The 60,948-nt window shown below is 41.7% G+C and overlaps 1 protein-coding gene and 2 non-coding genes across 3 annotated transcripts; all 3 read right to left on the bottom strand.

The window, feature by feature from the left end:
* Positions 1 to 12,780: 12,780 nt before the first annotated feature.
* LOC130957085 (uncharacterized) lies at positions 12,781 to 13,580 on the bottom strand. Its single transcript, XM_057883982.1, has 2 exons — positions 12,936 to 13,580; positions 12,781 to 12,795 (listed from the first exon to the last, which is right to left on the bottom strand). The coding sequence occupies exons 1-2, from the start codon at positions 13,578 to 13,580 to the stop codon at positions 12,781 to 12,783; spliced, it is 660 nt and encodes a 219-aa protein (XP_057739965.1).
* Positions 13,581 to 19,935: 6,355 nt separating this feature from the next.
* Positions 19,936 to 20,039, bottom strand: LOC130958377 (small nucleolar RNA R71). The gene has a single exon (XR_009077502.1). It is a non-coding gene; the product is annotated as a small nucleolar RNA R71 (small nucleolar RNA).
* Positions 20,040 to 46,164: 26,125 nt separating this feature from the next.
* Positions 46,165 to 46,272, bottom strand: LOC130958455 (small nucleolar RNA R71). Its single transcript, XR_009077575.1, has one exon. It is a non-coding gene; the product is annotated as a small nucleolar RNA R71 (small nucleolar RNA).
* Positions 46,273 to 60,948: the final 14,676 nt, after the last annotated feature.

The raw sequence follows: 60,948 nt of genomic DNA, 5'->3' as shown, positions 1-60,948 counted from the left end.
TACATCAGAGACAAGTAGATACCCAAAGGTTTAGCAATTTTTGAAAAAACTCTAATGAACCTTCTGTAAAACCGAATATGTCCCATGAAGCTCCTAATTGCTTTAACATTATTGGGTAGAGGTAATTTCTCAATTACTTCCACCTTAGCTCTTTCCACCCCTATGCCTTTATTAGAGATCTTGTGGCCAAGGACTATCCCTTCGGTTACCATAAAATGACATTTCTCCAAGTTTAAAACTAGATTAGTTTCTTGGCATCTTTTTAGTACCAAGGCAAGATGGTGTAAGCAATTACGGAAAGAGTCACCAAACACTAAAAAATCATCCATAAAAACCTCAATGAATTTTTCAATCATGTTTTGAAAAGATAGACAACATGCATCTTTGGAAAGTGGCAGGTGCATTGCACAAACCAAAGGGCATGCGTCTATAAGCAAAGACCCCATATGGGCAAGTAAAAGATGTTTTCTCCTTATCCTTTGGGTCAACTACAATCTGGTTGTAGCTTAAGTAACTGTTCATACCCTGACCGAGCTCTCCAAACTCGGGAAGTTCGCAGAAGGTCCGACCTCATCCAAAGGCCCACGCCTAAAGGTCGGACCTCGGACATCATAGCAAGGAAGGCCCATCAAAAGGAACGCAGCCCAAAACCTAAAGGCCGAAATAGGCCTAGAAGAGGCGGTTCCGCAAAGATAGAGATAAAACTCCCAAAAGATAAGATAAGATAAGAATATCTTATCCAGGGAAGATCACGGCCAACCACTATAAATACACTGGAGCACCCAGGTATAACTCATACTCTAATTCTACTCAATATCTGCTTGGACCCATGCTAACTTAAGCATCGGAGTGTCATTGCAGGTACAACCCCCAGCCGCTCAGCACACCAAGCTCGGGTCACGGTACCCCTACCTCGGGTCTTGCCAGACGACCGAGCTACACGTTTCAGGTAACCCTCGGAACATTGGCGCCATTGCCGGGGACCCTGGAAGTCATCCCTTTACCATGGCGGACGACCCTCCCAACAATAACCACGCTACATCAGAACAAGAAGAGGAAATTGACACCGGAGAACGACCGGACAGCCCTCTATCACCACGCACTCCAGGAGGAAACAAACAGAATCGCCCAAAGACATCACTTCCAAACAAAAATCCACAAAATCCCGAAAAAGAAGAGAGCTCAGGAATTCTAGAAGCAGTACGGGCACAGCAAAACCGACTGAAACAACTCGAAGAGGACATAAAAAAGCAGAAAGAAACTGAACAAGATTTGAGAAGGGAAGCTCGCAAGCGCAGAGAGTTAGAAGAAAAGCTGCGGAAGATAGAGGCCGAGTTGAAAGACCGGACGGAACGCGACACCACCCCCGAAAACAACCATGATCCCTTCACGCAAGAGATCATGAAGGAGAAGGTACCGCGAAACTTTAAACCACCTGATATGGATCTCTACGACGGCACCACCGACCCAAGTCACCACCTCAGCAACTTCCGAAGCAGAATATACCTGGTCGACGCCTCCGACGCGATTCGGTGCAAAGCCTTCCCTACCACTCTCACCAAGTCGGCCATGAAGTGGTTCGACAACCTGCCACCAGGATCAATCTCTAGCTTCGAGGACCTAACCAAAAAATTCCTAACAAGGTTCTCTATTCAAAAGGACAAGGCAAAACATGCCCCCAGTCTACTCGGGATCAAACAGGGTAACCAAGAAACTCTCCGAGAATACATGGAGCGATTCAACAAAGCCTGCCTGGACATACAACACTTGCCCACTGAAGCAGCCATCATGGGACTAGCAAACGGCCTAAAAGAAGGACCATTTAGCCAATCCCTATCCAAACGATACCCGACCTCCTTATACGAGGTGCAAGAGCGGGCAGAAAAATATATCAACATGGAGGAAACCTCCCAGCTAAGAGACTCTTCTAGGAAGGAATCAACCTACCCACCCCGAGACCGAGATCGAGAACAGAAAAAGAAAGAAGAGTCCAACTCGGACAAACCACGGAAGTACTATAGCTACACTCCCCTCCGAGTTTCCCTGGTAGACGTCTACAGAGAAGTATGCCACACCGAAAAAATCCCACCGCCCCGACCTTTAAAACACAAGAGAGCGGGGAGAGATCGGTCCGAATACTGTGAATACCACAAGCTCTACGGTCATTCTACTAATGACTGTCACGACCTGAAGAATGTTATAGAAAAGCTAGCCAGAGAAGGAAAACTCGACAGATACATAGCGGAGAAAGGAGAAGAGACCAAAAAGAGAAGGAGGGGAGATAACGAGGATCGGGCCGAACAGACCCTGCGTAACCCTGAAAGGCACATACACATGATAAACGGAGGTTTTGCAGGCGGAGGAACATCCAGATCCTCGCGAAAAAGACACCTCAAAGAGATCTATCATGTCCGAGAAGACAATCCCCTGCCCGAGCTGCCAACCATCTCATTTACCCAAGAAGATGCTCAGGGGATAATACCCGGCCACGACGATCCTATGGTGATCACCATTATCCTAGCAAACGCCAACTTACATCGAACCCTGATTGACCAAGGAAGCTCAGCAGATATCCTGTTCAAAGCGGCCTTCGACAAGCTCGGACTTGAAGAAAAAGAGCTAAAGGCCTATCCCTCCGACCTATTTGGGCTAGGGGACACCCCGATCCACCCCTTAGGATACATCTCGCTACACACTACCTTCGGAAGAGGCGAGCAATCTAAAACGTTAAGCATCGACTACATTATAGTCGACGTTGCCTCAGCATACAATGCCCTCATTGGGCGACCAACCCTAAACAGACTGACAGCTGTGGTCTCAACCCCACACCTCTGTATGAAGTTCCCTACCGCAAAGGGAATCGCCACCCTAAAAGGCGACCAAAAATTAGCACGGCGATGCTACAACGAAAGTCTAAGCCTAAAAGGGAAAGAAGTCAACACAATAGAACTCGGGCGAGTTCAAACCCGAGAAGACCTTCGGCCACAACCAGAGGGAGAAACCGAAAGGATCCAAATCGGGAACACACCTGAAAAAGTAACAAACATTGGAGCAAACCTCGAAGCAGGCCTAAAGGAGGAATTCATAACCCTCTTAAGGGAGAATTCCGACCTCTTCGCCTGGAAGGCCTCCGACATGCCAGGCATAAGTCCCGACCTGATGTGCCATAAGCTATCAGTATACCCGGGATCCAGACCCGCCCAACAGAGACGCCGGAAGCTCGGACCCGAGCGCATGCAGGCAATAGAAGAACAGGTACAAGCACTGCTAGATGCAGGATTCATTAGGGAAGTAAAATATCCCCTATGGCTCGCAAACGTGGTCCTGGTAAAAAAGCCCAACGGAAAATGGAGGATGTGCGTCGATTACACGGATCTCAACAAAGCCTGCCCCAAAGACCCATATCCACTACCAAACATCGACGCCTTAGTCGACGCAGCCTCAGGCTACAGATATCTCTCCTTCATGGATGCATACTCGGGATACAATCAAATCCCGATGTACGGACCCGACCAAGAAAAGACCTCGTTCATAACCCCAAGGGCAAACTACTGCTACGTAGTAATGCCCTTCGGGCTGAAGAACGCCGGGGCAACCTACCAGAGGCTAATGAACAAAGTATTCTCAGAGCACATCGGGCTACAGCTAGAAGTGTACGTCGACGATATGCTGGTAAAGACACAAGAAGACAGAAACTTGGTTCCCGACCTCACAAGTGTCTTCGGCACCCTCAGGAAACACAACATGAGACTTAACCCGACCAAGTGCACCTTCGCCGCAGAAGCCGGAAAGTTCTTAGGCTTCATGCTGACTCAAAGAGGCATCGAAGCAAACCCGGACAAATGCCAAGCGATACTCAAAATGAAGAGCCCGACGTGTGTCAAAGAAGTACAACAACTAAATGGAAGGCTAGCCGCCCTATCAAGATTCTTGGCAGGATCAGCGATAAAATCACTACCTCTCTACTCACTCCTAAAGAAAGGGAAACCCTTCTCATGGACCCCGGAGTGCGAAAAAGCCTTCCAAGAATTCAAGGAATTCCTCGGGCAGCCACCAATCCTAACCCGACCTTTAAAAGGGGAAGAGCTCGTATTATACCTCTCGGTCGGACATCGGGCAGTTGCTTCAGCATTAATACGAGAAAATGACCAAGGACAACACCCCATATACTTCGTAAGCAAGGCACTACAAGGGGCCGAATTAAACTATCAGAAAATAGAGAAATTCGCCTACGCCCTAGTATTCACGGCTCGGAGGCTCCGTCCCTACTTTCAAGCCCACACCATCAAAGTCCGGACGAACCAACCCACGAGACACATCCTACAAAAAACAGACATGGCAGGACGAATCCTACAATGGGCGGTGGAACTGTCCGAGTTCGACCTCCACTATGAAGCCCGGACTGCCATAAAATCTCAATATCTAGCCGACTTCATCGCAGAATATACTGAGACCCCGGGAACCCCACTCTCGTGGAATCTGTATGTCGACGGGTCCTCAAACAAAACTGGAAGCGGAGCCGGTGTTATACTCGAAAGCGACCAAGGAACACGGATAGAGCTATCCTTAAAATTCGAGTTCCAGGCTTCAAACAACCAAGCCGAATACGAGGCCCTACTAGCAGGACTAAAGCTAGCCGAAGAGGTCGGAGCCCAGAGAATCACGATCTTCAGCGACTCCCAGGTCGTCACATCACAAGTAAATGGAAGTTACCAGGCCAAAGACCCTACTATGAAAAAATACCTGGACCAAACACAGGCACAATTACGACAATTCCCGGAAATACAAATCCAGCACATACCTCGGGAACAAAATGCCCGGGCAGACGCCCTCTCGAAGCTCGCTAGCACCAAGCCCGGAGGCAACAACAGAAGTCTTCTCCAAGAAACCCTACAATCTCCCTCCGTGCTAAGAGAGGAAGAAACGTTAAATATATCCAACCAACAACAAGGATGGATGACCCCCATACTCAACTACCTGAAGTCAGGAACTCTCCCCATAGAAAGAAAAGAAGCTAAAAGGCTTACAAAGGACGCCCAGAATTATACGCTAATTCACGACGTATTATACAGAAGAGGATTCTCAAACCCCCTCCTTAGGTGCGTTCCGACCTCAGAAACAAAGGGCGTCCTCGAAGAAGTCCACGAAGGCATGTGTGGGAACCATCTCGGAGCTCGGGCACTATCCAAGAAAGTAGTCAGGGCCGGGTTCTACTGGCCGACCTTACAAAGAGACGCGACAGAGTTTGTGAAAATATGCCCCCCCTGCCAAAAACACGCCAATTTTCACAAGGCACCGCCCGAAGACCTTATCAGCATCACTGCGCCATGGCCCTTCGCAAAATGGGGACTCGACCTACTCGGCCCGTTTCCACAAGGACCGGGGCAAGTCAAATACCTCATAGTAGGGGTCGACTACTTCACAAAGTGGATCGAAGCCGAACCCTTAGCCACTATTACGGCTCAGAAAAGCCGTAAATTCCTATACAAAAACATCGTCACGAGGTTCGGAGTCCCCTACTCCATCACAACAGACAATGGAACACAGTTCACGGACACAAGTTTTCAGAACTTGGTGGCCGAACTAAAAATCAAACAGCAATTCACATCGGTCGAGCACCCACAAGCCAATGGACAAGCAGAGGCTGCAAATAAAGTCATCTTGGCCGGGTTAAAGCGAAGACTCCAAGAGGCCAAAGGGGCGTGGGCCGACGAACTCCCCCAGGTACTATGGGCATATCGGACAACCCCGCACTCTACAACGGGAGAATCCCCATTCCGGCTAGCTTACGGGATGGAGGCAATGATTCCTATCGAAATAGATGAAGGGTCGCCCAGAGTCATCTTCTACAACGAAAGAGGCAACCCACAGGCACAAAGGGAAGAACTCGACCTCCTCCCCGAGGTCCGAGAAAGAGCCCGAATCCGAGAAGAAGCCTTAAAACGGCGAACGGCCCTCAGATACAATCAAAAGGTAATAAAGCGAAGCTTCTCCAGTCACGACCTGATTCTAATCCGAAATGACATCGGAACACAAAGTCGGGAGAAGGAAAGCTGGCCGCAAATTGGAAAGGGCCCTACAAGGTAACAGAAGTCTTAGGGACAGGCTACTACAAAATATCCGACCTAGAAGGCAATGAGCTGCCCAGGACCTGGCACGCCTGTAATCTAAGACGGTACTACAGCTAGAAAAACTTAACCCGAGGTGTACTCTTTTTCCCTACAAGGGTTTTTTAATGAGACACCCGGTTAAGTAGGATACCCGACCTAAAGGGTAAACACTTTGTAAATATTCTTTCTTTTTAATACTAATCAAATTTCTCTATTTTCTCTTCCTCATGATGAAGCAAATCCTAGAAAGTACCCCACCAAGGCGCATTAATTTATGCTCGGCAAAACGCAAAAAATCATTTGCCAAGAGACCATACAAGGTCGGCAAAGATAAAGCGACGAGGTTCAAATTAATGTGAGAAGTTATAAAGTAACTCTGAAATGGCTCGAAAAGCCAAATAAAAAAGAGGTTACAAAAATAACTTAAAAAGGCCGACCAAACGACGAAGTCGGACCTAACAAAGAGTTATAAAGTAACTCTAAAATGGCTCAAAAAGCCAAATAAAAAGAGATTACAGAAATAACTCAAAAGGACCGACCAACAACAAAGTCGGACCTAACAAAAAGGAGGTACTCGAGCACCCGATGTCCGAGAAAAAGCTCGGCCCAAGAAAGAAGCCTTAAAACGGCAAGAACCAGGATTTCGAAAAACGCTTACTAAAAAGTTGCTTTACAAAAAGCAACTAAAAAGTACAAGCGAAAAGAACGAAATCGAAAGAAGTTTCAAAACGCTAGCTAAAAAGTTGTTAATCGAAAACAACTAAAAAGCACAAAAGCGAAAACAAGAAGTCAAAACGCTAGCTAAAAAGTTGTTATCCGAAAAACAACTAAAAAGCACGAAAGCGGAAACATAAAGTCAAAACGCTAGCTAAAAAGTTGTTAATCGAAAACAACTAAAAAGCACAAAAGCGAAAACAAGAAGTCAAAACGCTAGCTAAAAAGTTGTTATCCGAAAACGACTAAAAAGCACAAAAGCGGAAACAAAAAGTCAAGCGCGAACAAAAAACACCACATAATAAAGTTACTACAAGTAGCTAAATAAAACAAAAGGTGTCCAAAGCGTTCAACAGAAACCATCCAAAAACAGAAGAGCCCACAGGTCGGGCAAAACACCAAGAAGTACAAGATTACAGAGGATCGAGGCCCTTTCCGGACTCCACATCGACAGCAGGCTGAAACATAGATATCGGGACTGCATCGACGGCAACCTCATCCCGGTTTGAAACCTCCACACCAGATCTATCCTCAGCCAAAGGTGAAGTCGGGTTCACAACCGGAACCTCGGGGTCGGACACCGGAGCCTTGTGGTCGGACACCGGAACCTCATCCTCGGCTGGAGCAGGAACAATCTTTCCCTCCACAACAATGTTTTCCGTACTGAATAAGCTCAGATCCAGGTCGGGAGCAAGAACCCGGACCTGATCCCTCAAATTCACAAACATAGCATCCATACCCTTGGCCACATTATCTTCCAGCTCGTAAAAATCATCCCGAGCAGACTGCAACTTCTCCTTCGTCTCCACAAGCTCGGCATACAGCTTAGTATAGTTCTCCGTCGCCACCCTCGCCATCTCCTCAGATGTCTTCGCCGCCACCACAGCCGCGGTGGCCCTAGTTTTCTTCCTCCAAAGAGGCCTCCAGCTCAGTAATCCTGGCAGCCTTCAGTTGACTAATCTTATCAAGCTCGGACCGTGCCTTCTCAAGTCGGGAGCTGGTCGCCCCAAGGGGAGCTTTCTTGAACTCCCGAGCAATAGCGGCATGAAGACTAGCCATCCGAACACAGCTCCGCGCCATATACTGAAAGTGATGCTCCATAGACGCATCATCAGTAGAAATAAAGGTCTGGGGGAGAATGTGCTGCTCAATCCAACCAAGAGCGTCAAAATCCTTATCATTGAAACCGGCAAGCTCTTGAGAGGTCTTCTGTTTCTTGGGGGGAGGACCCGAGGTCGAAGACGGGGAAAGGTGACCGGGTCCGGAGGTCGGAGGATCTTGAGTGATAGCTCGGAACTGAGGAGTCGGAATGGTCTTCGACCGAGTCTGAACACCCACGGTAGTCTTCTGCGGAGAAGATCGGGCAGAAGCCTCAGCCTCGATATTCCGAGCAGCCGCAGACTTCTTCGACCGACGAAGGAACTTCATGGAATCAGCCTGAGAAGACATCTCTGCAGAAACAAAAGAAAGGGATTATCACAACAGAAAAACCTCCAAAACGAAGCCAAAATACTAAGATAAAATCTCAAAGAGGTCGGGAACTACCTAACTCGGAACGGAGAAGGCTTGGATCTCCCAACATTTTCTTCGTATCCAAGTGAGGTGCCCGACCCCACAAACTGCTCAACACACCCACAAAAGCCTGCTCCACCTCATCTAGACTCTCAAAAGTATACTTAACCGACACTACATTCTCCTGCCAACAAAGAGGAAAAGAAGGCTCCCCACTCTCATCTAGAAAGAAAGGTCGGACATCTCCAGCAGTCCGGACCTTGAAGTAGTAGTTCTTGAAATCATGAAACGACTCATCATACAAGGTACAAAACTTCTTTCCCAGGTTAGCCCTAAAAGAGACCCAGGACACCTTCCCAGCACCCGACCCCGGCTTCGTCAACACGAACAGATAGGAAAAAAGAGAAACAGAAGGGGAGACGCCCAAAAACTGACACAAAAGTTGAAACAGCTTTAAAAACGCCCAAGAATTTGGATGGAGTTGCGTAGGGGCAAGGTTACAAGACCAAAGGACCTCGGACTCCAAGTCGGTAAAAGGAAGTCGTACACCCAGCTTAGAGAAAAAACAATCGTAAGCATAAAAGAATAGCTTCTCGGAACTTTCTAAAGGCGGGAAGCACACTCTCTCCTCGGACTCCGGGGCTACTAGCTCATAATCCCGCTCAGACTCCCTGTTCTCACAAATACTACACTCCCTACGGAACCTAACTAGATACTCAGAATCTACAACAGAAGGGACCCTTAGAGGAACAGGATCTACCCAACCAAGACCACTCGGAATCTTGGTCGACATTGCTTGAAACACCTTTCGAGACATAAAAATCTTGCCTACAAAGAAGAATACAACAGCAAGCCAAAAATCACATAATAGGCAGACAGCAAAAAACCCATTCAGCAGAAGCAAGAAAACAAAAGTTCTTTTAGAAGAAAAAATGTAGTAACCCGAAAACAAAGTACCAAGAGAAAAGAGCCCCCCCCACATACAAACAACCAAAACAATGGCGGCACCTCTTTTCGGGGCAACCCCAGCATAGAAGAAAAAGAAACAAAAGCATATGTGCACAGCGAAAGTAAAGACGAGAAACAAACCTGGAAGAAAGGAAGAAGACGACGAGCTCCGATGCAAGAAGAACGAAAACAGCGGCGCAGAGGAAACCCCGAAAAACAACGCACAGAAAGAATCGGAGAAGAAGAACAGAGAGAAAGAAGGAAGATGCTCGAAAGAGAGGTGGCGAAAAACCCAGAAAAAGGGAAAGGGAACAGAATAAACAAAGAAAATGAGGAAAGGGGCAAATAAATAAAGCCTTCATAGAGCCCGAACGGAAATCGAGGAGAAACGGTAAAAAGCAATAAAAGCTGAAACGGCCATTTTCAAAATTTTGAAAATACGACTATGCCCGAGCTCGACCTCTCAAAAGGACGAACTCGGACAGGGGCACTGTTCATACCCTGACCGAGCTCTCCAAACTCGGGAAGTTCGCAGAAGGTCCGACCTCCTCCAAAGGCCCACGCCTAAAGGTCGGACCTCGGACATCATAGCAAGGAAGGCCCATCAAAAGGAACGCAGCCCAAAACCTAAAGGCCGAAATAGGCCTAGAAGAGGCGGTTCCGCAAAGATAGAGATAAAACTCCCAAAAGATAAGATAAGATAAGAATATCTTATCCAGGGAAGATCACGGCCAACCACTATAAATACACTGGAGCACCCAGGTATAACTCATACTCTAATTCTACTCAATATCTGCTTGGACCCATGCTAACTTAAGCATCGGAGTGTCATTGCAGGTACAACCCCCAGCCGCTCAGCACACCAAGCTCGGGTCACGGTACCCCTACCTCGGGTCTTGCCAGACGACCGAGCTACACGTTTCAGGTAACCCTCGGAACAGTAACCATCCAGGAAGCAATAGTATGCATGTTCTGCAAGTCTCTCCAACATCTGGTCCATGAAGGAAAGTGGAAAGTGGTCCTTTCTTGTAGCTTCATTGAGCCTTCGGTAGTCAATGCACATTCTCCATCCCGTGAGTGTTCTTGTAGGGATGAGTTTATTCCTCTCATTAGGCACCACAGTGATGCCTCATTTTTTGGGAACTACTTGGACAAGACTTATCCATGGACTATCTGAGACTGGGTAAATCACCCCTACCTGCCACAGCTTCATTACCTCCTTTTGTACCACCTCTTTCATGACTGGGTTCAACTTTCTTTGGGGTTGAATGGAGGGTTTGGCATCATCTTCCCACAGGATCTTATGCATGCACATGGAAGAACTTATCCCCTTCAAGTCAACAAGGGTCCATCCAATAGCATCTTGGTGCTTTGGTAGCACTTTAATTAACTCCTTCTCTTGCTCTTTACTTAGAGCAGAATTGATGATCACTAGGTAGCTTTCATCACTTCCCAAGTATGTATACTTGAGAGTGGGAGGCAATGCTTTCAGTTCAAGTTTGGGTGCTTCTTTCTCTTCCTTCTTCTCCTCTAATGTGCTTGGAATGAGTACCTGGGGTGATTGAATTACTGCAGTCTCACTGTTTGATGGGAGATCTTCTTTTAACATCTCCACAAGTTTTTCTTCTTCAAGGGTTTCTTGTACCAAGGCTTCCACTGCATCCAACCTCATGCATTCTTGATGACAAGTCATCTTATGCTAGTTTCCCAAGCATTTTTCATTTATTTCATTAGGTTTTATGCACTTTCTTGCACAATAAGTAAGTGATTGGAATGGAATTACATGTTTATCATGACTCAATCAAACATAATTAATTTTATACAAATTCATGAGTTCTATGCAAGAATTTAATGATTATTATGAATGATGCAAATTCTTATGATTTTGGTGAGACTTTGATTGCATATTTGATTAATTTTAGGTGATAACATAAAGAAAAAGAGAGGCAGTTCAGAGTAAGGCTGCGTTCAGATAAGGAGCGCTACGCTCAGTAGCAACGCGCACGCGCACAGGATGCATACGCGTAAGGGAAGCAAATTAGAAGACCCACGCGTACGTGTGCATGACGCGTACGCGTGGATGTGCTTGGCGCTCATTTGCAAAGTGAGTGCTACATTGGCCTAGTGAGCATTTTTGGGCATTTTGAATTTGTGATTGAAAGTTTTGCAACCGACGCGCGCGCATACATGACGCGCACGCGTCGATGGAACACCTGGGATGAAGTACGCAGACGCGTGAGTGGCGTGGAAGCTTGGAATCAACATTTTGCCTTCCACGCGCACGCGCAGAGGATGTGAACGTGTATGGCGCGTTCATGGCGTGAACATAACGCTCATTAAATGAAAGCTATCAAGGACGAATAGGCGCGATACACGCGTACGTGTGATGATGTATTTAGCAAGCAAGGACGCGCACGCGCAGTAGACGCGTACGCATGGGTGAATGAACGCTGCGCTCAGTTTCATAACGCTCCATTCCCCTGGAAGCTGCAACCAAGTACCCATCTCTGACCCACTTAGTCAAAGGCCAAAAAGCCCATTCCAAGTGCTTGATGACTAAATTAGAAAGTGTATAAATAGGAAAAACTTTGATTTCATTGGGGGATTTCTTTTTACCTTCTCTTGACTTTTCATTTTGGTTTTGCTTGAGTTGTTGAGGGATTTATTATTTTGCTTTCTGTTTTCCCTTTTGTTCTTCATCTTCTACATTTTCTTTTCTGTTTTGGTTTTACTTGAGCTATGATGAACTAAACCCCAAATTCATTAGGGGGAGGAGCTCTGTTATAATTCCAATGAATTAATGAAATTCTTCTTCTTCTCAATTCATTTTTGTAGCATTGGATATCTTCTGTTTTGATGGTGAATTATTCACTCCGGAAGTGGGTTTAATTTAGTGAATGTGGGTGTGAGCCTCGGAAGGGGAATCACCTTCATTTGAACTGAAGCTCTATCCATCACAATTTTCATTACCAACACTATTCGGGAGGAATTGAGGTTTTGAGAATTTGTGTGGCTTATGGATAAGAGAATTTGCTCTAACTCTTCTCAAGACAATTATATCAAGGAATTGGCAAGATTGATTGTGATTAGAGAGATTGGATCACCAAGAAATTGGGATCCAATCAATTTCAATCCGCCATAGCTCTACTCAAATGATTGAGGAAGGAGTTGAGACTAATTGATTCGGGAAGGATTATTGTACCTCCAATCCCTGATGAATCACTTCTTTGAATTTCTCATTTTAGAGTTCTCTGATTTCCTGAAATTTACATTCTGTTACATTTCCCACCACCCAAATCCTTTTATAATTCATGCAATTTAAGTTTCTTGGCAATTTAGATTCTGTAATTTAGATTTCTTGCACTTTAAGATTCAGTCATTTAAGTTTCTTTCAATTTAAGTTTCAGCTCTTTTAATTTCTCGCACTTTAAGCGTCTGTCATTTAAGTTTCTTGCCCTTTGCTTTTCTGTCAATTTACCTTCTGCATTTTAATTTCTTAGCGATTTACTTTCTGTTAATCAAATTTCACCCAATTCATCAACTGTTAGCTTAACTAAATTCATCACCTAACTAAAGTTGCTTGATCCAATCAATTCTCGTGGGATCGACCTCACTCTTGTTTGTTTTACTACTTGATGCGACCTGGTATACTTGCCAGTTAGCTTGTGTGGAATCGTTTTTCCCCATCAATTCTCCCAATGATTCTGGTGGGTAACTCATAGCCTTGAACACGTTGAATACCATCTTCTCATCATGTAGCCTAAGGACCAGTTCTCCTTTTTGGATGTCGATGATGGCTCTAGTTGTTGCTAGAAATTGTCTTCCAAGAATGATTGAAGCTTTGGCCTCTTCCTCCATATCCAACACCACAAAATCTGCTGGGAAGATGAAGTCTCCCACCTTCACCAATAAGTCTTCTACTACTCCATGGGGGAATTTGAATGATCTGTCTGCTAATTGGGGAGCCATTCTTGTTGGTTTGGTTTTTTCAATCTTCATTCTGTTCATCATTCCTAAGGACATCAAATTAATGCTGGCTCCCAAATCACATAAGACCTTTTCCATAGTGATTTCTCTTATAACACAGGGGATTTGGAAGCCTCCATGGTCTTTCAGTTTCTGAGATAGCTTGTGTTGAAAGATGGCATTGCACTCCTCTGTTAACACAACTGTTTTATCATTTCTCCAGCTCCTCTTCTTTGTCATTAACTCCTTCAAAAAATTGGCATAGAGTGACATTTGCTCTAGTGCTTTAGCAAAGGGGATGTTGATTTGGAGTTTTTTGAGGATGGTCATTCTATGTTCGATATGGAGGCTTGAAGAAAGTGTTATGTGAGGTTTGATAGGGTCTTTGGTTGGGGTGTTGATAAGTAAAATTGCTGTAATGATTGCAGTTTTGAGGCCTATGGTCTTGGGTTTGGCTTTGCTGGCTTCCCTACCCAAATTTTGGGTGGTTCTTCCAACCAGGGTTGTAGGTTTTGGAGTGTGGATCATAAGGTTATCTTGATGAGTTTCCAACATAATTGGCTTGTTCCCAATCACATCCTTCCTCTATATTCACCCCAGCTGGTGGTTGGGTATTGACTGCTGCAACCTGATTTCTCTCCATCTGCTTGGTGAGTTCTGCCAATTGGTTGGTAATCAACTTATTCTGAGCTAGCAATGCGTCCATATGGCTTAACTCCATCACTTCTCTGTTGGTGCTCCGATCTGAGGCACAGAAGTACTCATTATTAGCCATTATTTCAATAATATCTATGGCCTCTTCTATGGTCTTCTTAGTATTTAGAGAACCTTCTGAAGAGTGGTCCATGGCTTTCTTTGCTTCTCTAGAAAGGCCTTCATAGAAAATGTACAGCTCTATGATACCAAGGCATCTTAGGCTAGTTTCACTAGCCTTTTTCATTTATTTTCATTAAGTTTCATGCACTTTCTTGAGCTATAAGCAAGTATTTGGATAAGAATTTCATTCATACCTTTATTCAATTAAACATGGTTATTTATGTACTTTTTCATAAGATTTATGCAAATTTTACTTGATGTTATGAATGATGTAAACATCTTGTGGTTATAGCAAAGTTTGATGCAATTGTTTAATTGATAATAGGTGGAAAAGAGGCTGAGAAATGGCAAGCAAGCAAGCAACAAAAGGCCATGGAAAGAAGCAGAGGAATGGCAAGCAAGCAAGCAACAAAAGGCCATGTAATGGAGCAGAGGAAGCAACGTTGGTGGCCAAAGTTGGTTCACCAATGTTGCCTCAAAAGTTGAGGAAGAGGGGCCATTCAACGTTGGTTACCAAAGTTGGCTCACCAACGTTGCTAGGCAATGTTCAATGCAACGCTGGTGGCCAAAGTTGGCTTACCAACGTTGCAGGCAACGTTATGCAAATTTGGTGCCAACGTTGGAGGGAACGTTGGTGAACCAAAGTTACCTCTAACGCCTGCGATAAAAATTTCAAATATATAGTTGAAAAATTTGTAGTGACGCATACGCATGAATGTGCATTTTTGGCAATCTCGTGAATGTGTGAGCGATGCATATGCGCAAAATGCTATTTTGACGCGTATGCGTGGGCGACGCATACGCGTGGGCGGAAGAACATTGGTGCACCAACGTTGAGTCAAATGTTGATGGCAACGCTCAAATCATTTTTTACACAACGTTTGACCCAATGTTTTCTCATAAACGTTGGTCACCAATGTTGATACTGGCTCCACTATAATTGAGCACCATGCAAAGTATAAACGTTAGTTACAAATTGTCCTTCCTCGACGTCATTGAGAGCCACTTTAACTTGCTTCGACAAAGGCCAAAAGCCCAATCCAAAGACTTGAAGATTGAATAAAGAAGGTGTATAAATAGCATAGAGTTTAAGTTAGTTAAAGGCAGAAAGTGAGGGACCCAAGATTTGGAACTCTGATTCTTTTTTTTTTCTAGTTTCTTTACTTTTCCTGCACTTTTTCTCTTTTGATTTGAATTGAGCTATGATGAACTAAACCCCACTTCATTGGATTAGGGAGCTCTATTGTAATTCAATGGATCAATAATAGTTTTCATTCTGCTTCTTCTTTCTTTTCTCTTGATTTTCTTGAAAGCTTTCGATCTTCATTCAATTGAACAATTATCTTGGAAGAGAAATTGCTCATACTTGGATTTACTCTGAACATTGGAAGAGGAATGAGGAAATCATGCTAGAAATACTTTCTCATGTTGGACTAGGTTGTGGTTTGGATGGATATAGTGACATATAATCCTATTGATACTTTGATCTACAAAAACATGTGGTATAATCAGTCATACTTCATCTCTTCCCATGAGCAATTAGATCAAGGAATTGGGCAATTGTTCAAGCTTAGAGAGATTGAATTGCTAAGGAATTAGAATTCAGTCACCTAAGATTGCCAAGAGATCAATGAATGCATTGATTGAGGAAGAGATGAGAATGAACTTGATCCGGAGAAATGCAACATCTCCTAAGCCCAATGAGCTTCCCCACTTTTGATTTTTCCCATTCTTTAATTTCTGTTGTTTACATTTATGCTTAATCAATCCCATTCCCATTTAAGTTTCTGCAATTTAATTTCTGCTCTTTACATTCTGCAATTTAATTTCAGTTATTTACATTTCTTGCTATTTACATTTCCCACCATTTAATTTTCTACAATTCTCAATTCAATTTTTCTTAGTTCAACTATAACACTCCTCTAATTAATGTTGCTCAACCAATTAATCCCTGTGGGATTCAACCTCACTCTATTGTGAGTTTTTACTTGACAACAATTCGGTATACCTGCCGAGGGAAATTTGTTGAGAGAAAGATTTTCGTGCATCAAGTTTAGGGCACCGTTGTCGGAGATTGATTTTGCATTGACAATGATTAAATTGGAGGATATCTAGATTGAACACTTTCTTTTCTTTTGTTAATTAGTTTCAATTTCAGTTGTTTACTTTTATTCTCTGCAATTTAAGCTATTTTTCTTTGTTTATTTACTTTCTAGCACAGTAATCCACTAACTGTTTGATCAATTGCACTAACCACTCTAACCATCATATTTTTAAGAGTAACTTATCCACTTGTTGGTTGTTTGTGTTTGCTGAGTGTATGACAGATAGAAGAGGAGGAGCCTTAACTTTTTTGACAGTGAACCTGAGAGAACCTTCCTTAGACTAAGGAGGGAAGCAAGAGGTAAAGGCATAGTTGGTGAAGAAGAGTTGAAAGAAGATCTAGACGTTGCTATCGAGGAAGAAGTTCACAACCATGTTAGAAAAGGTGCTGGTAACCATGTGATGAATGGACTTTTGTGTGGTCTAGAATTTCATTAATGAAATCTCATTGCAAGTATAGTTTCTAAACCAACAATAATCTTGTCATGGAAAAATCTGCATTCTAGAGTAAAACGCCAGAAACACGTCACAAACCAGAGTTAAACGCCAAAAACACGTTACAACTTGGCGTTTAACTCCAAGAGAAGCCTCTGCACGTGTAAAGCTCAAGCTCAGCCCAAGCACACACCAAAGTGGGCCCCGAAAGTGGATTTCTGCATTTAGACTTATTTCTGTAAACCCTAGTAACTAGTCTAGTATGAATAGGATATTTTACTATTGTATTAGACATCTTTGGATTATTATTGGATTACCTTATGATCCTTTGATCACGTTTATTGGGGCTGGCCATTTGGCAATGCCTGGACCATCACTTATGTATTTTCAACGGTGGAGTTTCTACACACCATAGTTTAAGGGTGTGGAGCTCTGCTGTACCTTGAGTTTCAATGCAATTACTACTATTTTCTATTCAATTCAGCTTATTACTGTTCTAAGATATTCGTTGCACTTTAACATGATGAATGTGATGATCCGTGACACTCATCATCATTCTCACCTATGATCGCGTGACTGACAACCACTCCTGTTCTACCTTAGACCGAGCGTGTATCTCTTGGATTCCTTAATCAGGAACTTCGTGGTATAAGCTAGAACCCTTTGGCGGCCATTCTTGAGAATCCGAAAAGTCTAAACCTTGTCTGTGGTATTCTGAGTAGGATTCAGGGATTGAATGACTGTGACGAGCTTTAAACTCGCGATTGTTGGCGTGGTGACAAACGCAAAAGAATCAAGGGATTGTATTTCGACATGATCGAGAACCGACAGATGATTAGCCGTGCTGTGACAAGAGCATTTGGACCATTTTCATTAAGAGGATGTGATGTAGCCATTGACAACAGTGATGCCCTACATACAGCTTGCCATGGAAAGGAGTATGAAGGATTGAAGAAAGGTAGTAGGAAAGCAGAGATTCAGAAGGGACAAAGCATCTCCATACACTTATCTGAAATTCCCATCAATGATTTACATAAGTATCTCTATCTTTATTTTATGCTTTATTTATTATAATTTTCGAAAAACCATTATAACCTTTTGAATCTGACTAACTGAGATTTACTAGATAACCATAGCTTGCTTCATACCAACAATCTCCGTGGGATTAACCCTTACTCACGTAAGGTTTATTACTTGGATGACCTAGTGCACTTGCTGGCTAGTTGTGCGAAGTTGTGACAAAGTGTGATTCACGTTTGAGAGCGCTACCAAGTTTTTGGCGCCATTGTTGATGATCACAATTTCGTGCACCAAGTTTTTGGTGCCGTTGCCGGGGATTGTTCGCGTTTGGACAACTGACTGTTCATCTTGTTGCTCAGATTTGGTAATTTTCTTTTCAAAAAGTTTTCAAAAATCTTTCAAAATTTTTTTATTTGTTTGATTTTTTTCTAAAAATAATTTTCAAAAAAAAAAATAATAAAATCATAAGAACCAAAAATATTTTGTGTTTCTTGTTTGAGTCGTGAGTCAATTTTTAAGTTTGGTGTCAATTGCATGTTTTAAAAATTTATGCATTTTTCGAAAATTTTATGCATGGTGTTCTTCATGATCTTCAAGTTGTTCTTGGTAAGTCTTCTTGTTTGATCTTGATATTTTCTTATTTTGTATTTTTTGTTATTTTTCTTATGCATTTTTGCATTCATAATGTCTAAGCATGAAAAATTTCTAAGTTTGGTGTCTTGCATGTCTTTCTTTTCTTGAAAATCTTTCAAAAATAAGTCTTGATGTTCGTCTTAATCTTTAAAGTCTTCTTGGTGTTCATCTTGACATTCATAGTGTTCTTGCATGCATCATGTGTTTTGATCCAAAATTTTCATGTTTTGGGTCATTTTTATGTTTTTCTCTCTCATCATTAAAAAAATTCAAAAATAAAAAAAATATCTTCTCCTTTTTCCTCTTATAAATTTCGAAAATTTGAGTTGACTTTGTCAAACATTTTTAAAACTTAGCTATTTCTTATAAGTCAAGTCAAATTTTCAATTTTAAAAATCCTATCTTTTCAAAATCTTTTTCAAAAATCAAATCTTTTTCATTTTTCTTTTATGATTTTCGAAAATTTAAAATTATTTTTCAAAATCTTTTTCTTATCTTTATTTCAAAATTTCGAAAACTTTACTAACAATTAATGTGATTGATTCAAAAAATTTGAAGTTTGTTACTTTCTTGTTAATAAAGGTTCAATCTCTAAATTCTAGAATCATATCTTTTAGTTTCTTATTAGTCAAGTAATCAATTTTAGTTTTAAAAATAAAATCTTTTCCAAAATATCTTTTTCAATCATATCTTTTAAAAAATTTGATTTCAAAATATCTTTCCTAACTTCTTATCCTTTTGTTTGTTTCTTATCTTTTTCAAAACCACATAACTACTTTCTTCTCTCTAATTTTCGAAAATTACCTTCCTCTTTTTCAAAATTTTCTTAATTAACTAATTGTTTCAAATTTTAATTTTAATTTTGTTTCTTCTCTTAATTTTCGAAAATCACTAACCTATCTTCAAAAATTAAATAAATAAAAAATAATTTTCGAATTCTCTCTCTCATCTTCTTCTATCTATTTATTCATCCACTAACACCTCTCTTCTACTGAAGAATTCGAACTCACTCTTCCCCCTTGTGTTTGGATTCTCACCTTTTTCTTTTTTTATTATTTTCTTCTTCTACTAACATAAAAGAATCTCTATACTGTGACATAGAGGATTCCTCTTCTTTTTCTGTCCACTTCTTTTTCATATGAGCAGGAGCAGGGACAAGAACATTCTTGTTGAAGCAGATCTGGAACTTGAAAGGACTCTGAAGAAGAAGCTAAGAGAAGCTAAAGCACAATAATCCAGAGAGAACGTTACAGAGAATCTCAAAAAAGAGAGAGACATGGCCGAACCCAATAACAATGGTGGAGGCTCAAGGAGGATGCTAGGTGATTATACTACACCTACTTCCAAGTTTGATGGAAGAAGCATCTCAATCCCTGCCATTGGAGCAAACAATTTTGAGCTGAAACCTCAACTAGTTGCTCTAATGCAACAGAACTGCAAGTTTCATGGACTTCCATCAGAAGATCCCTATCATTTTTTAACTGAGTTCTTATAGATCTGTGAGACTGTTAAGACTAATGGATTAGATCCTAAAGTCTACAGGCTCATGCTTTTCCCTTTTGTTGTAAGAGACAAAGCTAGAACATGGTTGGACTCACAACCTAAAGATAGCCTGGACTCTTGGGATAAGCTGGTCACGGCCTTCTTGGCTAAGTTCTTTCCTCCTCAAAAGCTGAGCAAGCTTAGAGTGAATGTTCAGACCTTCAAACAAAAAGATGGTGAATCCCTCTATGAAGCTTGGGAAAGATACAAGCAGATGACCAAAAGATGTCCTTTTGACATACTTTTAGAGTGGACCATTTTGGATATATTCTATTATGGTCTATCTGAGTTCTCTAAGATGTCACTGGACCATTCTGCAGGTGGATCCATTCACCTAAAGAAACCGCCTGCAGAAGCTCAAGAACTCATTGACATGGTTGCAAATAACCATTTCATGTACACTTCTGAGAGGAATTCTGTGAGTAATGGGACGCTTCAGAGGAAGGAAGTTCTTGAAATTGATGCTCTGAATACCATATTGGCTTAGAACAAAATGTTGACTTGATTTCTCAAAGTCTGAATGGATGGCAAAATGCATCCAACAGTACTAAAGAGGCATCTTCTGAAGAAGAAGCTTATGATCCTGAGAACCCTGTAATGGCAGAGGTAAATTACATGGGTGAACCTTATGGAAACACCTATAATTCTCCATGGAGAAATCATCCAAATTTCTAATGGAAGGATCAACAAAGGTCTCAACAAGGCTTTAATAATGGTGGAAGAAACAGGTTTAGCAATAGCAAGCCTTTTCCATCATCTTCTCAGCAACAGACAGAGAATTCTGGGCAGAGCTCCTCTAGCTTAGCAAACATAGTCTCTGATTTGGAGGCACAAGTGGGCCAGCTGAGTAAGAAAATCACTAAAACACCTCCTAGTACTCTCCCAAGCAATACTGAAGAGAATCAAAAAAGAGAGTGCAAGGCCATTGACATAGTTAAAATGGCCGAACCTAGAAAGGAAGGGGAGGACATGAATCCCAATGAGGAAGACCTCATGGGATGTCTCCCAGACAAGAAGGAGTTCTCTATTGAGGAACTAAAGGAATATGAGGCTCATATAGAGACCATAGAGATTTCATTAAACCTCCTTCTGCCATTCATAAGCTCTGAAAACTATTCTTCTTCTGAAGAGGATAAAGATGTAACTGGAGAGCAAGTTGCTCAATAACTAGGAGCTATCATGAAGCTGAATGCTAATTTGTTTGGTAATGAGACTTGGGAAGATGCTCCTCCCTTGCTCATTAGTGAACTAGATACATGGGTTCAGCAAACTCTATCTCAAAAGAAACAAGATCCTGGTAAATTCTTAATACCCTGTACCATGGGCACCATGAGTTTTGAGAAAGCTCTGTGTGACCTGGGGGTCAGGTATAAATCTTATGCCACTCTCTGTAATGGAGAAACTAGGGATCTTTGAGGTGCAGGCTGCCACATTCTCATTAGAAATGGCAGACAAGTCAATAAGACAAGCTTATGGATTGGTAGAGGATGTGTTGGTAAAGGTTAAAGGCCTTTACATCCCTGCTGATTTCATAATCTTAGACACTTGGAAGGAAGAGGATGAATGCATCATCCTTGGAAGACCCTTCCTAGCCACAGCAGGAGCTGTGATTGATGTTAACAGAGGAGAATTAGTCCTTCAATTGAATGGAGACTACCTTGTGTTTAAGGCCCAAGGGTATCCATCTGTAAACATGAAAAAGAGGCACGATAAGCTTCTCTCAATACATAGTTAAACATAGCCGCCACAATCAAACTCTAAGTTTGGTGTTGGGAGGCCATAACCAAACTCTAAGTTTGGTGTTGAACCCTCACATTCAAACTCTAAGTTTGGTGTTGGGAGGACCCAACAATGCTCTGAACATATGTGCAGCTCTATGAGAGCTCACTGTCAAGCTATTGACATTAAAGAAGCACTTATTGGGAGGCAACGCAATTTTTATTTATCCATATTTTTATTGTTCTTTTATGTTTTATTAGGTTCATGATCATGTGGAGTCACAAAACAAATACTAAAATTTAAAACAGAATCAAAAATAGCAAAGGAAACAGCACACCCTGGAGGAAGAGCTTACTGGCGTTTAAACACCAGTAAGGAGCATCTGGCTGGCGTTCAACGCCAGAATAGAGCATGAATCTGGCGTTGAATGCCAGAAACAAGTAACAGTCTGGCGTTTAAACGCCAGGATTACACCCTGAGGAGAGCTAGCGTTAAACGCCAGAAACAAGCATGAAACTAGCATTCAACGCCTGAAATATGCTGTAGACTGGCGTTAAACGCCCAAAACAAGCATAGAGCTGGCGTTGAACGCCAGAAACAAGCATCAATCTGGCGTTGAACGCCAGGATTGCATACAGAGGGCATTTTACACGCTTTATTGGTGCAGGGATGATAAATCCTTGACGCCTCAGGATCTGTGGACCCCATAGGATCAACTCAGGATCTGTGGACCCCACAGGATCACCTCAGGATCTGTGGACCCCACAGGATCCCCACCTACCTCAACCCACCTTCTCTCTTCTTTACACAATCCAATAACACTCTTCCCCAAAAGCCCTTCACCAATCACCTCAATTTCTCTTCCCCATCACCTCTTCACCACTCCCATCCATCCACTCTTCCCTATAAACCCCACCTACCTTCAAATTCAAAATCCTTTTCCCACCCAAACACACCCTTTTGACCGAACCTACTACCCTCTCCCTCCACTATATAAACCCCTCCATCCTTCTTTATTTTCACACATCACAACCCTCTTTTCTCCCCCTTGGCCGAAACACAAACCTCTCTCATTCTCCTTCATATCTTCTTTTTCTTCTTCTATTCTTTCTTCTCTTGCTCGAGGGCAAGCAACATTCTAAGTTTGGTGTGGTAAAAGCATAGCTTTTTTTGTTTTTCCACCTCCAAGTCATAGGAGATGGAGAGATTCATCTCAAAGGTCCATCAAGACCACTTCTATGATCTTGTGCCAAAAAGAAGGTGATCCCTGAGGTCCCCTTCATGCTCAAGAAAAATGAGTATCCGGAGATCCGACATGAGATCCAAAGAAGAGGTTGGGAAGTTCTGACCAACCCTATTCAACAAGTCAGAATCTTAATGGTTCAAGAGTTATATGCCAATGCAAGGATCACTAGGAACCATGATCAAAGTATGAACCCACATCCAATGAATTATCTTACAATGGTTCGGGGAAAATACTTAGATTTCAGTCCGGTAAATGTAAGGTTGGCGTTCAACTTGCCTATGATGCAAGAAGATGCATGCCCCTACACTAGAAGGGTTAACTTTGATAAAAGGTTGGACCAAGTCCTTATGGACATATGTGTTAAAGGAGCTCAATAGAAAAGAGACTCAAAAGGCAAGCCGGTTCAATTGAGAAGACTGGACCTTAAGCCTGTGGCTAGAGGATGGTTGGAGTTCATCCAACGTTCCATCATCCCCACTAGCAACCAATCCGAAGTCACTGTGGATCGGGCCATCATGATCCATAGCATCTTGATTGGAGAGGAAGTAGAAGTTCATGAAGTAATCTCTCTTGAATTCTACAAAGTAGCCGAAAAGTCCTCCACCATGGCAAGGCTAGCTTTTCCTCATCTTATTTGCCATCTATGCTACTCAGCTGGAGTTGTCATAGAAGGAGACACCCTCATTGAAGAGGACAAGCCCATCACTAAGAAAAGGATGGAGCAAAAAAGAGAGTCTGTCCATGGATCTCAAGAGACGCATGAGGACACTCATCATCAAGAAATCCCTGAGATGCCTCAAGGGATGCACTTTCCTCCAAACAACTATTGGGAATAACTCAATACTTCTCTAGAAGGATTGAGTCATGATATGAACCAATTAAGGGTGGAACACCAAGAGTACTCCATCATTCTCCATGAGATTAGAGAAGATCAAAGAGCTCTGAGGGAGGAGCAACAAAGGCAAGGAAGAGACATAGAGGAGCTCAAGGACATCATTGATCCTTCAAGAAGAAGACGCCACCATTACTAAGGTGGACTCATTCCTTGTTCTTATTTCTCTATTTTTCGGTTTTTATGCTATATGTTTGTCTATGTTTGTGTCTCTACTTCATGATCATTAGTGTTTAGTAACTATGTCTTAAGGCTATGAACAATTCCATGAATCCTTCACCTTTCTTAATTGAAAAATGTTTTTAATTCAAAAGAACAAGAAGTACATGAGTTTCCAAATTGTCCTTGAAATTAGTTTAATTATATTGATGTGGTGACAATACTTTTTGTTTTTTGAATGAATGCTTGAACAGTGCATATTTTTGATCTTGTTGTTTATGAATGTTAAAATTGTTGGCTCTTGAAAGAATGATGAACAAGAGAAATGTTATTGATAATCTGAAAAATCATAAAATTGATTCTTGAAGCAAGAAAAAGTAGTGAAAAAAAAGTGGCGAAAAAAATATAAAAGAACAAGAAAAAGCAAGCAGAAAAAGCCAATAGCCCTTAAAACCAAAAGGCAAGGGTAAAAAGGATCCAAGGCTTTGAGCATCAATGGATAGGAGGGCCCAAGGAAATAAAATCCAGGCCTAAGCGGCTAAATCAAGCTGTCCCTAACCATGTGCTTGTGGCATGCAGGTCCAAGTGAAAAGCTTGAGACTGAGTGGTTAAAGTCGTGATCCAAAGCAAAAAGAGTGTGCTTAAGAGCTCTGGATACCTCTAACTGGGGACTTTAGCAAAGCTAAGTCACAATCTGAAAAGGTTCACCAAGTTATGTGTCTGTGGCATTTATATATCCGGTGGTAATATTGGAAAACAAAGTGCTTAGGGCCACGACCAAGACTCATAAAAGTAGTTGTGTTCAAGAATCAACATACTTAACTAGGAGAATCAATAACACTATCTAAACTCTGAATTCCTAGAGATCCCAATCATTCCAAACTTCAAAGGATAAAGTGAGATGCCAAAATTGTTCAGAAGCAAAAGGCTACAAGTCCCGCTCATCTAATTAGAACTAATATTCATTGATATTTTGAGATTTATAGTATACTCTCTTCTTTTTATCCTAATTGATTTTCAGTTGCTTGGGGACAAGCAACAATTTAATTTTGGTGTTGTGATGAGCGGATAATTTATATGCTTTTTGGCATTATTTTTAGGTAGTTTTAAGTATGATCTAGCTACTTTTAGGGATGTTTTCATTTGTTTTTATGCAAAATTCACATTTCTGGACTTTACTATGAGTTTGTGTGTTTTTCTGTGATTTCAGGTATTTTCTGGCTGAAATTGAGGGACCTGAGCAAAAATCTGATTTAGGCTGAAAAAGGACTGCTGATGTTATTGGATTCTGACCTCCCTGCACTCGAAATAGATTTTATGGAGCTACAGAACTCCAAATGGTGCGCTCTCAACGGCGTTGGAAATTAGACATCCATAGCTTTCCAGCAATATATAATGGTCCATACTTTGTTCGAGCTTAGACGACGCAAAATGGCAATCAACGCCAGTTCAATGCTGCATTCTGGAGTAAAACGCTAGAAACACGTCACAAAACAGAGTTAAACGCCAAAAACACGTTACAACTTGGCGTTTAACTCCAAGAGAAGCCTCTGCACATGTAAAGCTCAACCTCAGCCCAAGCACACACCAAAGTGGGCCCCGAAAGTGGATTTCTGCATTTAGACTTATTTCTGTAAACCCTAGTAACTAGTCTAGTATAAATATGATATTTTACTATTGTATTAGACATCTTTGGATTATTATTGGATTACCTTATGATCCTTTGATCACGTTTATGGGGGCTGGCCATTTGGCCATGCCTGGACCATCACTTATGTATTTTCAACGGTGGAGTTTCTACACACCATAGATTAAGGGTGTGGAGCTCTGCTGTACCTCGAGTTTCAATGCAATTACTACTATTTTCTATTCAATTCAGCTTATTCCTGTTCTAAGATATTCGTTGCACTTGAACATGATGAATGTGTTGATCCGTGACACTCATCATCATTCTCACCTACGAACGCGTGACTGACAACCACTTCTGTTCTACCTTAGACTGAGCGTGTATCTCTTCTCTTGGATTCCTTAATCAGCATCTTCGTGGTATAAGCTAGAACCCTTTGGGTGCCATTCTTGAGAATCTGGAAAGTCTAAACCTTGTCTGTGGTATTCCGAGTAGGATTCAGGGATTGAATGACTGTGACAAGCTTCAAACTCGCGATTGTTGGGCGTGGTGACAGACGCAAAAGAATCAATGGATTCTATTCCGACATATCGAGAACCAACAGATGATTAGCCGTGCTTTGACAAGGGCATTTGGACCATTTTCACTGAGAGGATGGGATGTAGCCATTGACAACAGTGATGCCCTACATACAGCTTGCCATGGAAAGGAGTATGAAAGATTGAAAAAAGGTAGTAGGAAAGCAGAGATTTAGAAGGGACAAAGCATCTCCATACACTTATCTGAAATTCCCATCAATGATTTACATAAGTATCTCTATCTTTATTTTATGCTTTATTTATTATAATTTTCGAAAAACCATTATAACCATTTGAATCCGCCTAACTGAGATTTACTAGATGACCATAACTTGCTTCATACCAATAATCTCCGTGGGATCGACCCTTACTCACGTAAGGTTTATTAGTTGGATGACCCAGTGCACTTGCTGGTTAGTTGTGCAAAGTTGTGACAAAGTGTGATTCATGTTTGAGAGCGCTACCAAGTTTTTGGCGCCATTGTTGATGATCACAATTTCGTGCACTAAACAGCCTCAGTAGGCTAACTCTAAATCCAAGGAAGATTATAATTGGGAGATGATGAGGAGTTTTATACAGGAAACCAGAGCCTCCATTAGAAACTTGGAAGTGCAAATGGGCCAGCTGATCAAGAAAATACCTGAGAGGTCTGCAAGTACATTTCTAGGTGATACAGTGGTGAACCCAAGAGAAGACTGCAAGGTTATTCAATTGAGAACTGGTAAAACAGCTGGCTCTGAGACAAGGGCCAATGAAGAGCTAGTTGAAAAGAAAGCTCCAGAAGAGAAAAAGGAAGAAGTGGAGCACGCCCCTCCAAAGCGTGCAGACAACCCGTTCCCTGACTCTCTAGACACGTATCCTACATTGCCAAAGGCTCCTGAATACAAGCCAAAAACGCCATATCCTCAGAGACTTCAAAAGGCTTCCAAAGAAAAGCAGTTCTCTAAATTTTTTGATGTCTTCAAGAAGCTATAGATCAACATTCCCTTTGCAAAGGCTCTTGAGCAAATGCCTTTCTATGCTAAATTTATGAAAGAACTGTTGACCCACAAGAGGAATTGGAAGGAACAAGAAACAGTGGTGTTAACCAAGGAATGCAGTGCCATTATTCAACACAACCTTCCTGAGAAGATGCAACATCCAGGGAGCTTTGTAATTCCTTGTACCATTAGAGATGTCACCATTCAGAGAGATTTATGTGACCTTGGAGCTAGCATCAATCTCATGCCATTTTCAATGATGAAAAAGCTTCAAATTGAGGAGGTAAAACCCACTCGTATTTCTCTTTAACTTGCTAATCTTTCTATTAAATTATCTGTGGGTGTTGTTGAGGATTTACTTGTTAAAGTAGGACCATTCATCTTTCCTATTGATTTTGTTAAACCATAGTAGTGTGCACCAAGTTTTTGGAGCCATTACTAAGAATTGTTTGAGTTATAAAAAGTGTAAATCACAATTTTGCCTATCAAGTTTTTGGCGCCGTTGCCCGGGATTGTTCGAGTATGGACAACTGACTTTTCATCTTGTTGCTCAGATTAGGTAATTTTCTTTTCAAAAAGTTTTCAAAAATCTTTCGAAATTTTTTTCTTTTTTTTCGTTTTTCCAAAATTTTGTGTTTCTTGTTTGAGTCTAGTGTCAATTTTTAAGTTTGGTGTCAATTGCTTGCTTTTTAAAAAATTTATGCATTTTTCGAAAATTTCATGCATGGTGTTCTTCATGATCTTCAAGTTGTTCTTGACAAGTCCTCTTGTTTGATCTTTATGTTTTCTTGTTTTGTGTCTTTTGTTGTTTTTCATAGGCATTTTTGCATTCATAGTGTCTAAGCATTAAAGATTTCTAAGTTTGGTATCTTGCATGTTTTTCTTTTCTTGAAAATTTTCAAAAATAAGTCTTGATGTTCATCTTGATCTTCAAAGTGTTCTTGTTGTTCATCTTGACATTCATAGTGTTCTTGCATGCATCATGTGTTTTGATCCAAAATTTTCATGTTTTGGGTCATTTTTGTGTTTTCCTCTCTCATCATTAACAATTCAAAAATAAAAAATATATATATCTTTTCCTTATTTCTCTCAAAAATTCGAAATCTTTGGGTTGACTTAGTCAAAATTTTTTTAAATTAGTTATTTCTTGTTAGTCAAGTCAAGATTTCAATTTTAAAAAGTCCTATCTTTTCAAAACTTTTTCAAAATAATCTTTTTCATTTTTTTATGATTTTCGAAAATTTAAAAAAATATTTTTCAAAATCTTTTACTTAATTTCATTTCAAATTTTTGAAAACTTTGCTAACAATTAATGTGATTGATTAAAAAATTTGAAGTTTGTTACTTTCTTGTTAAAAAAGGTTCAATCTTTAAATTCTAGAATAATATCTTTTAAGTTTCTTGTTAGTCAAGTAATCAATTCTAACTTTAAAAATCAAATCTTTTTCAACCATATCTTATCCAATCATATCTTTCCTCTCTCTAATTTTCGAAAATTACCTCACCCTTTTTCAAAATCTTTTTTTTAATTAACTAATTGTTTCAAATTTTAACTTTAATTTTATTTCTTCTCTTAATTTTCGAAAATTACTAACCCTTTTTCAAAATTAATTTTTGAAATTCTCTTTCTCATCTCTTTCTATTTATTTATTTCATTACTAACACTTCTCTTCATCTTAAAATTTCGAACCCCCTCTTCTTCTATGAGTTCGAATTTTCCTCTTTTCCTTCTTGTATTCTTTTCTTCTTTTACTAATATAAAGGAATCTCTATACTGTGACATAGAGGATTCCTCTTCCTTTTCTGTTCTCTTCTTTTTCATATGAGTAGGAGCAAGGACAAGGACATTCTTGTTGAAGTAGATCCTGAACCTGAAAGGACTCTGAAGAAGAAGCTTAGAGAAGCTAACGCACAACAATCAAGAGAAAACCTTAAAAAGAATCTCGAAAAAGAGAGAGATATGGCTGAATCTAATAACAATGGTGGAGGCGCAAGGAGAATGCTTGGTGATTTTGCTACACCTACTTCCAAGTTTGATGGAAGAAGCATCTCAATCGCTGCCATTGGAGCAAACAATTTTGAGCTAAAACCTCAACTAGTTACTCTAATGCAACAGAACTGCAAGTTCCATGGACTTCCATTAGAAGATCCCTACCAGTTTTTAACTGAGTTCTTGCAGATCTGTGAGACTGTTAAGACTACTGAAGTAGATCCTAAAGTCTACAGGCTCATGCTTTTCCCTTTTCCTGTAAGAGATAGAGCTAGAACATGGTTGGACTCACAACCTAAAGATAGCATGGACTCTTGGGATAAGCTGGTCACGGCCTTCTTGGTTAAGTTCTTTCCTCCTCAAAAGCTGAGCAAGCTTAGAGTGGATGTTCAGACCTTCAAACAAAAAGATGATAAATCCCTCTATGAAGCTTGGGAAAGATACAAGTAGATGACCAAAAGGTGTCCTTCTGACATGCTTTCAGGGTGGACCATTTTGGATATATTCTATTATGGTCTATCTGAGTTCTCTAAGATGTCACTGGACTATTTTGCATGTGGATCCATTCACCTAAGGAAAACGCCTGCAAAAGCTCAAGAACTCATTGACATGGTTGCAAATAACCAATTTATGTACACTTCTGAAAGGAATTCTGTGAGTAATGGGACGCCTCAGAGGAAGGGAGTTCTTGAAATTGATACTCTAAATGCCATATTGGCTCAGAACAAGATGTTGACTCAGCCAGTCAACATGATTTCTCAAAGTCTGAATGGATGGCAAAATGCATCCAACAGTACTAAAGCGGCATCTTCTAAAGAAGAAGCTTATGATCCTGAGAATCCTATAATGGCAGAGGTGAATTACATGGGTAAACCCTATGGGAACACCTATAATTTCTCATGGAGAAATCATCCAAATTTCTCATAGAATGATCAACAAAAGCCTCAACAAGGCTTTAATAATGGTGGAAGAAACAGGCTTAGCAATAGCAAGCCTTTTCCATCATCTTCTTAGCAACAGACAGAGAATTCTGAGCAGAGTCCCTTTAGCTTAGCAAATATAGTTTCTGATCTGTCTAAGGCCACTTTAAGTTTCATGAGTGAAACAATGTCCTCCATCAGAAATTTGGAGGCACAAGTGGGCCAACTGAGTAAGAAAATCACTAAAACTCCTCCTAGTACTCTCCCAAGCAATACGGAAGAGAATCCAAAAAGAGAGTGCAAGGCCATTGATATTGTCAATATGGCCGAATGCACAAAAGAGGAGAAGGACGTGAATCCCAGTGAGGAAGACCTCCTGGGACATCCTCTGAACAAAAAGGAGTTCCAAACTGAGGAACCTAAGGAATCTGAGGCTCACCTAGAGACCATAGAGATTCCATTGAACCTCCTTTTACCATTCATGAGCTCTGAAAACTATTCTTCCTGTGAAGATGATGAAGATGTAACTGAAGAGCAAGTTGCTCAATATCTAGGAGCCATCATGAAGCTGAATGCCAAGTTGCTTGGTAATGAGACTTGGAAAGGTGAACCTCGCTTGCTCATTAGTGAACTAGATACATGGGTTCAGCAAACTTTACCTCAAAAGAAACAAGATCCTGGTAAATTCTTAATACCCTGTACCATAGGCACCATGACCTTTGAGAAGGCTCTATGTGACCTGGGGTCAGGCATAAATCTTATGCCACTCTTTGTAATGGAGAAACTAGGGATCTTTGAGGTACAGGCTACCACATTCTCATTAGAGATGACAGACAAGTTAATAAGACAAGCTTATGGAATGGTAGAGGATGTGTTAGTGAAGGTTAGAGACCTTTACATCCCTGCGGATTTCATAATCTTAGACACTAGGAAGGATAAGGATGAATCTATCATCCTTGGAAGACCCTTCCTAGCCACAGCAGGAGCTGTGATTGATGTTGACAGAGGAGAGCTAATCCTTCAATTGAATGGAGACTACCTGGTGTTTAAAGCTCAAGGATCTTCCTCTGCAACCATGGAGAGGAAGTGTTCCGAGGGTTACCTGAAACTGTAGGTCGATCTTGGATGAGATCGTCTGTGTTGGTCGGAACCGACGTGTCCGGCTGGTGGGTATCGGCCGGAGCTGGTGTGTTCGACTTGTTGGACTTGGTGGTGGTGTTGATCCTTCGTCCCAGAAGGGTGGGGGGTACCTGTAAGAGACTCCAATGCTTAAGTTAGCAAGGGTATTAAGCAGGTATTGAGTAGAATCAGAGTATAAGTTATACCTGGGTGCTCCAGTGTATTTATAATGGTGAGATGTGGCCTTCTGTGGATAAGATAAGTTAGTTATCTTATCTTTATCTTATGTTTAAGTGAGGTCATCTTATCTTTAAGGAAACCGCTCTTCTCTCTGTAGGCTTGGGCCGCCTTAGGATTTGGGGCGTGTTCCTCTATTTGGGCCCTTTGTTTGGGCTTTCCTGTGACTTGGCCGAGTTCTTTGAGAAGAGGTCGGGTTGTCCTGACCTGAAGAGGTCGGTCGCTTTGCCTGTAGAACATCCCGGGTCGGATAGCTCGGCCCAGGGTATGAACAGTGCCCCTGCTTGAGCTCGGTCTTCTCTTTTTGAGGCCGAGTCCTTGACTTCGGTCCTTCTTCGGTGAAGTCGAACTCAAGCATTTTGTCGATTCCTTTGCAGCAACTTTTGAATGTAGAACATTTTCCTCTAAAGGCGCGCGTTTTTATATCAACGCTTTGCTTTGGGAACGTAAAAGGGTTTATTACCTTCATTAATTGGTATTAATTGCCCCGTTTTCTCCTAGCTTTTATTTTGAATTTTCTCTCAAAAAACGGATTCTCTTCTTCGCTTTTCTTCGTAACTTCTCCCTTTACTCTCTCATTTTCTATTTCTTCCGTAACTTCTTCCTGCAATGTCTGTTCTGTCATTGCTCTCGGTGGAAGAGGGGTGATTACCAGATTTTCTCCTTCTATCTTTGCGGTTTTTCGCTTCGAGGGGTGGCTTTGTTGCTTCTGCTCTTCGGCTCTCCTTTCGAGATTTTTCTTCTATTTCTCCAGGTTCGATTTTTCTTCCTCTGTTCTTTTATATGTCGGTAGAAAGTTTGAATTTTGCTCAGAGAAAGTTGGGATCTTTCTGTTTTTACCATGCCTGATTGTTTGCGTGTTCTGGATTTTCTTCGTTTTTTGGTGCGAGTCTTTTGCTTTTCTCATTGCTTGAATCTTTTCTTAGGGCTTTTGCATGTTGTCGCCGCTTCTGGTTGCGCCTTTGATGATGATTTTTGCTTGGTTCTGAAAAAGTTTGCGTCTTTGGTGATTTTTTGCTTGGCATTTTTGATGTTTGATAATGCTTTTTGCTGATAGGCTGTAGAAAGGTGGTGACTTTGTGTTTCCTTTGTTTCCTTTGAGACTTTGTTTTCTTTCTGATGAGTGCCGGGGCGTAAGTTGTAGAAATTTCTTGAATCCTTGCTTTGTTATTGCCTCCAAAGGATGCCCCAGGACTTTGGTTTGAGTCTTGGGATTTTCCTTTTCGTGGTTTCATCATCTGAGAAGTCTTGACCGAGTTGTTTTCTCCCTATCCGAGATATTTGTAGTAACCCCTATCTTTTTTTCTTACTTGTAGGATTTAGTTGGCCTCATGTCTTCTCGCAATAACATTGTAGAGATGTCTTCCAGAGTTCCCGAGGGGATGTCCGATTGGCTGGACTCCCTTGTTTTGTTGTGTGTTTCCGTTGTGGATTCTGAATTTTGCACAGAGCTGAGGAAGCGTCATAGAATTTGTAGTGACAATGCTTGCGAGGGGGATTACGAGCTTGTTGCTCCTGATTCTGATGAGAGGGTTTGCTTTCTGACTTCCATTGAGAGGGAGCGTCCCATCTTCTATGCCTATGAATACTTTTTCAGCCAGTTGAATGTTACTTTTCCTTTTACTACTTTTGAAACCGACCTGTTGTGGTCGTGTAATATAGCTCCATCCCAGCTTCACCCCAATTCCTGGGATTTTATTAAAATTTTTCAACTTCTCTGCCGTGAACTAGATGTAACACCTTCCCAGACTCTGTTTCTTTACTTGTTTATTTCTGCCAAGCCTGGCGGTTCTTCAAAAAAGAAGGCTTCTTGGGTTTCTTTCCGGTCCGCCCAGGGCCATAAAGTGTTTGCGATGTATGACGAGTCCTTTAAGGACTTCAAGAACTACTTCTTTAAAGTTCGAGCTGTCGAGGGGGCCCGCCCCTTTTTTCTTGATGAAAATGACGAGCCTGCTTTTCCTCTAGAGTGGCAAAAGAATGTAAGAGTGCCACGTTACACATGGGAAATGCTTAGTGAGGTTGAGTGGGCCTTTGTAGTTGTTCTTGAAGATTTGTGGGGGAAGCCTCCCCATCTGGATACGAAGAGATTTTTGAGTGATCCATCTTTGGTTCTGGCTGCTTTGGGTACTGTCTGCTTTATTTTATACTTGCTTTCCGAGCTTTTTTCTTCTTCTATGTTGTAATTTGTCTTTTGTGGTTGATTTTGTGTTCTTCAAAGATGTCGAAAAATAATGACTCTATGAAGGCCTTCAAGAAGGCGAAGAAGGCAACTGCTGCTTTAAACATTTCGGCCAAGGCGGCCGGAGAGGGATCTTCCCAGGTTCCAGTTAAACCTCCTGTACCTAGTTCTCCCGGGCCGAGGAAAGCAATTCCTATTCCTCGGGTTCACTTGGTCGATCCTCCGTAATCTTCTGCTGCAGATCCTGGTGCCCCTCCTTGTAAGAAGCAAAAGTCATCCGAGCCCTTTAACCTGGATGCCCCAGATTTTGATGCTATCGAGTTTGTCGACCAGCAAATTGCCCCCTATGGTGGGCTTTCTATGGACGATGTTTCTCTTCTTCAGCATCTGGATTTTATCACTAAAAGTAGTGTGAAGATAGCTCATATGGGTGCCGCTATATTCCGAACAATTCAGGGGATTCCGATTCATGCCACAAAATTCTTTATGGAAGAGGCCAAGTCGGAATTTGATCGAATCAAGGGTCTGAAGGAGGAGTTGGAGGTGAAGTTGGCGAAGGTGGAGAAAGAGCTGGAGGGTGAGAAGGCCAGCTCTATTGCCCTTGCTGCTTCTTTGAAGCTGGCCGAAGACATGGCATTGAAACATAAGGATAGCTATGTCTCGGCTTATAGGGAATTGATGCATTTTCGGGAAGATTTGGAAACAGCTCGGGTTAATTATGGTGAGCTTCAAGGTCACCTTGTGGGTAGCGTAACTGCTGCCTCCGAGAACCTGATGGAGCAGTTCTGGGTTGTTGCTCCTAATGCCGACTTGACTCTCATCAGCCTGGACAATGTCGTGAGGGATGGTAAGATTGTCCTTGATGACCAGGATGATGATGAGGCTGATCCTCCCCCAGTGCCTTCTCTTAAGGTGTCGACTTCCTCTGTTCCTCCCGTTACATCTGATCTGGATTGCCAGACTCTGAACCGGGATGATGGAACCGTAGATGCCGTGCCCCTTCAGACTCGTCCTCCTTCCCCTTGTCCTGACGCTGCCAAGAAGGCTCCAGATGTTTGCTGATCTCTTTCTGGATGTATAGTTGGCCTGGCTTGTGAGCTTTTAAAACTTTTCATTGACATTTCCTAGTTGCTTGTTTAGCAACTTTTTATTTTGAAAAACAAAAAGTAGCTCGCTTTCCCTTCACGGTAGGTTTTGGTGGCCTTCCGGGCCTTATAATTTTTGTGGAGTAACAGAGGTAGTTTTTTTGACTTGGCACCATTTCAGTTTTTTACTGATGTTTGAAATCTTGTATTTCGATCTCTTCGGATTGCTTTGTTTTATTATTTGTAGCTTGGATCCTTTGAGGTTTGTGACTTACGGGTCCAACTTGTTTCTTGGTGGTTCTTTTGCGTTGGTCCCCCTTTAAGTTATTTCTGTAATCCTCTTTTTTGGACCTTTGTCAGGTCTCTTCCAGGGATTACTTTGATAACTTTTTAGTGGTAGGAGTCCGATTTGGTTATATCGGTCTCCTTTAAGTTATTTTTCGTAGTCCTCTTTCTTAGATCTTTGTCAGATCTCTTTCAGGGACTACTTGTATAACTTTTTTAGTGATAGGAGTCCGACTTGGTTATGTCGGTCTCCTTTAAGTTATTTTTCGTAGTCCTCTTTCTTGGATCTTTGTCAGATCTCTTTCAGGGACTACTTGTATAACTTTTTAGTTTTGGGCTGACTTTGTTATGTCAGGCCCTTCTAAGTTAAAGTAATCCTCTTTAATAGGGTTGGCCAGACCTCTTTCCAGGGTTTACTTATAACTTGGGTTGACTTGGTCCAACTTCTAAACGTCGGCCAGTCTTTAAGTTATTATATTAGCTATCCGTAAGACCTTGTCAGGTTCTTTTTTTGGATTGCTTTCGATAACTTCTTACATTATTCTGTGTTCATTATTGCTGATTTGTAGAAAATGGTTGGCGTCTTTAGATCGTCCTTTGGGTGAATCGCATTTTCACCTTTATCAGACGATTGTCTTTATCGTGGTCGCGCAGTGAATTTCTTTTTCACTTTCTGCCGACCTGTTGCTTTATAATCGGACGATGAATACTTCAAATTAATGCGTCTTGGAATCTTGTAGAATATCTAAATAAACTTTATTCAAAGAAAAAATGCAAATATATACATGTGGGAATTTCCTTGTCCCTTTAAGTCGGGTATGATCTAGATCTCTACATGGTGCCTCATTAAAAAACCTTTTCAGGAAAAAGAGCGCATCCATTTAGTGAGATCCTTTACCTTTTCTAACTGTAGTACCTTCTTAGGTTGCAGGCGTGCCATGGTCGATGAAGCTCTCGTCCATCAAGCTCGGACAGTCTGTAGTAGCCCTTCCCCAGTACTTCAATGACTCGGTAGGGTCCTTTCCAGTTTGCTGCCAGCTTTCCTACTCCGGGTCGAGCTGTTCCAATGTCATTTCTGATTAGGATGAGATCATTCTCTGCAAAACTTCTCGGCACTACCTTTAGATTATATCTGGAAGCCATTCGTCGTTTTAGAGCTTCTTCCCTGATTCGAGCTCTTTCTTGGATTTCGGGTAACAAGTCGAGCTCTTCTCTCTGAAGTTGAGAGTTTGCTCGTTCATTGTAGTGGACTACTCGGGGAGATCCTTCTTCGATTTCTATTGGAATCATTGCCTCCGCTCCGTATGCCAGTCGGAATGGTGATTCGTTTGTAGTAGAATGGGGGGTTGTTCGATACGCCCATAGGACTTGTGGGAGTTCCTCGGCCCAAGCTCCTTTTGCTTCTTGTAGCCTCCGCTTTAGTCCGGCCAATATGACTTTGTTGGCCGCTTCGGCTTGTCCATTGGCTTGGGGATGTTCGACGGAGGTGAACTGGTGTTTTATGTTCAAGTCGGCCACCAATTTTCTGAAGCCTGCCTCTGTAAATTGGGTACCGTTGTCCGTGGTGATGGAGTATGGTACCCCGAACCTCGTAATAATGTTCCTATATAGGAATTTTCGACTTCTTTGAGCGGTGGCGTTGGCCAGGGGTTCTGCCTCGATCCATTTTGTAAAATAGTCTACTCTTACTATGAGGAATTTTACTTGTCCCGATCCCTGTGGGAAGGGTCCGAGAAGGTCGAGTCCCCATTTCGCAAATGGCCAGGGTGAGGTCACGCTGATGAGATTTTCTGGTGGGGCAATGTGAAAGTTGGCATGCTTCTGGCATGGTGGGCATGTCCTTACAAATTCTGTAGCCTCCTTTTGTAGAGTTGGCCAATAGAATCCCGCCCGGAGTATCTTTTTGGTGGGAGCTTGCGCTCCGAGATGATTACCACAAATGCCACTGTGTACTTCCTCCAAGACTTCCTTTGTGTTGGAAGTAGGTATGCATTTTAGTAAAGGTGTTGATATCCCTCTTTTGTACAGCGTGTTGTTTATGATAGTGTAGTATTGTGCCTCCCTTTTCAGCCTCTTTGCCTCCTTTTCATCTGTAGGGAGTTCTTCTGTTTTGAGGTAGTTATTATGGGGGTCATCCATCCTTGATCCCGACCTATTATGGCTAGGATTCTTTCTTCTTCCGCTATTGACGGGTTCTGTAATACCTCCTGGATGAGGCTTCTGTTGTTGCCCCCTGGTTTGGTGCTGGCTAATTTTGAAAGGGCGTTAGCTCGGGCATTTTGCTCACGAGATATGTGGTGGATCCTATATTCACCGAGTTGTCCGAGCTGTTCTTTGGTTTTATCCAAATATTTTTTCATGGTTGGATCTTTGGCTTGGTAGCTTCCTGTTATTTGTGAGGTGATGACTTGTGAGTCACTGTAGATGTTGAGTTTTCGAGCTCCAACCTCCCTAGCCAGCTTCAGACCAGCTAATAGTGCTTCGTATTCTGCCTGGTTGTTTGAGGCCGGGAATCCGAATTTAAGGGAGAGCTCAAGTTGAGTTCCTTGGTTGCTTTCAATTATCACACCCGCACCGCTTCCTGTTTTATTCGAGGATCCGTCTACGTATATGTTCCATTCTATGGGGATTTCCGGGATATCTGTAAATTCTGCGATGAAGTCGGCCAGGTGTTGCGATTTGATTGCTATACGTGCCTCGTATTGGAGGTCGAATTCGGACAACTCGATTGCCCATTGTAGGATTCTTCGTGCTAGATCTATTTTCTGCAATATCCCTTTTATGGGTTGGTTGGTTCGAACTTTAATGGTATGCGCTTGGAAATATGGGTGAAGCCGCCGGGATGTGAGGATCAGAGCGTAGGCAAACTTTTCTATTTTCTGGTAGTTCAGCTCGGATCCCTGTAGTGCTTTGCTAATGAAGTATACGGGTTTTTGCCCATGTTCGTCTTCTCTGACTAGTGCTGAGGCTATTGCCCGGCTCCCTACTGCGAGATATAATATGAGCGGTTCTCCTTCTCGTGGCCGAGATAGGATAGGTGGCCGTCCTAAGAACTCCTTGAAGTCTAGGAAGGCTTGCTCACATTCTGTCGTCCATTCGAACTGTTTTTCCTTTCTTAAAGTAGCATAGAAGGGAAGAGATCTTATCGCAGCTCCTGCTAAGAATCAGGATAGAGCGGCCAACCTCCCGTTGAGTTGTTGTACTTCTTTGATACAGGTTGGGCTCTTCATGTTGAGTATGGCTCGACACTTGTCTGGATTTGCTTCAATCCCCCTTTGTGTGAGCATGAAGCCCAAGAATTTGCCGGCTTCTACTGCGAAGGTGCATTTTGCGGGATTGAGCCGCATGTTGTGTTTTCTGATAGTGTAAAACACTTGAATCAGGTCGGATAACAATGTATCTTCACTTTGTGTCTTTATCAACATATCGTCTACATAAACTTCCATGATTTTTCCGATGTGATCTGAGAAAACTTTATTCATTAGCCTTTGATAAGTAGCTCCTGCGTTCTTGAGACCAAAAGGCATCACGATGTAACAGTAGTTTGCTTTCGGTGTTAGGAACGAGGTTTTTTCTTGATTTGTTTGATACATGGGGATTTGGTTGTGATGACAGGTCATCTTAGCCTAGTATCACTAGCCTTTTTCTTTTATTTTCAATTGAATTATGTACTTTCTTGAGCTCTAAGCAAGCCAATTTGGGTAGATTTTCATGCTTCCTTTGATTGAATCAACCATAGATGAATTAATGCAAATTCATGAGGTTTTATGCTATAATTGTTGCATATTAGGATAGATTGAATATCTCATGATTTTAAGCATAGCTTTGATGTGTTTGGTTGATTAATGATAGGTGAAGAAAGCTTGGAGAAAAGTGGAAGAAAGAAGGAACGGCTAGAAGCAAAGAGGAGACAATGAAACAAGTGAATTTGAACCAGGAAACATAAAGTTGGAGTTGAAGTTAGCCCTCGAACTTTGGCACAAACTTTTGGTGCAAAGTTAGCCTCAAAGTTAGCCCCCTAACTTGAAGGCTAACTTGAGAAGTTGAATTTTCTTCCCTGGGCCACTCAAAGTTTGCGCCAACGTTAGCCCCCAAACTTGGAGGCTAACGTTGGCATGACAATTCTAGCTTAGTGGGAATTGTCATGCCAACGTTAGCCTCCAAGTTTGGGGGCTAACGTTGGCGCAAACTTTGAGTGGCCCAGGGAAGAAAATTCAACTTCTCAAGTTAGCCTTCAAGTTAGGGGGCTAACTTTGAGGCTAACTTTGCACCAAAAGTTTGTGCCAAAGTTTGAGGGCTAACTTCAACTCCAACTTTATGTTTCCTGGTTCAAATTCACTTGTTTCATTGTCTCCTCTTTGCTTCTAGCCGTTCCTTCTTTCTTCCACTTTTCTCCAAGCTTTCTTCACCTATCATTAATCAACCAAACACATCAAAGCTATGCTTAAAATCATGAGATATTCAATCTATCCTAATATGCAACAATTATAGCATAAAACCTCATGAATTTGCATTAATTCATCTATGGTTGATTCAATCAAAGGAAGCATGAAAATCTACCCAAATTGGCTTGCTTAGAGCTCAAGAAAGTACATAATTCAATTGAAAACAAAAGAAAAAGGCTAGTGATACTAGGCTAAGATGACCTGTCATCAGGTTGTACCCTGAATATGCGTCCATGAATGAGAGATACTTATATCCTGATGAAGCATCCACTAGAGCGTCGATGCTTGGGAGTGGGTAGGGGTCTTTTGGGCAGGCTTTGTTGAGGTCGGTGTAGTCGGTGCATATTTGCCACTTCCCATTTGACTTTTTCACCAAGACGACGCTTGCTAGCCATAGTGGATATTTGACTTCCCTTATGAACCCGGCCTCAAGTAGCGCTTGTACTTGTTCTTCTACAGCCTGAGCTCGTTCTGGTCCAAGTTTTCTTCGTCTTTGTTGTACCGGCCGGGATCCCGGATAGACTGCCAATTTGTGGTTCATTAGTTCGGGATCAATACCTAGCATGTCGGCAACTTTCCATGCGAAGAGATCAACATTATCTCGTAGGAACCGTATTAGTGATTCCTTTATGTCTCCTTTCAGGATCGTGCCAATATTAGTTGTTTTATCCGAGGTGTCTCCGATCTGGATTCTTTCTACTTCTCCTTCGGGTTGTGGTCGGAATTCTTCTCGCCTCTGAACTCCACCGAGCTCGATTGTGTGGAACTCTCCTCCTTCACCTCGGAGGTTTAGGCTTTCATTATAACAGCGACGCGCCATCTTTTGATCTGCCTTTATCGTAGCTATCCCTTCCGCAGTTGGGAATTTCATACATAGATGTGGGGTTGAAACTATTGCGCCGAGTTGATTTAACGTTGTCCGACCTATTAAGGCATTGTAGGCTGAGCTTACGTCGACCACGATGTAGTCTATCTTGAGTGTGCTGGATTGGTTCCCCTTTCCGAAGGTTGTATGTAGCGATACGTATCGCAGCGGTTGAACTGGGGCATCTCCTAGTCCGAACAGGCTGTTCGGGTATGCTCTTAGCTCTTTTTCGTCTAGACCGAGTTTGTCGAAGGCAGTTTTGAATAAGATGTCGGCAGAGCTTCCCTGATCAATTAATGTACGGTGAAGGTTGGCGTTTGCCAGTATGATCGTAATGACCATGGGGTCGTTGTGTCCCGAGATGATTCCGGATGCGTCATCCTTGGTAAACGTGATTGCTGGGATGTCTTAGGCTTCCTTTTTTCCTTCGACGTGGTATACTTCTTTGAGGTGTCGCTTTCGGGATGATTTGGAGATTCCTCCTCCGGCAAATCCGCCGTGTATTACGTGAACGTGTCTTTCCGGTGTGCGAGGTGATCGTTCAGATCGTCCAACATCCTCATCCCTTCTTCTTTTTCTTGGTTCGTCATCCCGATTGGCCAAAAACCGATCTAGCTTTCCTTCTCTTACTAGTTTTTCTATGACATTTTTCATGTCGAAACAATCGTTGGTGGAATGCCCTCGAAGTCGGTGATACTCATAGTATTCATTCCGATTTCCTCCTCCTCTTTTGCCTTTAAGTGGCCGAGCTGGAGGGATTTTCTCTGTATAGCAGACTTCTTTGTAAACATCTACCAAGGATACCCTAAGAGGAGTATAGTTATGATATTTTTTATTTTTTCTCCAGAGCGATCTTCCTTTTTCTTGGATTCTTTATCTCGGTAAGCAGAACCGAACCTTGAGGTTTCGCCAAGTCGAGAATTTTCCTCCATGTTGATGTATTTTTGTGCCCGTTCTTGTACTTCGTCTAAGGATGTAGGGTATCCCTTTGATATAGATTGGCTAAATGGTCCTTCTCGTAGGCCATTTATAAGGCCCATAATGGCAGCCTCTGTTGGTAGACTTTGTATGTCCATGCATGTTTTGTTGAATCTTTCCATGTAGTTGCGAAGGCTCTCCCGATCTCCTTGCTTGATCCCTAGTAGGCTAGGTGCGTGTTTGGCTTTGTCCTTTTGTATGGAGAATCGGGCCAGGAACTTCTTGGCCAGATCGTCGAAACTCGAGATGGATTTTGGAGGTAGGTTGTCAAACCATTTAATGGCTGTCTTGGTGAGAGTTGTTGGAAAGGCTTTGCAGTGAACTGCATCTGAGGCATCTGTGAGGTACATTCTACTTCTGAAGTTACTGAGATGATGGTTGGGGTCCGAGGTGCCGTCATATAGAGTCATATCCGGAAGCTTGAAATCTTTTGGAATTTTGGTCTTCATAATTTCTCTGGTGAATGGATCTTGATCTTTCTGAGAGCTATCTTCTGCGGATGATCGAGTAGCTTTAGTTTTAAGATCGGCTTCGAGTTTTACAAGCTTATCTTCTAGTTCTCTGCGCTGCCTTATCTCCCGGCGTAGATCTTCTTCCTTTTCACGTCGATGTTGGGCTTCTTTCTCGAGTTGTTCCAATCGATTTTGAAGTGCTTCTATTACTCCTGGATTTGATGAATTTTTGTCTCCATTGGTTTCTGGAGTATCTTTGAGTATTGTGTCCGCATTTTTATGCGGCGTTCTGTCTTCCAAACCTGAATCGTGGTCGTTGTCATGGTCATCTGCCATGTCAATGGGATGACTTCCAGGATCCCCGGCAACGGCGCCAATGTTCCGAGGGTTACCTGAAACTGTAGGTCGATCTTGGATGAGATCGTCTGTGTTGGTCGGAACCGACGTGTCCGGCTGGTGGGTATCGGCCGGAGCTGGTGTGTCCGACTTGTTGGACTTGGTGGTGGTGCTGATCCTTCATCCCAGGAGGGTGGGGGGTACCTGCAAGAGACTCCGATGCTTAAGTTAGCAAGGGTATTAAGCAGGTATTGAGTAGAATCAGAGTATGAGTTATACCTGGGTGCTCCAGTGTATTTATAATGGTGAGATGTGGCCTTCTGTGGATAAGATAAGTTATTTATCTTATCTTTATCTTATCTTTAAGGGAACCGCCTGATGAGCGGATAATTTGTACGCTTTTTGGCAATGTTTTTAGTATGTTTTTAGTGTGATCTAGTTAGGTTTTAGTATATTTTTATTAGTTTTTAATCAAAATTCACTTTTCTGGACTTTACTATGAGTTTGTGTGTTTTTCTGTGATTTCAGGTATTTTCTGGCTGAAATTGAGGGATCTGAGCAAAAATCTGATCCAGAGACTCAAAAGGACTGCAGATGCTGTTGGATTCTGACCTCCCTGCACTCGAAGTGAATTTTCTGGAGCTACAGAAGCCCAATTGGCGCGCTCTCAACGGCGTTGGAAAGTAGACATCCTGGGCTTTCCAGCAATATATGATAGTCCATACTTTGCCCAAGATTTGATGGCCCAAACCGGCGTTCAAAGTCACCTCAAGAAATTCCAGCGTTAAACGCCGGAACTGGCACCTAAATGGGAGTTAAACGCCCAAACTGGCATAAAAGCTGGCGTTTAACTCCAAGAGGAGTCTCTACACGAAAATGCTTCATTGCTCAGCCCAAGCACACACCAAGTGGGCCCGGAAGTGGATTTCTATGTCATTTACTCATCTCTGTACACCCTAGGCTACTAGTTTTCTATATATAGGACCTTTTACTATTGTATTATCATCTTTTGATCACTTTAGATCTCTAGATCATCTTGGTAGCTATCTTTGAGTTTTATGCTATCTTAGATCACTGGGAGGCTGGCCTCACGGCCATGCCTAGACCTTGTTCTTATGTATTTTCAACGGTGGAGTTTCTACACACCATAGATTAAGGTGTGGAGCTCTGCTGTACCTCGAGTATTAATGCAATTACTATTGTTCCTCTATTCAATTCCGCTTGTTCTTTGTCCAAGATATCACTTGTTTTTCATCTTGATGGAGGTGATGATCCATGACACTCATCACCATTCTCACCTATGAACAAGGTGACTGACAACCACTCTTGTTCTACAAGCATATGAGGCTTAGTGAATATCTCTTGGATTCCTGATACACGATGCATGGTTGATCGCCTGACAACCGAGTGCTCGCCTGACAAACGAGCCAGCCATTCCGTGAGATCAGAGTCTTCGTGGTATAGGCAAGAACTGATGGCGGCATTCAAGAGAATCCGGAAGGTCTAACCTTGTCTGTGGTATTCTGAGTAGGATTCATGATTGAATGACTGTGACGTGCTTCAAACTCCTGAAGGCGGGGCGTTAGTGACAGACGCAAAAGAATCACTGGATTCTATTCCGGCCTGATTGAGAACCGACAGATGGATAGCCGTGCCGTGACAGGGTGCGTTGAACATTTCCAATGAGAGGATGGGAGGTAGCCACTGACAACGGTGAAACCCTTGCATAAGCTTGCCATGGAAAGGAGTAAGAAGGATTGGATGAAGACTGTAGGAAAGCAGAGAGACGGAAGGGAAGGCATCTTCATTCGCTTATCTGAAGCTCTCACCAATGATATACATAAGTATCTCTATCTTTATCTTTATGCTTTATTCATCATCTATACCCATTTGAGTCTGCCTAACTGAGATTTACAAGGTGACCATAGCTTGCTTCATAGCAACAATCTCCGTGGGATCGACCCTTACTCGCGTAAGGTTTATTACTTGGACGACTCAGTGCATTTGCTGGTTAGTTGTGCGAAGTTGTGTTTATGCCATGGTATTGAGCACCAAGTCTTTGGAGCCATTACTAGGGATTGTTTTGTGTAAAAGTAGTGATCACAATTTCGTGCACCAAGTTTTTGGCGCCGTTGCCGGGGATTGTTTGTGTATGGACAACTGACGGTTCATCTTGTTGCTTAGATTAGGTATTTATTTTTTTTCGAAATTCTTGAAGATGAATTCTAGAGTTACATGATGATTTGTTGAAATCTGGCTGGCTGAGAAGCCATGTCTAATCTCATTGGACCGAGGTTTCAACTTATCATCACAGAAGCTTGTTGATTTTTTATCAATCTTGCTTTTGGAGCAGTGATCTGCTAAGGCTTGGCTGGCCTTTGGCCATGTCTAGTGTTTTGGACCGAAGCTTTCTTTGAAAGCTTGGCTGGCTGTGAAGCCATGTCTAATTCCTGGACCGGAGTCTTAGACTAGCATTGCACTGATTCCTGGAATCCTCATTAAGAATTTTGATATCTTTTTCCACTTAATTTTCAAAAATCACAAAAAAATTCACAAAAACATAAAAACCAAAAATATTTGATGTTTCTTGCTTGAGTCTAGTGTCTCATCTTAAGTTTGGTGTCAATTGCATACATTCATTCATGTGTCTTAAGGATCTTCAAGTAATTCTTGATGATTTCTTGCTCTGATCTTTGAATTCTTTTGACTTGAGTGTTTATGTGTCTCATATAGTGTCAGTAGTATACAAACTGCTAAGTTTGGTGTCTTGCATGCATTGTTATTTGATTCTTGTTGCATTTTGATTATTAAAAATCCAAAAATATTTTTAATTTGTGTCTTTTCAAGTCAATAATACAAAGAATTGAAGATTCAGAACATACTGCAGAGGAATTATACAGAAAAAGCTGGGCGTTCAAAACACCCAGTGAAGAAGGACAGACTGGCGTTTAAACGCCAGCCAGGGTACCTGGTTGGGCGTTTAACGCCCAAAAAGGGTGCATTTTGGGCGTTAAACGCCAGAATGGATACCATTCTGGGCGTTTAACGCCAGGATGGCAAAGGGGGAAGATTTTGTTTTCAAAATCAATTTTTTTTCAAGTTTTCAAAGTTTTTCAAAATCAAATCTTTTTCAAATCATATCTTTTCAATCAAATGTTTTCAAAATCAATTTCTTTCCTTTTTCAAAGATACTTACTAACAATTAATGATTTGATTGAACATCTCAAGATTGTTGCCTTTTCTGTTGAGAAAGGTTTAATGTTTCAAATCATATCTTTTCTTGTTAGGCAAGTCATTAATTTTTAAAATCAAATCTTTTTAAAATTGTTTTCAAATCAAATCTTTTTAAAATTGTTTTCAAATCATATCTTCTCAATCACATCTTTTTCAAAATAAGTTTTCAATCAAATCTTTTTAACTTCTAATTTCAAAATCTTTTTCAAAAATCACTTGATTTCTTTTTCACTTTAAATTTTCGAAAATTATCAATCAATTTTTCAAAATGTTTTCAAAATCTTTTTAATTGAATTTTCGAAAATTCTCTTCCCTCCTTCTCACATCCTTCTATTTACGGAGTACTACTCCTTCTTAATGCACAATTCGAACTCTATCTAATCAAGTTCGAATTCTTCTACCTCCTTCTTCTATTTTTCTTTACCTCTGACACCTCAAGGAATCTCTATACTGTGACATAGAGGATTCCACATTTTCTTGTTCTCTTCTCTTTCATAGGAGCAGGAACAAAGACAAAGGCATTATTGTTGAAGCTGACCCTGAACCTGAAAGGACCTTGAAGCGAAAGCTAAGAGAAGCTAAGGCACAACTCTCTGTAGAGAACCTAACCGAATTCTTCAAAGAAGAAGAAGACATGGCAGCCGAAAATAACAACAATGCCAACAATGCAAGGAAGGTGCTGGGTGACTTTACTGCACCTACTCCCGACTTCTATGGGAGAAGCATCTCTATCCCTGCCATTGGAGCAAACAACTTTGAGCTTAAGCCTCAGTTGGTTTCTCTACTGCAACATAATTGCAAGTTCCATGGACTTCCAATGGAAGATCCTCATCAGTTTTTAGCTGAATTCTTGCAAATCTGTGACACAGTCAAGACTAATGGGGTTGACCCTGAGGTCTACAGACTGATGCTATTCCCTTTTGCTGTAAGAGACAGAGCTAGAATATGGTTGGACTCACAACCTAAAGAGAGCCTGGACTCTTGGGAAAAGCTAGTCAATGCCTTCTTGGCAAAGTTCTTTCCACCTAAAAAATGGAGTAAGCTTAGAGTGGAAGTCCAAACCTTCAGACAGAAGGATGGAGAATCCCTCTATGAAGCTTGGGAAAGATACAAACAATTAATCAGAAAATGTCCCTCAGACATGCTTTCTGAATGGAGCATCATAGGTATTTTCTATGATGGTCTCTCTGAACTATCCAAGATGTCTTTGGATAGCTCTGCTGGAGGATCTCTTCATCTGAAGAAGATGCCTACAGAGGCTCAAGAGCTCATTGAAATGGTTGCAAATAACCAATTCATGTACACTTCTGAAAGAAATCCTGTGAACAATGGGACAAGTCAGAAGAAAGGAGTTCTTGAGATTGATACTCTGAATGCCATTTTGGCTCAGAACAAGATATTGACTCAACAAGTCAATTTGATTTCTCAAAGTCTGTCTGGAATGCAAAATGCACCAAGCAGTACTAAGGAGGCTTCATCTGAGGAAGAAGCTTATGATCCTGAGAACCCTTCAATGGAAGAGGTGAACTACCTAGGAGAACCCTATGGAAACACCTATAATTCTTCATGGAGAAATCACCCAAATTTCTCATGGAAGAATCAAGAGAGACCTCAACAAGGTTTCAACAACAATAATGGTGGAAGAAACAGGTTTAGCAATGGCAAGCCTTTTCCATCTTCTTCTCAGCAACAGACAGAGAATTCTAAGCAGAACCCCTCTGACTTAGCAACCATGGTCTCTGATCTAATCAAAACCACTCAAAGTTTCATGACTGAAACAAGGTCCTCCATTAGGAATTTGGAAGGACAAGTGGGACAGCTGAGCAAGAAAGTTACTGAACTCCCTCCTAGTACTATCCCAAGTAATACAGAAGAAAATCCAAAAGGAGAGTGCAAGGCCATCAACATGGCCGAATTTGGAGAGGAAGGGGAGGAAGTGAACGCCACTGAGGAAGGCCTCAATGGGCGTGCACCAACCTCCAATGAGTTCCCCAATGAGGAACCATGGGAATCTGAGGCTCAAAATGAGACCATAGAGATTCCATTAGACTTACTTCTGCCTTTCATGAGCTCTGATGAGTATTCTTCCTCTGAAGAGGATGAGTATGTCACTGAAGAGCAAGTTGCTAAATACCTTGGAGCAATCATGAAGCTAAATGACAAGTTATTTGGAAATGAGACTTGGGAGGATGAACCTCCTTTGCTCACCAAAGAACTGGATGACTTGTCTAGGCAGAAATTACCTCAAAAGAAACAAGATCCTGGGAAGTTTTCAATACCTTGTACCATAGGCACCATGACCTTCAAGAAGGCTCTGTGTGACTTAGGGTCAAGTGTAAACCTCATGCCTCTCTCTGTAATAGAGAAGCTAGGGATCTTTGAGGTACAAGCTGCAAGAATCTCACTAGAGATGGCAGACAACTCAAGAAAACAAGCTCATGGACTTGTAGAGAATGTTTTGGTGAAAGTTGAAGACCATTACATCCCTACTGATTTTATAGTCCTAGAGACTGGGAAGTGCATGGATGAATCCATCATCCTTGGCAGACCCTTCCTAGCCACAGCAAAGGCTGTGATTGATGTTGATGGAGGTGAACTGATCATTCAAGTGAATGAAGAATCCTATGTGTTTAAGGCTCAAGGATATCCCTCTGTCACCATGGAGAAGAAGCATGAAGAGCTTCTCTCAAATCAGAGACAAACAGAGCCCCCACAGTTAAACTCTAAGTTTGGAGTTAGGAGGCCACAACCAAACTTTAAGTTTGGTGTTGAACCCCCACATTCAAACTCTAAGTTTGGTGTTGGGAGGTTCCAACATTGCTCTGAGTATCTGTAAGGCTCCATGAGAGCCCTCTGTCAAGCTACTGACATTAAAGAAGCGCTTGTTGGGAGGCAACCCAATGATTATATTTTATATAGTTCCTTTTGTTATTTTATGTTTTTTGTAGCTTGATGATCATAAGAAGTCACAAAATCCATTGAAAAAGCAAAAACAAAATGAAAAACAGAAAGAAAAACAGCACACCCTGGAGGAAGATGTTGCTGGCGTTCAAACGCCAGTAAACCTAGCAGTTGGGCGTTTAACGCCCAGTCTGGCACCATTCTGGGCGTTTAACGCCAGAAAGGGGCACCAGACTGGCGTTAAACGCCAGAAAAGGGCAAGAACCTGGCGTTAAACGCCAGGAATGGGCATCAGCCCGGTGTTTAACGCCAGAAATGGCTCAAAACGTGATTTTGAGCAACATTTGGTGCAGGGATGACTTTTCCTTGACACCACAGGATCTGTGGACCCCACAGGATCCCCACCAACCCCACCACCACTCTCTCTCTTCTCCCCCCATTCACCAATCACCTCAATACCTCTTCCCCAAAACCCCTTCACCTATCAAATCCCATCTTTCTCTTCACCACTCACATCCATCCTTCATAAAAGCCCACCAACCTCACCCTTCAAATTCAAACCACTTTCCCTCCCAAACCCACCCATAATGGCCGAACCCCAACTCCCCTCTCTCCTATAAATACCCTTCTTCAATCCTTCATTTTCACACAACCTAAACACCACTTCCCCCCTCCTTGGCCGAAAACATAAAGCCATCTCCTTCTTCCTCATTTGTTCTTCTTCTACTCTCTTCTTTCTTCTTTTGCTCGAGGACGAGCAAACCTTTTAAGTTTGGTGTGGTAAAAGCGTTGCTTTTTCGTTTTTTCATAACCATTTATGGCATCCAAGGCCGGAGAAACCTCTAGAAAGAGGAAAGGGAAGGCAAAAGCTTCCACCTCCGAGTCATGGGAGATGGATAGATTCATCTCAAGGGTGCATCAAGACCACTTCTATGATGTTGTGGCCTTGAAGAAGGTGATCCCCGAGGTCCCCTTTTCACTCAAAAAGGGTGAATATCCGGAGATCCGCCATGAGATCCGAAGAAGAGGTTGGGAAGTGCTTACCAACCCCATTCAACAAGTCGGAATCTTGATGGTTCAAGAGTTCTATGCCAATGCATGGATCACCAAGAACCATGATCAAAGTGTGAACCCGGATCCAAAGAATTATCTTACTATGGTTCGGGGGAAATACTTGGATTTTAGTCCGGAAAATGTAAGGTTAGCATTCAACTTGCCCATGATGCAAGGAGATGAACATCCTTACACTAGAAGGGTCAACTTTGATCAAAGGTTGGACCAAGTCCTCACAGTCATATGTGAAGAGGGCGCACAATGGAAGAGATTCAAGAGGCAAGCCGGTTCAATTGAGAAGGCATGACCTCAAACCCGTGGCTAGAGGATGGTTGGAGTTCATCCACGCTCAATCATTCCCACTAGCAACCGGTCCGAAGTTACTCTAGACCGGGCCATCATGATTCATAGCATCATGATTGGAGAAGAAGTGGAAGTTCATGAGGTCATAGCCCAAGAACTCTACAAAGTGGAGGACAAGTCCTCCACCTTGGCAAGACTAGCCTTTCCTCATCTCATTTGTCACCTCTGTTATTCAGTTGGAGTGGACATAGAAGGAGACACCCCCATTGATGAGGACAAGCCCATCACCAAGAAAAGGATGGAGCAAACAAGAGACCCCTCTCATCATGAGATCCCTGAGATACCTCAAGGGATGCACTTTCCTCCACAAAACTATTGGGAGCAAGTAAACACCTCCCTAGGAGAATGAGTTCCAACATGGGACAACTAAGGGTGGAGCACCAAGAGCATTCCATTCTCCTCCATGAAATTAGAGAAGATCAAAGAATCATGAGAGAGGAGCAACAAAGACAAGGAAGAGACATGAGGAGCTCAAGCACTCCATAAGACCTTCAAGAAGAAGAACAAGCCGCCATCACTAAGGTGGACCCGTTCTTTAATCTCCTTGTTCTTTAATTTTCTGTTTTTTCGAATTTTAGTGCTTATGTTTATCTATGTTTGTGTCTTATGATCATTAGTGTCTATGCCTTAAAGTTATGAGTGTCCTATGAATCCATCACCTTTCTTAAACAAATGTTCTTAATTGAAAAAGAAAGAATTGCATGAATTTTGAATTTATAACAGTTAATTATCTTGATGTGGTGGCAACACCTTTGTTCTCTGAATGTATGCGTGAACAGTGCATATGTCTTTTGAATTTGTGGTTCATGAATATTGGCTCTTGAAAGAATGATGAAAAAGGAGACATGTTACTGAGGATCTGAAAAATCATAAAAATGATTCTTGAAGCAAGAAAAAAAGCAGTGAATACAAAAAAAAAAAAGAAACCGAAAAAAAAAACCGAAAAAAAAAGAGAGAAAGAAAAAGAAAGAAATTAAGTTGTGATCTAAGGCAATAAGAGTGTGCTTAAGAACCCTGGACACCTCTAATTGGGGACTTTAGCAAAGCTGAGTCACAATCTGAAAAGGTTCACCCAATTATGTGTCTGTGGCATGTATGTATCCGGTGGTAATACTGGAAGACAGAGTGCTTTGGGCCACAGCCAAGACTCAATAAGTAGCTGTGTTCAAGAATCATCATACTTAACTAGGAGAATCAATAACACTATCTGGATTCTAAGTTCCTAAAGAAGCCAATCATTCTGAGTTCCAAAGGATAAAGTGAGATGCCAAAACTATTCAGAGGCAAAAAGCTAAAAGCCCCGCTCATGTAATTAATACTGATCTTCATAGATGTTTTTGGATTTCATTGCATATTCTCTTCATTTTATCCTATTTGATCTTCAGTTGCTTGGGGACAAGCAACAATTTAAGTTTGGTGTTGTGATGAGCGGATAATTTGTACGCTTTTTGGCATTGTTTTTAGTATGTTTTTAGTGTGATCTAGTTAGTTTTTAGTATATTTTTATTAGTTTTTAATCAAAATTCACTTTTTTGGACTTTACTATGAGTTTGTGTGTTTTTTTGTGATTTCAGGTATTTTCTGGCTGAAATTGAGGGATCTGAGCAAAAATCTGATCCAGAGACTCAAAAGGACTGCAGATGCTGTTGGATTCTGACCTCCCTGCACTGGAAGTGGATTTTCTGGAGCTACAGAAGCCCAATTGGCGCGCTCTCAACGGCGTTGGAAAGTAGACATCCTGGGCTTTCCAGCAATATATGATAGTCCATACTTTGCCCAAGATTTGATGGCCCAAACCGGCGTTCAAAGTAACCTCAAGAAATTCCAGCGTTAAACGCCGGAACTGGCACCTAAATGGGAGTTAAACGCCCAAACTGGCATAAAAGCTGGCGTTTAACTCCAAGAGGAGTCTCTACACGAAAATGCTTCATTGCTCAGCCCAAGCACACACCAAGTGGGCCCGGAAGTGGATTTCTATGTCATTTACTCATCTCTGTACACCCTAGGCTACTAGTTTTCTATATATAGGACCTTTTACTATTGTATTATCGTCTTTTGATCACTTTAGATCTCTAGATCATCTTGGTAGCTATCTTTGAGTTTTATGCTATCTTAGATCACTGGGAGGCTGGCCTCACGGCCATGCCTAGACCTTGTTCTTATGTATTTTCAACGGTGGAGTTTCTACACACCATAGATTAAGGTGTGGAGCTCTGCTGTACCTCGAGTATTAATGCAATTACTATTGTTCCTCTATTCAATTCCGCTTGTTCTTTGTCCAAGATATCACTTGTTTTTCATCTTGATGGAGGTGATGATCCATAACACTCATCACCATTCTCACCTATGAACAAGGTGACTGACAACCACTCTTGTTCTACAAGCATATGAGGCTTAGTGAATATCTCTTGGATTCCTGATACACGATGCATGGTTGATCGCCTGACAACCGAGTGCTCGCCTGACAAACGAGCCAGCCATTCCGTGAGATCAGAGTCTTCGTGGTATAGGCAAGAACTGATAGCGGCATTCAAGAGAATCCGGAAGGTCTAACCTTGTCTGTGGTATTCTGAGTAGGATTCAATGATTGAATGACTGTGACATGCTTCAAACTCCTGAAGGCGGGGCGTTAGTGACAGACGCAAAAGAATCACTGGATTCTATTCCAGCCTGATTGAGAACCGACAGATGGATAGCCGTGCCGTGACAGGGTGCGTTGAACATTTCCAATGAGAGGATGGGAGGTAGCCACTGACAACGGTGAAACCCTTGCATAAGCTTGCCATGGAAAGGAGTAAGAAGGATTGGATGAAGACTGTAGGAAAGCAGAGAGACGGAAGGGAAGGCATCTTCATACGCTTATCTGAAGCTCTCACCAATGATATACATAAGTATCTCTATCTTTATCTTTATGCTTTATTCATCATCTATACCCATTTGAGTCTGCCTGACTGAGATTTACAAGGTGACCATAGCTTGCTTCATAGCAACAATCTCCGTGGGATCGACCCTTACTCACGTAAGGTTTATTACTTAGACGACCCAGTGCACTTGCTGGTTAGTTGTGCGAAGTTGTGTTTATGCCATGGTATTGAGCACCAAGTCTTTGGAGCCATTACTAGGGATTGTTTTGTGTAAAAGTAGTGATCACAATTTCGTGCACCACCGCCCTTCTCTCTGTAAGCTTGGGCCGCCTTTGGATTTGGGGCGTGTTCCTCTATTTGGGCCCTTTGTTTGGGCTTTCCTGTGACTTGGCCGAGTTCTTTGAGAAGAGGTCGGGTTGTCCTGACCTGAAGAGGTCGGTCGCTTTGCCTGTAGAACATCCCGGGTCGGATAGCTCGGCCCAGGGTATGAACAGGAAGTATGAAAAGCTTCTCTCAATACAGAGTCAAACAGAGCCCCCACAATCAAACTCAAAGTTTGGTGTTGGGAGGCCACAACTAAACTCTAAGTATGGTGTTGAACCCCCACATTCAAATTCTAAGTTTGGTGTTGGGAGGTCCCAACAATGCTCTGTTGATTTGTGAGGCTCCATGAGAGCTCACTGTCAAGCTATTGACATTAAATAAGCGCTTATTGGGAGGCAACCCAATTTTTTTATTTATCTATATTTTTATTGTTTTTTTTATGTTTTATTAGGTTCATGATCATGTGGAGTCACAAAACAATTACTAAAATTAAAAATAGAATCAAAAACAGCAGAAGAAGTAGCACACCCTGGAGGAAGATCTTACTGGCGTTTAAACGCCAGTAAGGAGCATCTGGCTGGCGTTCAACGCCAGAACAGAGTATGAATCTGGCGTTGAACACCAGAAACAAGCAGCAGTCTGGCGTTTAAACGCCAGGATTACACCCTGAGGAGAGCTGGCGTTAAATGCCAGAAACAAGCATGGAACTGGCGTTTAACGCCAGAAACATGCTGCAGATTGGCATTGAACGCCCAAAACAAGCATAGAGCTGGCGTTCAATGCCAGAAACAAGCATCAATCTGGCGTTGAACACCAGGATTGAATGCAGAGGGAATTTTACACGCCTCATTGGTGCAGGGATGATAAATCCTTGACACCTCAGGATTTTTGTGGAGCCCACAGGATCATCTCAGGATCTGTGGATCCCACAGGATCCCTACCTACCTCAACTTACCTTCTCTCTTCTTCACACAATCTAATAACACTCTTCCCCAAAAAACCCTTCACCAATCACCTCAATCTCTCTTCCCCATCACCTCTTCACCACTCACATCCATCCACTCTTCCCCATAAACCTCACCTACCTTCAAATTCAAAATCCCTTTCCCACACAAACCCCTCCCTAATGACCGAACCTACTACCCTCTCCCTCCACTATATAAACCCCTTTATCCTTCTTCATTTTCACACCTCACAACCCTCTCTTCTCCCCCTTGGCCGAATACACACCCCTCTCCCTCTCCTTTATATCTTCTTCTTCTTTTTCTATTCTTTCTTTTCTTTGCTCGAGGGCGAGTAACATTCTAAGTTTGGTGTGGTAAAAGCATATTTTTTTGTTTTTCCATAACCATCTATGGCACCTAAGGCCGGAGAAACCTTAAGAAAGAGGAAAGGGAAGACAAAAGCTTCCACCTCCGAGTCTTGGGAGATGGAGAGATTCATCTCAAAGGTCCATCAAGACCACTTCCATGAAGTTATGGCCAAGAAGAAAGTGATCCTTGAGGTCCCTTTCATGCTCAAGAAAAATGAGTATCTGGAGATCCGACATGAGATCCAAAGAAGAGGTTGGGAAGTTCTGACCAACCCCATTCAACAAGTTGGAATCTTAATGGTTCAAGAGTTCTATGCCAATGCATGGATCACTAGGAACCATGATCAAAGTATGAACCCGAATCCAAAGAATTATCTTACAATGGTTCGGGGAAAATACTTAGATTTCAGTCTGAAAAATGTAAGGTTGGCGTTCAACTTGCCTATGATGCAAGAAGATACATGCCTCTACACTAGAAGGGTCAACTTTGATCAAAGATTGGACCAGGTCCTTATGGACATATGCATAGAAGGAGCTCAGTGGAAAAGAGACTCAAAAGGCAAGCCGGTTCAATTGAAAAAACTGGACCTTAAGCCTGTGGCTAGAGGATGGTTGGAATTCATCCAACGCTCAATCATCCCCACTAGCAACCGATCCGAAGTAACTGTGGATCGGACCATCATGTTCCATAGCATCATGATTGGAGAGGAAGTAGAAGTTCATAAAGTCATCTCTCTAGAACTCTACAAAGTAGCCGAAAAGCCCTCCACCTTGGCAAGGCTAGCTTTTCCTCATCTTATTTGCCATCTATGCTACTCAGCTAGAGTTATCATAGAAGGAGACATCCTTATTGAAGAGGACAAGTTCATCACTAAGAAGAGGATGGAGCAAACAAGAGAGGCCATCCATGGATCTCAAGAGACGCATGAGGAAGCTCATCATCAAGAAATCCCTGAGATGCCTCAAGGGATGCACTTTCCTCCAAACAACTATTGGGAACAACTTAACACATCTCTAGAAGACTTGAGTTATACCATGGACCAATTAAGGGTGGAATACCAAGAGCATTCTATCATTCTCCATGAGATTAGAGAATATCAAAGAGCTATGTGGGAGGAGCAACAAAGGCAAGGAAGAGACATAGAGGAGCTAAATGACGCCATTGGTCCTTCAAGAAGAAGACGCCACCATCACTAAGGTGGACTCATTCCTTAACTTCCTTGTTCTTATCTCTCTATTTTTCGATTTTTATGCTATATATTTGTCTATGTTTGTGTCTTTCCTACATGATCATTAGTATTTAGTAACTATGTCTTAAGGCTATGAGTAATTCCATGAATCCTTCACCTTTCTTAAATGAAAAACGTTTCTAATACAAAAGAACAAGAAGTACATGAGTTTCGAATTCATCCTTGAAATGAGTTTAATTATATTGATGTGGTGACAATACTTTTTGTTTTCTGAATGAATGCTTGAACAGTGCATATTTTTTATCTTGTTGTTTATGAATGCTAAAATTGTTGGCTCTTGAAAGAATGATGAACAAGAGAAATGTTATTGATGATCTAAAAAATCATAAAATTGATTCTTGAAGCAAGAAAAAGCAGTTTGCTGAACTCTGAACTCTTAACTAGGATAATTAATAACACTATCTGAACTCAGAGTTCTTATAGATGCCAATCATTCTAAACTTCAAAGGATAAAGTGAGATGCCAAAACTGTTCAGAGGCAAAAAGCTACAAGTCCTGCTCATCTAATTAAAACTAATATTCATTGATGTCTTGAGATTTATAGTATATTCTCTTCTTTTTATCCTATCTGATTTTCAGTTCCTTGGGGACAAGCAACAATTTAAGTTTGGTGTTGTGATGAGCAGATAATTTATACGCTTTTTGGCATTGTTTTTAGTAGGATCTAGCTACTTTTAGGGATGTTTTCATTAGTTTTTATGCAAAATTAACATTTCTAGACTTTACTATGAGTTTGTTTGTTTTTCTGTGATTTCAAGTATTTTCTGGCTGAAATTGAGGGACCTGAGCAAATATCTGATTCAAGCTGAAAAAGGACTGCTGATGTTGTTGGATTCTGACCTCCCTGCACTCGAAATGAATTTTCTGGAGCTACAAAACTCCAAATGGTGCGCTCTCAACAGCGTTGGAAAGTAGACATCTTGAGCTTTCCAGCAATATATAATAGTTCATACTTTATTCGAGTTTAGACGACGCAAAGAGGCGTTTAACGCCAGTTCCATGCTGCATTCTGGAGTAAAACGCCAGAAACACGTCACAAACCAGAGTTAAACGCCAAAAACACGTTACAACTTAGCGTTTAACCCCAAGAAAAGCCTCTGCACGTGTAAAGCTCAAGCTCAGCCCAAGCATACACCAAAGTAGGCCCCGGAAGTGGATTTCTGCACTTAGACTTATTTCTGTAAACCCTAGTAGCTAGTTTAGTATAAATAGAACTTTTAACTATTGTATTTAGGGTCTCTTAGACCATTTTTCGTCTTGGTTATTCCGGTTCCCTCTCTGGTGCTGAAGCCAATGAACACCATTATCACTTATGTATTTTCAACGGTTGAGTTTCTACACACCATAGATTAAGGCTGTGGAGCTCTGTTGTACCTTGAGTTTTAATGCAATTACTACTATTTTCTATTCAATTCAGCTTATTCTTGTTCTAAGATATTTGTTGCACTTCAACATGATGAATGTGATGATCCGTGACACTCATCATCATTCTCACATGAACGCATGACTGACAACCACTTCCGTTCTACCTTAGAACCAGCGAGTATCTCTTGGATTCCTTAATCAGAGTCTTCATGGTATAAGCTAGAATTTTTAGCGGCCACTCTTGAGAATCCGGAAAGTTTAAACCTTGTGTGTGGTATTCCGAGTAGGATTCAGGGATTAAATGATTGTGATGAGCTTTAAACTCGCGATTGTTGGGCGTAGTGACAGACGCAAAAGAATCAATGGATTCTATTCCGACATTATCGAGAATCGACAGATGATTAGCCGTGCTGTGACAAGAGCATTTGGACCATTTTCACTGAGAGGATGGGAAGTAGCCATTGACAACAGTGATGCCCTACATACAGCTTGCCATGGAAAGGAGTATGAAGGATTGAAGGAAGGCAGTAGGAAGGCAGAGATTCAACAGGAACAAAGCATCTCCATACACTTATCTGAAATTCCCACCAATGATTTACATAAGTATCTCTATCTTTATTTTATGCTTTATTTATTATTATTTTTGAAAACCTTTATAACCATTATAATCTGCCTAACTGTGATTTACAAGATGACCATAGCTTGCTTCATACCAATAATCTCAGTGGGATCGACCCTTACTAACGTAAGGTTTATTACTTGGACGACCCAGTGCACTTGCTGGTTAGTTGTGTGAAGTTGTGAAGAATGTTAGTGAACCATAGTAGTGTGCACCAAGTTTTTGAAGCCATTACTAAGAATTATTCGAGTTATAAAAAGTGTAAATCACAATTTTGCAAAAAAGATGTAATGAAACTATGGGAAGCAGGAATTATTTACCCTATTTCTGACAGTCCTTGGGTAAGTCCTGTGCAGGTAGTTCCCAAGAAAGGAGGGATGACAGTGATCAAGAATGAAAAGAATGAGCTTATTCCCACAAGAACAGTCACAGGTTGGAGGATGCGTATAGACTACAGGAGGCTCAACACTGCTACAAGGAAGGATCACTTCCCCCCGCCTTTCATTGATCAGATGCTTGAGAGGTTAGCTGGTCATGCATTTTATTGTTTTCTAGATGGATATTCTGGATATAATAAAATTGCAGTGGACCCTCAAGATCAAGAGAAGACATCATTCACATGCCCTTTTGGAGTATTTGCCTACAGAAGAATGCCTTTTGGACTTTACAATGCTCCAGCAACTTTTCAGAGATGTATGCTTTCAATTTTTTCTGGTATGGTCGAAAAGTTTATTAAGGTATTTATGGATGACTTTTCTATTTTTGGTAATTCTTTTGAATCCTGCCTTAAGCATTTATCTCTTGTCTTGAAATGGTGTCAAGAATCAAACCTTGTTTTAAATTGGGAAACATGTCATTTTATTGTTACAGAAGGTATTGTTCTTGGACACCATATTTCAAGTAAGGGAATTGAGGTTGATAGAGCAAAGGTGGAGGTAATTGAAAAATTACCACCACCAACTAATGTTAAGGCAGTCAGGAGTTTCTTGGGTCATGCAGGATTTTATAGAAGATTTATAAAGGATTTTTCTTAAATTGCTAAACCTCTAAGCAACCTGTTGGTTGCTGATGTTCCTTTTTCTTTGATTCTGATTGTTTGCATCCCTTTGAAACTTTGAAAGCAAACTTTGCCTCTGCTCCTATTTTAGCTCCCCCTGACTGGCATCTACCATTTGAATTAATGTGTGATGCTAGTGACTTTGCGATAGGAGCTGTTTTAGGACAGAGGCATGGTAATCTTGTACATGTCATTTACTATGCCAGTCGTGTGTTAAATGATGCCCAAAAGAATTACACAACTACAGAAAAGGAATTATTAGCTGTTGTGTATGTTGTTGATAAGTATAGGTCCTATTTACTTGGTTCTAAGGTTATTATTTATACTGATCAAGCTGCTTTGAAGTACCTTCTAACCAAACAGGATTCTAAACCAAGATTAATCAGATGGGTGTTGCTCTTTCAGGAGTTTGATATTGAGATAAAAGACAGTAAAGGGTTAGAGAATCAAGTAGCTGACCATCTTTTCAGAATTGAGCCTGAAGTAGGAGTACAACCACCCACAGCCGTGACTGAGACGTTTCCGGATGAGCAATTATTCCTCATTCAGCAGGCTCCATGGTTTGTAGACATTACAAATTATAAGGCCATGAATTTTATCCCAAGGGAGTACAGTAGGCAACAAGTGAAGAAGCTATTGACTGATGCAAAGTACTACATTTGGGAGGAACCATACCTTTTTAAAAGGTGTTTAGATGGAATCATCCGGATATGTGCCCCATATGAAGAAAAACAACAGATTCTTTGGCACTGTCATTGTTTTGAGTATGGAGGCCACTTTGGCGGTAAAAGGACAGCTACAAAGGTCCTTCAGAGCGGGTTTTACTGGCCGACTCTCTTCAGGGACTCAAGAGCATTCATAAAGCACTGTGACAGATGTGAAAAAGCCACGAATCTCCCTGCCAACCATGAAATGCCATAGCAGGGGATTCTTGAGGTTGAGTTATTTGATGTGTGGGGTAGTGATTTCACGGGACCTTTCCCACCCTCACATTCAAACAACTATATTCTAGTGGCAGTGGATTATGTGTCAAAATGGGTGGAAGCTGTGGCTCTACCCACCAATGATGCCAAGGTGGTAATAAGCTTTCTTCAGAGATATATCTTTAGCCGGTTTGGTGTCCCAAGGACACTCATTAGTGATGGTGTAAGCCATTTTTGTAACAGACAGCTAGACTCACTTCTGCAAAGATATGGAGTCTGTCATAAAGTGGCAACCCCCTATCACCCTCAAACAAGTGGATAGGTTCAAGTTTCCAATAGGGAACTCAAGAGGATTCTAGAAAAGACCGTCAGTGTTTCAAGAAAGGACTGGTCTAGGAAGCTTGATGATGCTCTCTGGGCATACCGAACAGTGTACAAGACTCCTATCGGCATGTCCCCTTATCAGTTGGTTTATGACAAAGCCTGTGATTTGCCAGTTAAGATGGAGCACAAAGCTTACTGGGCAATCAAGTATCTAAATCTTGATTCATAAGCTACAGGAATTAAGCGAATGCTTCAGTTAAATGAGCTTGATGAATTCAGATATTCAGCTTATGAGAATGCCAAGATCTATAAGGAGAAAACCAAGCTACTACATGACAAGAAGATTTCCATCAGAATCTTTGAGCTAGGACAAAGAGTGCTTTGTACAATTTAAGGCTCAAATTCTTTCCCGGGAAGCTGAACTCCCGGTGGTCAAGACTGTTAGCGGTTACCAGAGCTTCACCATATGGTCATGTGGAAATGCAGGAAGAAAATTCTGACAGGAAATTTACAGTGAATAGCCAGAGGTTGAACCACTATCTTGGAGGCGAGATTGATCGCCAGAGGTCCACTCATCTACTAAACTAGCAGAACTGACCATCAAGCTAGTGACGTTAAAGAAGCGATTGTCGGGAGGCAACTCGATAATTTCATATCTTTAGTTATTTTTCGTAGTAGTAGTTTTATTACTTATTTGATTTTTATTGAGTTCTTACTAATTTTCTGATCATGCAGCTATTTTAGAACAGGAACCGGAAAAAAAAAAGAAAAAAAAAGAAAAGAGCACCCGACGAGCAAGCGTCACTGACGCGTACACGTCAAATAGGTGTGCATGAAAAATAAAAAATGAACAGAGAGTTGTGTGGGAGTGGCGCAGCAATGATGCCTTTCGCACAAACAAGCCCACGCGTACGCGTATCCCATACGTGCGCGTAATTCGTTATTTTGGCACTCCACGCGTACGCGTGACCTTAAAAATCGACGTAAATAAGTGTTTTGGCAGAGAGTTGTGCTGGCTTAGGGCTGGAAGTGTGCTAGAAGCACAAAACTTGTTCACGCATATGCGTCTTTGACGCGTGCGCATGCATGATGCGAACACGTCATATGAAAATATTAGTTCCCAAGCCACGCGAACAGCGAGTTGTGCGTGCGCGTGGCTGCCTTCGCGTGAATCACACAAAACCCAGGACACGTGCCTGACGCTAACACGTCATTAAGAAATTTTGCGACCCACGCATACGCGTGCCGTACGCGTACGCGTCGCCTGCGCCGCACAACTACACTAGTTCGCCGCCCAGTTTTAATTTTCTTTCCCCCCTCCCAATCTTAATTCTCTCTTATCGTTTTATCCTTTTCTTTTTCTTTCATCATAATATTTGTCTCTTTTTATTTTCAGTTCTTCTTTGCTTGCGGACAAGCAAACCTTTAAGTTTCGTGTTGACGCTTCGCTTAAAGGTTTTCTGTTTAT

This window comes from Arachis stenosperma, chromosome 10, assembly GCF_014773155.1.
Source record: "Arachis stenosperma cultivar V10309 chromosome 10, arast.V10309.gnm1.PFL2, whole genome shotgun sequence".
NCBI lineage: Eukaryota > Viridiplantae > Streptophyta > Magnoliopsida > Fabales > Fabaceae > Arachis > Arachis stenosperma.
Note: the sequence above shows the minus strand (reverse complement) of the source record. Positions and strands in the feature narration are given on the sequence as shown.

Coding starts and splice junctions, on each gene's coding strand:
- LOC130957085 (XM_057883982.1), bottom strand. CDS start 13,580: ATGACCATCCTCAAAAAACTCCAAATCAACATCCCCTTTGCTAAAGCA.